The sequence below is a fragment of the Pagrus pagrus genome (assembly GCF_965226575.1).
Source record: "Pagrus pagrus genome assembly, chromosome: 24".
Lineage (NCBI taxonomy): Eukaryota > Metazoa > Chordata > Actinopteri > Spariformes > Sparidae > Pagrus > Pagrus pagrus.
In genome coordinates, this window is record NC_140206.1 from 11912390 (window position 1) to 11983164 (window position 70775).

At 41.3% G+C, this 70775-nt stretch overlaps 4 protein-coding genes across 9 annotated transcripts; 2 read left to right on the forward strand and 2 right to left on the reverse strand.

Annotated features, from left to right (window-relative positions):
• Window positions 1-10516: 10516 nt before the first annotated feature.
• LOC311253162 (complement C1q-like protein 3) lies at window positions 10517-13429 on the reverse strand. The gene is made up of 2 exons (XM_084346948.1): window positions 12594-13429; window positions 10517-11724 (listed from the first exon to the last, which is right to left on the reverse strand). The coding sequence occupies exons 1-2, from the start codon at window positions 13209-13211 to the stop codon at window positions 11545-11547; spliced, it is 798 nt and encodes a 265-aa protein (XP_084203074.1). The 5' UTR covers window positions 13212-13429; the 3' UTR covers window positions 10517-11544.
• A 5859-nt stretch (window positions 13430-19288) lies between these two features.
• On the forward strand, window positions 19289-30110 carry LOC311253599 (metalloreductase STEAP3-like). Of its 5 annotated transcripts, none has more exons than XM_084347690.1 (10): window positions 19289-19345; window positions 20230-20472; window positions 21029-21295; window positions 21427-21954; window positions 23143-23307; window positions 27918-28008; window positions 28101-28183; window positions 28445-28562; window positions 28900-28962; window positions 29643-30110. In XM_084347690.1, the coding sequence occupies exons 2-10, from the start codon at window positions 20242-20244 to the stop codon at window positions 29720-29722; spliced, it is 1626 nt and encodes a 541-aa protein (XP_084203816.1). In that variant the 5' UTR covers window positions 19289-19345; window positions 20230-20241; the 3' UTR covers window positions 29723-30110. The 5 variants fall into 5 exon arrangements, with proteins under 5 accessions (XP_084203816.1, XP_084203818.1, XP_084203817.1 ...); XM_084347688.1 differs by lacking the exon at window positions 19289-19345 and adding an exon at window positions 19383-19533; XM_084347689.1 differs by lacking the exon at window positions 19289-19345 and adding an exon at window positions 20083-20142.
• Window positions 30111-30207: 97 nt separating this feature from the next.
• sctr (secretin receptor) lies at window positions 30208-36713 on the reverse strand. The gene is made up of 13 exons (XM_084347695.1): window positions 36552-36713; window positions 36380-36479; window positions 35837-35956; window positions 35327-35433; window positions 33718-33827; window positions 33508-33640; window positions 32604-32757; window positions 32455-32515; window positions 32292-32361; window positions 31574-31665; window positions 31291-31429; window positions 31162-31203; window positions 30208-31074 (listed from the first exon to the last, which is right to left on the reverse strand). The coding sequence occupies exons 1-13, from the start codon at window positions 36657-36659 to the stop codon at window positions 30889-30891; spliced, it is 1422 nt and encodes a 473-aa protein (XP_084203821.1). The 5' UTR covers window positions 36660-36713; the 3' UTR covers window positions 30208-30888.
• A 407-nt stretch (window positions 36714-37120) lies between these two features.
• Window positions 37121-56823, forward strand: cfap221 (cilia and flagella associated protein 221). Of its 2 annotated transcripts, XM_084346678.1 has the most exons (25): window positions 37121-37254; window positions 37801-38048; window positions 38279-38379; window positions 40458-40544; window positions 40672-40767; window positions 40963-41063; window positions 41251-41354; window positions 42703-42862; window positions 43710-43821; window positions 44157-44283; window positions 44418-44529; window positions 44608-44695; window positions 46732-46821; window positions 47516-47611; window positions 48907-48994; window positions 49265-49356; window positions 49623-49703; window positions 50238-50345; window positions 50438-50578; window positions 50677-50762; window positions 51229-51304; window positions 51495-51595; window positions 54783-54875; window positions 54991-55098; window positions 56252-56823. In XM_084346678.1, the coding sequence occupies exons 2-25, from the start codon at window positions 37919-37921 to the stop codon at window positions 56385-56387; spliced, it is 2514 nt and encodes an 837-aa protein (XP_084202804.1). In that variant the 5' UTR covers window positions 37121-37254; window positions 37801-37918; the 3' UTR covers window positions 56388-56823. The 2 variants fall into 2 exon arrangements, with proteins under 2 accessions (XP_084202804.1, XP_084202803.1); XM_084346677.1 differs by lacking the exons at window positions 37121-37254; window positions 37801-38048; window positions 38279-38379 and having other exon boundaries at window positions 40461-40544; window positions 51229-51298.
• The last annotated feature ends 13952 nt before the right edge of the window (window positions 56824-70775 follow it).

Genomic DNA, 70775 nt, shown 5'->3' on the forward strand with positions numbered 1-70775 from the left:
TAAAGGAGGGCTGATCTTTGGCCTTCTCACACATACACACCCACTCACCTATCATCAATAATTGACGGGATATTAATGCAGATAAATAATTAAGCTTCGGGGGGATCTTTTTTAGAGTCCTAATGAGAAGAGGGCGACAGATTGCTCCTCGGTCTTATTACGTCTCGCTGAGAAGTTTGTGAAAGCTTAAGGTGATGATAAATGGGCCCCGTTTAGTAATTGGCAAATTAAATCGATGCAGACACTTTGCTGGGCCTGTGTTAACAGAATTACCCGTCCTTGCTTCATGCCGCTGCTGTAAAGAAGAAATGTAGATGTGTCTGGTGTCTTGTGCCAACATTAGGTTGAGTTTTTTTTTTTCAAGCATCTCAAAAACGTCCAGATAGATAGCCATGAAATAAAAAAAATGACTGAAATTGTCATCAGTATGTGAAGAAATGACAGTTGTGGCATTATGTCAATGTATTGTGTTGACGTTAGCATGCTATCAAGCTTCCTCCAGCCCCTCTTGTCTCACGATACCCTTTTGTACCTCAAGTATCGACAGACTGATTGTGTAATTCAGGTCTCTGGAGGTGGGTGACGACTGCCCGACCTCCCTCTCCCTCCCCTCCTGCTCCACCCCTCTCCTGTCCCCGGCTGAACCCACCACATCTCCCTTGTCCCCGCAGTGAGAGTCCTGATCGGATCCTCAGTGAATCAGCTCACTACAGTATTCAAAGTTGTCAAACTAACTCTCGTTTGTCTGGAAGCCTGTGTTCGATCGGTCCCAGTCTGGGCCGTGTCCGCTGGGAGGCTCCTGAGCCCAGTTCTGTTGCCTGCTTGCCCATTCTGGCGCTGCTCCCTGACAGAATTCCCCACTTGGGAGCATGTTAGCACGCTGAAGTTATTATTTAGCTCAAAGTACCACCTTAAAGAGGGTGATGTGCCATTGTTCCAACGGAGAACGAAGCCCATTGTTTTTGGTGATTCCCTAACATTCCCAATTAATTTTTTTATTTTTATCTAAAGATATAATATGTAAGAGTTCAGCATTAAACGCTAAAAATATCTAGACTAGACTACCTCTATATATTACGTTAATGAAGTTAAGTATGTCACCCCTCCAGTTCCAGTCAGCAGTTAACATTACAATACATAAACACCCGACCATGAAGATCACTTCTGGGGATCACTGCTGCAGTCAGGTTGATAAACAGGAGTGAGGATAAATACACTTTTTAATCCCAGAAGTTTAAAAGTAATCTCTGACCTCCGGATCAGAGCAGAATCCGACGTGACTGCAGGTGTTTATTCCTCCAGAAGGTCTGGATCTGCACTCGACTCTCGCAACTTGAGCTGGCTGCAAATGGGATTGTATTTGTGTTAAAGCCAACAGCTCTGGCCTTGTGTTTTTTGATGTCATGAACGCATCATGAGTATATCTTTGATACATGATTTCCCATCCTTTTAAAACCCAGGTCCTAATAAGCATAATGCAGGTTTTTATGGTCTATTTAATGGGAAACAGCAGCACCGGTTGTAAGCGTGACTGAAGGAGTTTCAGTGTGTGTGTGTGTGTGTGTGTGTGTGTCTCCTCATCAGCCATGCTGCTTAGAGCCACTCTAACCTTTCAGTCGACTCTCGGAGGATCGTCTCTCTCATCTGGCATCCTCGGCCTGTCACTGTCATCAGCCAGAGAAGAGATGAAAGATATAGTCCTCATTGGCTTTGTTACAATAAAAAGCCGCCTGCTCCGATGACTTATTTCCTTAACCTTTACTCCCCCTATATTCAGAAAATGACAGATTGCATGACACAGGATTACAAAAACCTCCTCGGGAGACATAGTGATAAATTAATGATATCTGGGATAAGTCATGATCAGATTTGAAAGCGGACAGATGACAGCCGTTTTGCACGGTTTGAGTAATCTAAGGGAAATTAGAATGAAGCTGTAGTAAATCTGAATGAAATGGCTGTTAAAGGACACAACATTTCAAGTAAGGGCCCTAACCCGCCACTTGTTAGCTACCACTTGGAAGTAAACAGGTGACGCTAATATTAAAAAAATAACTTATGGTAAATGGTTTGCATTTATATATCGTATTTTTATCTATATTTTGTCTTATTGGCCAATCAAATCGCTTAACGGCTCTATGAGGTTGTACTGAGGCTACATGCTAAAGACTGTATGCTTATATGCTCATAATGGCAATACTAGCCTTTAGCCTAGATGTATAGCAGGTGATATTTACTATGTAACCATCTTAGTTTAACATGGTAGCATGCTAACGTTTGCTAATTAGCACTAAACACAAAGTGCAACTGAGGCTGATAGGAATATAATACATTTTGTCATGAACTGAAAGTCTACACGAGTTCAAATTTTTGCTAGCGCTAACTTCTTTGGCTTCACCAAAACAAGTGCTTCAGGCTGTGAGCGTTGTTGTCATTTTAGCTAACTTCCTGTCCGTTTCGCAGTTAGCAGTCCCCTCCCTCCTCTCTTCTTTACCACATGAACGATAAACAATTAACCCTTTTTCTAATGAAAGCATATCACTCACAGCAGCTTTAAAATAAGCTACCAACAAGATTACATGTGAGTTGGATGGTGGACCCATTTAAAAGGCTCTTAAACTCCTGCCTGTCGTGACAAGCTGAGGGAGGAGGCAGGACATGAATAATGATAGTATAAATGTGTGGGAGGAAGAGGTGATGAGGAGAAGGCTGCAGGAGGGAGAGGTGGGTGATCGTTGACAGGATAAGGGAAGGTGTGTGTATGTGTGTGTGTGTGATTGATCTCTGCCTATTCTCTTTTAGCCTCTCATTATCACCGGGCCCCGAGAACAAGACAGAGATGTGTTTCTGACAGTTTTGCCATTTTCCCGCCTGACTGTAAATCATCTCTGTGCAAGAGTGTTAGATCTCATATATCGAACTATTACAAGATCAAGCGTCCTCACAAAGATAGAAATATATTTGCCCAAGTCCAAATTAAAGATTGTATTTTGGAGAAAGGAATATTTGAAAATTTGGGAAAATTGGGAAAATTGTTTCATTGTAGAGAGCCTAGCATAAAGACTGGATACGGTGGAAAACTGGAAGACAGAGCTAGGCTAGCTGTGCCCCCCTGCTTCTGATTTTTATGCTAAGCTAATAATCTCCTGGCTGTATGTAATTCTTTAAAATTCAGGCCTTCCTCATTAGAAAACCGACCACATAGGTCAAAGGTTAAAGCAGCATATTACGACCCACATTTGCGTTTCTTGTCGGGCGGCGACCTCTAGTGGCCTCGTAGTTATTACAGCAGCAAAGGAGGAAGTTAAGCGAAGTAGTATGAAGAGCCACAAAGTCTTCTTCCGGCATTGTTGTGTTGAGCTTTGATGTTGTAATGGAGAAACAACATGGATGCTACAAAAACTTAAGGAATTATTATTTTTCTTCTTCATCTGCCAAATGATTCTGTTTTCTAACAAATTTACGTCACTCTACAGAGACAACAACTAACAGTTAAAAACTAAAACCATGTTGCAAATCACATGTGAGCAAAAGATTAATATGCAATATGTGAATTTATTAAAAAGCTTACCATCAATCAATCAAGATTTATTCCAGCTGCCATTTTCCTGTGTATATGAAGCCATAGTCAGACAGTTATAGACCAAAATTTTCGTTGACTTTCCAAGTTGTTCTTCCGACTTGAAGGGGTGTTCATGTAGAATAATACAGTCTTATTATGACACAGATGTTTCGAGAGGTTTAACAGGTGCGGCTAATGATTATTTTCTTTATCAATTAATCTGATCATTTTCTTGATTAGTTTCAGTCTCTCACAGCTCAAGATGACTTATTTTAATGTCTTGTATTGTCCAACAAGTAGTCAAAAATCCAAAGTTTATTATCATAGAGAGAACAAATATAAGCAGCAAATAATTCAGCATGTTTTTTTTCTGCTAAATAACTTGAACCATCTGTCGGTCATTAAAATGGTGCATTCCTAGCGTAGCTCTCACGATGATAAAATGATACAAAGAGCAGCTTTAACAATGTGTGTGGCACTGCAGATATTCAGGAGTGACAGCTCAGTGCATTTTAATGACTCTGAAGACAGTGATAGGATCTCTGCCGCTGTCATACTGTACAATAAGATGGTCTCAATGCCAGATAAATATACATGTGTATGTGTTCACAGTGTCATATGCAGCTTTTGATAAAAGATTCATGAACCTGGGAGCTTACTTTCTTTGAAATCATTTGCCAAATGAGCTTAACCCTGAGTAAAAACCTCAAAGGAGCGCATTAATTTGTTTTTTCTCCATATTCTTTTGTTTACTTCTCTGTAAAAAGATCTTCTTAATCCCCTCATGGTTTCCTCCTTCCCTCTCCTCTCTGATTCCCCCTCTCCTTCCCTCGTTTTGCCGATTAAACCGCACAAGATATGTAATTTTCAGAGTGCAGACTGACAGATGGAGTGAGTCAGCGTTTGGCTGAGTCATTATCCAGCATCTGAATCGTGATACTGAGAGGAAATTCCACTGGAGCAAAAGTTATATCAGTGTCTCGGTGTCGGTTTTGGTTTGGGTTGTTTGCCGTGTGTTGTTTAGGTTCAAGTTTAGGTTGTGTTGAGATCAGGTGACTGTGCGAGGCTATAGCATACGATTCAAACTCACCACACTGCCTGCTTGTAGTTAATGTTGCTACAATTTATTAAAATGCCTTTTTAATCCACAGCAGTTTGTTCTACATGGTCATTACTGAATTTAATCTCTTCAATTATATGTTTTAGCAATGTATTACGGGACAAATTGAATAATATCTGGGTAGTACACTGCAAAACATATTTTTGGCATTTGCAAATACAGTTAAAAGATATTTTTCCTTAAATGTAACAATAAGTAAATGATGTGTGGCTGCTGTTGAACAGTGGTGGAAGAAGTATTCAGATCCTTTACTGTTGAACGCCAAAAGACTGTCACTTAACAGATAGATGAAGCCAGCATGTTAGTATTGCTTGTCTGAAAAGAGCTTTCGTTAATAATTTAATACACAATATTTTACGAATTCTAGTTGAAAACATTAAAAAAATTAACAAAATGTGCATAAACTGCAGTTTTGATGTTGTGATGTCTATATATTGTGTTGCAGAGATCTCTACTAGTGCTAGCGCTGTCCCGTCTTAGTCCATGGCTTCTGTGCTAGCAGTGTAAACACTAACACTCCCCTGGTGCTCGAGCTTTGAGCTACAAAACATATCATTTTACATTCAGATGTTATGCTTATGAGCTGACTTTCTTATCAGAATTAAGATGGGATTACCCTCCTATCAGCAAAAAGAAACATTCCATACCTTGACCCTTTTCGGACCCCGCCACTCTACCTGATCATTTTCATACAGTTCCTAAAAGCTCAATGTATTTGATATACAAATGATCACACAAAGGTTAATGCAGCAGACGGTCTTTGTTCCGTCGTACACAGTTACATCTTTAATGCTGCGGCTCCTCAGTTTAACCTCCTTTCTTTAGTTTTCCTGTGATGACATCCTCCCCTCCCAGTGGTGTTTTGTGTCAGAACACCAGCTTGAATGAGACTCCGACATACAGACAAGAGAAGAAGATAAGCAGAAGGTGTCAATTATAGAGTGAAAGTTCTCAGATCAGGCATCCAACCTCTCTGCGGGTCCCTGCACAAGTCTCTTTTTATATTTCGCTCATGCCGGCCTGGCATTTGCATCTGAGGCATGAACATGGATCAATCATCGCAGGGAGAAAATCAGCGGAGTGAAAGAATGAGGAGAGGTTTTAAAAATGTCCCAATGATTGGCTGCCAGCGCAGAGAGCTTGTCGGACGCAATTTTTCACATCGATTCGACAATCAGGCAGAAATCAAGCGAGGCCGACTGCTTTTCACTGCCGGGGACGAACATTTGGGAAGCAGGCTGGTATGTTTTGGCACTGCGAGCTCTATTATTACATTAGACTGGGAGTTTAATCAGAAGATCTGAGTTTACTGCCGTGTAGAACAACATACACGCACATAAAACCTGGCAGAGCAAACCTGGCAACACATGCTGTCCCTACTCCAATACGACGCCTGTTGCTCGGCTGCCTGTCAAACTGGATCGCTCTGAACACAATATGTGTGTGTTTTGTGTTTGAGTGTGTGTGTGTGACAGAGAGAGAGAGAGAGGCCTCGTCCCACTTATCTCATCCATCAGAGAATTTCACTACTCCGTCTGTCACTCAGCAATCCCTCACTGTCACCCAGACTAGGGGGATGGAGCAGCCTGATCATCTATCGTGCTGTTGTGTGTGTGTGTGTGTGTGTGTGTGTGTGTGTGTGTGTTTGTGTGTGTGTGTGTGTGTGTGTGTGTGTGTGTGAGCATCCGTCTGGCAGCCCGTGACACGTACTGCTGTTGATGTCTCAGTTGGTGTCAGCAGCTCCACTTTTCATCCTAAATGTGTCTGCAGCGGGGGCCGAGAGCCTTTACAAGGCCATCAAGCTCTGATCGTTAAATAGTTTAAAAGCCCGTCGCCGGTGACGTCATCACTTCACATTTTCGAGAAAACCTCGACGGTAACCGACCTTAGTCATCTTTAAACATCCACCGTACCTCTGAGCGGTTCATTTGTTCCCTTGTCATGCGTCCCCAGTGATGAAACCTTCTATCTCGTCTGCTTTAAACAAATATAATTTCGTTTTCTTGCTTCAGTTTTCAGTCTTTCTTTCTCAGACGTGGAACGCCTGTCAGCTGAAGGTTGGCGGACTGTGAAATCGCCAGAGACAATGATGGAGATAAATCCAAGGTCTGTTTGGTTATGACTCAGTATCGGTTAAAATAAATGATGGCAAAGTGTGTTTCTGCAAAACCGTATATACGTTTTAACTTTACTTTTCTTTAAATTAAATTTTCAAATTTTCTCTTGTCACAATGCTGTGTGTTCCTCATGTTCCTCATGTTCCTGGTGTTCCAGGTGTTTCTCATGTTCCTGGTGTTTCTCTTGTTCTTGGTGTTCTTCTTGTTCCTGGAGTTCCAGGTGTTTCTCATGTTCCAGGTGTTTCTCTTGTTCCTGGCGTTCCAGGTGTTTCTCATGTTCCTGGTGTTCCTGAAAGGGCAACGGCCAACATTTTGGGGCTTCCGATGTAGCCAGCAGATATCTGGAAAACGGTTATCTGGGCCAACACCTCTGTTCAGTTAGTAACTTGAGCCATGAGAATGGATACAAGACTCTATAAACAGATATTTGCGTACAGATGCAGATAAAGAGCTAATTCAAAGCTAAATCATCATCATACGATAGTCAATATGGGTCCTGAGATTGTTTTTCAGCCAATAAATTTCACCTTTTCTGCTCTCTTTGGACCGTTTATGCAACCAAGGCCCACTCAAACATTGTTGGACAATACCTGGACGACAAATAGAAACTACAAGGCTTCCATATTCTTCTGTTACATCTGTTATGAGAGGTTAATCTAAGAGTAACCATGAATGTGTTCTTATCAAAGGCTGAGCTTTTTCCCATCTATGCACATAAACTGTACCGTTTTCATCAGAAAACTGTGGACAACTGTTTTCCTGTTCTGTTGTTTTGTCTGGGGTTTTTTTTCATCCAGCAGCTCCAGAATAACACAAACCCATCTGAGCAGGATAGAGTCAGTTTGTAGAGCGCAGCAAGATGGAGCCAACACCTTAATGGAGGTTTATCTAACCAGACATGCTAATATTTGTTTTCCCATGATTTCCATTTAAATTGACAGGAGTGGTGTGTAAACAGCTGTTTGTGTGTGTGTGTGTGTGTGTCTTCCTGAGGGGATCGGGAAAAAAACAAATCAAAACACACACAAAACAGCCATCATCTTAATGAAGGCTTACAGCAATATTTGAGTCTGGTACAGTATTTGCAAATCTCAATACAAGTTAATTAAAAGTGAAACACGGAAGCTGGCAGCTACCAGCTTCGGCCCAGTTTTTATATGTGAGATTATCAGAAGAGACGTGCGAGGCATGTTGTTTATGTTCCCTCAACGCGTCTCACACAAGGTAACAGTCTGTGCTCTATCGTTATTGTGCTGTCCTTCAAAATAAAAGCATTTAAAGTAGCACACAGTTTTGGAGAAGAAATTCAAACACAGAATATATATTTTTTTCCCCATACGTGAATAAACAAGCTGTTCTCAGAGGAAAATAAGGTCCCAGAACACTGTTTGAAGCTAGAAAGGTGGCAGAGTCCGCCACATATAAACAAAGTAAAACAGTATAAAGTTGTGTTGTGCTTTAAGGTCAGTTTGTTTGTCTATATTTCGTTTGTTTAGGCATTAGCAAATCAGTCAATGAAGAGCTTTCTCTTCTGATTAAAAATGACATAGTGCACCTTTAAGTTACAGACATATTGCTGAAACAATTATTTTCTCTGAATTAATCCATGAATTATTTCATCTATAAGCAGCTCTACACTAGAATAAACACGTGATGCACTTACTAGCATACAAATGTGAGGATTTCAGTGTAACCTTTTTGAACGGAAACACAAAAATGGTGTCGAGACGGAGTAAAATGTCTGCGAGCTACGGCGGTTCAAAGGACATCCAGAGAGGCACCTGGGACCTATGAGCTCTAACCGGAGTCTGTAGGCTACAGGGCAACGCAACACATTCAGACAGGCAGCCACGTGGAACGAAATGCGAACGGACAAACTGCTCGCAGAAACGCATCGCTCTGACGTGAGGTTAAACAAGAAACAGAAAAACAACTGACCCCGCCGTTGTTCCCTGGTGAGAACTTGCTTACAGCAGCGTCTTCTTCAGAACGGATCTCCCCTCGCCCTGAAGAAGGGAAGTGTAATGTATGTACCGAGGTGTCCTTGCTTGGTCAGAGATTTTCACACAGAACAAACATTTTGTCAAACAATATTTATTCGCATATATGAGAACAAAATATAACTCAATGCAATATTGATGCAAGACATCCATTTCTATCTTTCATGTGAGGTTATTGGGTTATGTTTGTGACACACTGAACACTACTCAAAGCACCACGAATTGGCTTGCTATAGTGATCAAGATGGCCCCACCAGGTGAGATATTTTGCATCTGGACTGCGAAGTCCGTCATCTTTGGCACTTTCTACTGTCGTCGTCATTTCAGCGGATCATATCTCCTAAAGCAGGCCCAGCTTATCCAGTTAAGGTGCGTGACGGGTGAATCATAGGGGGAAAGATGTACTGTATGTCTGTTTAAGCTGCTCCCGTACTGCCGTGAATGCTGATGATGTACTTGCTTTTGGTTAAAATAGAAAGAAAGACAGAAAGACAAAACTGGGCTTTAAAGAGAGAACAAGTTATATAATGCCAGTATTTTAGATGCCTTGGTATAAAGGCCTGGTTGCACCAGGAAGTGGCACGTTTGCGCATATTGGCAAAATATTTGGTCACAGAAGCTTAATGATGTAGTGAGTAATCTGTGAGCAACTGTAGCTGGCGGCAAACCACTAACCTGCTAGCCAGCCAGCCACATGCCAGCGCCAGTTAATCACATTCATGGTTTTATTAAGGAGAAACTGGATATAGTGTCAGAGGTTCAAAAAGTTTGAGTTCCTGGGTATAAAATTACCCAGATCTTCGACGTAGCTTCAGCATTCGACGCCTGTAGAGCATGTGCACTTCAGACTTTCGCCACTAGAGGGCTAACTTCCAGTTTAGCACTCTGCTAACTTGAATGGGGATAAAATGATTTATCGTGCAGCTCTTCTAGACTGATCGGATAGCGAAACGTGTCATTTTGCGAGGTTGTGACTTTTAAAAAATATATTGTTACCACCACTTTGTAACCACTTTTACAATTAGCCTATGGGAAAATACATCAATTTGATGCTGCGCTAACAACAACAGTCATTTACGGGTAGACAACTGGTGGCCGATTAACATTGCAGACATGTGAAAACCAGCTTACTAGTTTATTTTGGTTATCATTTTTAGCTGCTAACGCTAACTTTTAAAGATATTTGTTAGACAGCCTATCTGACGTTTCAGCTGTGCTTATTTGAAGCACTGTGTTGCTTAGCTAGCATCTTTGATATCTACCCAACAGCGACGTCTTCCAAGCTAACATTAGCGAAAGTGTAGTTTTTAATGACGTATTAAAGAATCAAACATGCATTTAAGATGAATGATATGTATACACTTTGAAACAACATCATGAAAAAAAGACAACTAAATTGTATGTATGCTAGCATGTGACGCATGGGTTTTCTACCAGGAAGTTATTGTAAACAAACACTGTGATTGGTTCTCCTCCGTACTGTGTTGTTACCTGCTCTCTGGCATATTGTTGTGAGGACTGTACACCATTTCATTCAATTAATAGTTTTATTAAAGAGAGACGCAAACTAGCAAGCTCACTAACGGTCAGTTACAAGCTTGTTAGCTTGGTCGCTAATGGGACAATAAGGTAAAGTTACTCAGAAGACATATTGGTACAATTGGCTTCTTTCCCATAACTTTCTGCAAACCATATCTATTTTATGGAGCAATTTATACTCAAACAGAGGAGGTTAAATAAACCAGGGAGGTGTAACACAGCTAATTAGCTATGATAGCTTCCTCCATTTTGCAATTTTGGGCTCTCTGTCCCCTAAAAGGTTTACTATTGAACTAGACATTTTAATTTTGCATGTAATCTCCCCACAAGATTGAAACTGAAATGAATTGATTTGGTCCTTTTTAAAGGGGCAGTATGTAGTTGTGGAGAAGAAATTCTAAGTCAGAACTTCAATATTTACAATATAAATGAGGTAATAATACAAACTCTATTTTTTTTCCCATAACTGAATAAACAAGCTGTTCTCAGAGGAAAATAAGGTCCACAGAACACTGTTTGAAGCTAGAAAGGTGGCAGGGTCCGCCACATATAAACAAAGTATAACAGCATGAAATTGTGTTGTACTTTAAGGTCAGTTTGTTACACAGTTTATTTAGTCATGAAAACAAAGACAGTTTGTTTACTCAGTTTGTTTAGGCATAAATGACTCAATTTCCCCCAAAACTACATGGTGCACCTTTAAATACTGGTGTGACCGGGTCTTAAGACCACACGCTGCTGGCTAAGGTTTACTCTTAAACATTCATTTTACTCCACCAATAATTATTTTGTCATTTCAGCCTAATATATGAAACATCAATAATACACACAGTGCTTCATAAGAACCTCTGAGCCTGTAAACAGCCAGTCAGGCCTCATTTCCCCAAAACATAAATCAAACAAACATAAGAAACATCACGCCTTCTCAGCTCGGTGTGTTTACGGTGTGTTATGTCTGTAATCTCTGGCATGCTCTCACCACCCGGACCATCAGCTTTCTCGTGATATTATAGTCTGATGACAGTAGAGCAGCTGAACTTAAATCAAATACATATACAAAAAGGTCTTTCACTAAACAAACACACAGTGGCAGGTAAGCCTGTGCGTCGTAGCACCTATCTTCAAAACAGGAGAAACATATTGGACCATATACTGGAATGGAAACAGTTTTCAGTGATGATTACTGTCCATGGAGCTGCACGTTATTTAGTCGGGGTACAAGATGAAGCCGGAGAAGGTGCTATACTTGTTGTTGTTGCCCCCGTGAGCTTTGCCGCCGTCCAGCTTGACGTAGATCTCGTCCCCAGAGTCTAAGTGCAGCACGGCGCTGTTGCTGGCGTAGTCGTAGTTCTGGTCGGCGTCCTGGGCGATGGCGCTGGCCCTCACCTGGGGGAGAAAGAAGGAGACGGTGGAAGTGGAAACTGAGAAGAAAAGTTCATGTATGCCTGAGAGGCAGAGTGAAACAGCAGTGGTGCAGCCTTAAAAATAGCATTTGGTGCATAAAAGGACCAAAAGTACCTACTGTGATGAGAATGTTTGGCAAATTAGAGGTTAAAGGGGCAGTATGTAGTCCATTCTTGTAATATTTACAATATCAATAAGGTAATAATACAACTCAGTCACTCATACGTGAATAAACAAGCTGTTCTCAGAGGAAAATAAGGTCCCCAGAACACTGTTTGAAGCTAGAAAGGTGGCAGGGTCCGCCACATATAAACAAACAAACAAACAAACAAACAAAAACAGTATGAAATTGTGTTGTCCTTTAAGGTCAGTTTGTTCATTCAGTTTATTCAGTCGTGAAAACAAAGAGAGTTTGTTTATTTAGTTTGTCTTCCCTAAAACTACATACTGCTCCTTTAATCCCACAACTAATCACAATATAATAGTAATAAATAATAATATAAAGTTCAATTTGACACAAAACCTCATCTAAATATGAATTTTGCAGCTTTTATATTGAACACTGCTGCTGTTTATTCTCATGTCTGACTCCTCGTCCGGCTGGAGCATTTACGCACAAGCGTGACAGCCAAACAAAGCATGCAGACATCTGGATTCGACCAAAAATATCGCTGACGTTACCTTTACATCATGACACAATGTATAAATAATTACAATATGCAGCTATATAAGAATGAACATCAAGTATCGGGCGATTTTGTGCGCTTTTTGTGCGTAAAATCTACAGTTTGGTGACTCTGGTGTGGAGAATGAGAGGTATAAAAGCGGCACAGTGTCCACTCTCATATTACCTGTCCGTTTTTGCACAGGTCGGCCCACATGCTCGTCCCGTCCCCTCCCCGCATCAACACATGGTAGGTGAAGAAATAGATCCCGGACACATGGCAGGTGAACTTCCCGGTGCTCGCGTCGTAGTGGTTCCCCAAGTTTGTAATCACGTCGTCAAACTTTAACACCTCATATCCCTCGTGTGGGTTCTTCAGGCCGACATAAAAAGCGATCCTGAAGCCGTTGGTCGTGGAGTTCACGCCGTCTGTTTCGCCGTTCTCACCCCCGGTAGCTCCGGTCGTAGTGGGGTAGGTCATCTTACCACCGCTGCCGCCGCCGCCGCCGCCGCGCTCTCCCGGTGGCCCCCTCGGACCAGGGGGTCCTGGTTCTCCCGGCGGGCCCCTTGATCCAGGTTTACCCGGTCTCCCCGGCTCCCCGCGGCTCCCTTGCGCCATCGGCGGCTGCGGATTGACACCGTTAACGTTCTGGATCACCTCCATGGCGGTGGCGCCTCCCGGTTTGGGGGTGTACGGGTCGCAAACCATCCGACAGGTGCCCATCATCTCGTAGTAATGACCGGAGGTCTCAGAGGACCGGAGCAGCAGTAACGGGACAGCCACGGCCAGAGCCAGCAGAACCATCGCGACGGCGGTCACCAGTAAGACCACCCACCACTTCCTCCGCGCGGTCCGGGCGCGAATGGACGAGAGAAGACCCGTGGAGCCTCTCCGGGGGGGAATTGTGACAGAGGACAGAGGGGCTTCAGGACGACTGGAAGAAAAGAGATGAAGTTAATTAAGAGCGCATCCCTCCGTCCTGCGCTTCTGACGGTGGATCCAGCCTCTGGGCAGCAGCTGTGACCGGGGAGCGACTGCGCGTCCTGCCTGGATGGAGAGGTGCGCGCGGACAGCTGCGGACAGCTGCAGCCAGATGTCAAAGTTAGCGATGATGAAACCGGAAGACAGGGGACATGGCCTTCAAATTAAAACAGCAGGTTACAGGACCCGTTGCGTTTATGGGAAATATGTAAAAGAGAGTTATCAACAAAGTAATTTAAACTTTTACGGTTTAAAGGTGCGATTTATGAGAATTTTACTTTAAAACATTCAAAATTGACTAAAATTACAAACAGACATATTTAATGAAGTTAGCATGCTAACCAGCTAGCCCTTGGCCTGAAAACCTGTGGTGGACTAAAGCTCCTGTTCTAGAAGTGTAGCCCAACTAGCTGCACGGCTAACTGAGCTAAAAAGCTAATGCCAGTCATGGATGTATAGAATAGCCTACAGTCAGCAGCAGTTAACATTCGCTGCCCCCCTATTTGATGGGAGTGTAAAAACCAACAAGTGGCCCAATTCCTACATATTGTACCTTTAATCAGTAAATGTATTCAAGGATGTCCCTTCAACATACATTTCTTAGATAATTGTTATTTCTTGTTTATTCACATTTTTCTACTACTTTATATTTCTACTTTATTACAATACAGACGGAATATTGTAGTCTACTTTTTTCTCTTTTTCACAGCTACAGTAGAAAAAAAAAAGCCTCAGCCAATTACAATCTACTAAACTTACAGTTAAACCTTGCAAGTGTCTCATTGGTATTAATGAGGTCAATTTAAAGTGTTTGTTTAACCCTCATGACTCATGCCATTTTGGATAATTCAATATCATTCTTTTTGGCAGCAAAATATTCAGAGACACTAGGACATAAAAACAGTCCAGCAACAGGGCTTTTATTTTTTAGATGTGTAACAGGAAGTCCTCTATTTCGGTTTGACTGACTTGACAAGAGGAGCAGCTACAGCCTGTGCGTAAAGTTTAAGTCTGCCAATTGTTATTCAAAATGGCACTAAATATTTCATATGAATCAGCAAAAAGCACTTAATATTTACATATAGAATAATATCTCAGTCTTACACTTGGTGGCAGGGTCCGCCACATATAAACAAAGTAAAGCAGTATGAAATTGTGTTGTCCTTTAAGATCAGTTTGTTTATTCAGACATGAAAACAAAGAGTTTATTTAGTTTGTTTAGGCATAATGAAGATCTGTCTCTTCTGATTAAAATGTCTCCCTCAAAACTACATAGTGCACCTTTAAAATATTACTGTGGTGAATATCCAGATTTTTTCCAGCATTAATCAATCCTCCTTGACGAAAAATGAAAGGTTAAAGTCAGTTTTACTTCAAAGTTGTTACAACAGCAGCTAAACACATGAGCACATCCTTGACTCAGACCGTGAGGGACTTTTCAAAGTCACAACCAATGGCTGAGGGCAGGCTGGTGACATCAAGTGACCAACTGCATTGGTCACTACTTCGCACATGCATGCAGACAGTTGGGGAGCACAGAGACAACGGGGGGGAGAGAGCGGATAATATATGCAGGAAACAGAGCGGAGATGTCTGACGGCTGTCGACGCCTTCAGCTCTAAGCTCCCCAGCTGCAGGGACATATTTGATGTCTTGTTTCACGAGGTGGGGAGCCACGGGCCTTGCATTTTAACTTGCAACTTGCAACTTAAAATTCACGCAGTGCACAGGCAATCATTACTCTATTGCATACAGATTTGTCTTAAACGCCTCTTTAGCCTCTTCTGTTTCCATCCCAGAGTGGCCACTTGTCCTAATGTGTGCTCTATGAGCACCTCAGCTGAATAAGACTATTATTAATGCCTCTCATTGGTTATTTCCAAAGTGTGCAAGCTTTTCAGACACTCAATGAAGAGAGCCTCTGCTCATTGAAAATAAAAGCACCTATTGATTTTGTCCTCAAGCTCAAAAATTCCCCCCAAAGGACCTGAAACACTTCAAAACTGCAGGTTGGGAACTAAGCACCTGGAATTGGAGCACAGGCCCTACATCGACAACAGAGGCTTTAGAGCTCAGGGCGACGTGGAGAAATCTTCAAAGGCCTGAGACAAGGCTTAACTGAAGCCCCACGCCACCGGCCCCCCCGAAGCAATTTCAACTTGTGCTCAGCTCAGCTTTAACTCCCCAGAACATGGCTCCAGCTGAGCCGCTCGTGTCTGAAGGTGAGACAGAGTCATGAGCGCTGGGTCAAAAATGAAATTGGGGCTGGAGTCTGAGGATACGACGGTCCTGGCCGAGCTGGGAAATGTTCTGTTTTGAATTATCATGTACTGCTCACTTAAATGACAACGCAATAATCAACTAAACAAAGCCCTAAAAATAAGTATGCAGGGAACATTGTGCTCCCCGACTCCGCTACATGACTGCAGAGTGACCTTTACTCAGGATTAGTACAGTGAACTGTATCTTAAGGCTATGGTGAGCCATGCACGACAACACTGTCCACATTATGCACTGCAGCTGCTGAGATTATCCTGCCCTGCGGCGCTGCCATGCTTCTAATCATGCAGCATGTTAGTGGACCGCTGCGTCATACACAGGAACCATACGGTGGGCCAAATTAATCAGTCCATCATGAGCTAAAAGCAACGTAAACATGGAGACTGTCCTAAGTGCTGCTGTTTAACCACACAGGGGAATATTTAAGAAGAGGGCGAGTAGAAGTACGGGGGCCAGGAGAGCTTAAAGCACATGCAAATGAAACCATCTTCACAAATTAAGATGACGTGCAGCATTTAGGGGGAAAAAACAGGCAAATCAAGAAACACATTCACCAATTTGACAACACATATGGAGCCTAATGAATCAAATACAGAAAACAAACAGACAACAACAGTGGTGGAAGACGTATTGAGACTCTGAAGTAAAAGCAGTTATACAACAATGAAGAAATACTTAATGTTGCTTAAGTAAAAGTGTACAAGTATTAAAGGTGCAATATGTAAGAATTTGGGTGTCAAATATTCCAGAGGTAACAACAGATTTGACATTAGAGATATTTACCGAAGTTGGCATGCTAACCGGCTAGCTCCAGCCCGTCCTGTCTCGTAGTGGAATTCTGAGCTCCCAGTCCAGACTGCTAGCTGCATGGCTAACTAAGCTAACCGCAGCTAAAGTTAAGCAGCAGTTGCCGTTTACTCTAGTGAGACGCTGCTGTCTGTTCTTCTAGAGTGCCCTTGGAAAGGATGCCAATTCTTACATATTGCACCTTTAACAGGAAAATGCACGTAAAGTTATTATTTGTAACATTTCCATAAAGTTAAGCCACATTTTTGATGCTAATTATGGCCGTTCAATCTGTTTACATTAAGCAGTTATCTCTCTATATACATTTTTATTTTGGTAGTAAAGTACTTATGCAGAATTGCCCTTGAGGAGCACTACCCTATTATTATGATTCCCTTTATTATTGATGCATAAATGCAGTACGTAAGTAGCATTTAAATGTTGAAGAAGGAAGTCAGTTTAACTACTGAATGTGCTCTTGGGTAGTTTAAAATCAGCAATGCATTATATTTTATAAGAGGTTTTGTTTATGTCAAATCTAGCTAACAAATAGTGATGTAAGAAGTTTGCTTTAGTTTTAACACTGATTCTGTGACTTGCAGATATTTGCCATACACGCAGCATTAGCCTGATTCTTACTTGCATTTCCTTAAGTTGCAAGTTTTCTTTAGTTGTAGTGTGTTGAGCTCTCGGGGCTTCTGTAAAGACTGATGACAACCCTCTGATTAATCCATGACTCGCATTAAACCCACCACAAAGTGACCAGAGGAAAGACTTAAATTAGTGTGATTTAAGTACAGGATGAATCATAGGTGAGGCTGTTATTACATCAATGTCAGATTAGCAAAGCATACTGTTAAATGCCACAGGGTTTTAATGTAAATCTGTGCGGGTAACCTCGACCGAGCCGCGACAATACAGCGAGGAGATCTTGCAACCTCAGCTCCTGTCTCAACATGTGACCCTAATCACTAATGAAGGGCACAGAGGACACCTTGAAAGCGCAGAAACAAACGTCTTCCCCCATAAAACAGTTTGACAGTGAGGTCCTGTCAGATGTTAACACAGCTGTACCTATCCTCCTGGGGCTAACCGATTATGACCATGCCTTTAAGACTCTGCAAAGCAATCCACTTAGAGACTGTAAATCATAATTAAATATGCTGTAAAACATGAAAACTCTCTAAATGTTGGAATCAAAGGCCAAAGACCCTTTCAGTCCAGACCACCAGGGGAGTAGTAAGCAGAAATCTGCAGAAATAAGCAGAAATCTGTCCCCACTGGATCAGATTAAGATTAATGGATCACCACAGTGGGAGACATCAGTATCGATACCTATGAATGAGAAATTAAAATCAGATATGTATGTCAAGGACTGTGACCTAAAGCGTTAAACAAACATGAGGTCGTGGCCGAGGACCAGTAAAACAGAGGGTGGCATGTGTGCGCTGCGTGTGTGCGAATGTGTGTGCATGTTTGCGTGTGGTGACACTGATGCAGCGCTGCGAGCCAGGGGGATTCAACCTTTTGCAAGTGGCAAAGGCAGACATGATGAAGTCGTGGTGACAGTGTGTGACCTGCGGTCGGATGTCTTTTTAACACGATTTTGCTGTTGCTGTTGCTTTTTTTTTTTTCCCAATCCCAAAGCCAGTTTGATCAAAAACACCAAATCAGCAGTAGTAGGTGGAGAAAAAGGGGGAAAGCATGATTAACATTCATAATGAGACGATATGAAAATGATCCTGCTTTTCTTCTTTTCATCATTAAGCAGAATACCACACGGTTTGAGAAATACAACTAAGAAGACCAAGACTTTACAGTAATATTAGCATCCGTCAGCGGTGCTTTGAGCTAAATGCTAATCTTAGCATACTTACAGTGACAATGTTAACATGTTGTTGTGACATGTTTAGAAGGTATGATTGTTACCATATTCACCATTTCAGTTTAGTGATTTAGCATGCTAACAGCTAGCCACTGTTGACTGGCTAATTGGCGCTAAAAACAAAGCTGAGGCTGATGGGAAAGTCATTTCTTTAGCAGGATTTTGCAACTTGAAATTTCGACTTGATGATTGACGTAGATGAGAAGTTAAGGGATTATCAAAGTTTTACAGACATCGTTTTTTATTAGTAGTGGCGAGTCCGCCATTCCTGCGCTGGATTCAAATTCCCTTGCTATCAGGATTCTCATGACTAAATCACATGAAGAAGACCAAGACGTTACAACAATGTTAGCATCTCTCAGCAGCGCTTTGAGCTAACTGCTGATGTCAGAATGCTAACATGTTGTTTTGACATGCTTATAGGGTAGAATTTGTTTTTTTTTTATCATATTTACCATTTCAGTTTAGTGTGTTAGCATGCTAACAGCAGCTAGCTAATTAGCACTACACACAAACCTGAGACTGATGGTAACGTCGTTTATTTTGCAGGTACAGAGTGCTGCCGGGACGACATATTTTGTAGGCTAACGTGGACATTATCATCAGTGTCCATTATCACAACTGTCTGTGGTCCTTTTTTCAGCAGTCCCAGCAAAAAAGAAACTAATATAGTCTGTTTCTTTATTTTCATTTTCTAATGGGTTTTTGTAGCCCAGTGCTGAGCTACCAAAGACCTGGTACCGGTCCACAACCCAGTGGTTGGGAACCCTTGGTTTATACCTTCTATTTTGTGATGTCTCTTCTGTCTCCCTCTTTCCCATCCCCCCATCCTGTAACCCCTGTCTTGAACAGTGTGTATGAATAAAGTTTTGTTCCTTCATTGGTCTTCCTCTGTCTTTTATCTTCTGCACACACGTGGGGGCGTGACCACCAGGGCGGGGCTTCGGCTGCTTGCGTCATCTTATCAGGAAGAAACGCGGCAGTTGAAGTCGAGCGGAGTCGCGAGGTGAGTACGTGACTGTAAATACATCAGAAATGTCTGTGTAAGCGCTGACAGAGCCTGAATTATCTAATGTGAGCTATCAGTTTATCCAAATGTCCGTGTGTTTTCGCCCGCCTCGTCCTGTTCGCTCAGGAGAGTAACTTTATCCGGAGGTAAAGTTCCCACGAGTTCGGCCAAGGACAACAAGCAAGGTGGTCTCGAAGCGCTTTCTGTGTTTTGAAGCGAACATCAATATGGATTTCTGTCAATTTAATGTTTCACCACAAAGCGGCCGGCTTTAGTAAAACATACGACACAACTTGAAGCTGTTTCTGAATAGTCGCGGTTCTGTGGTTAATTCGGCTTACAGCTGGATGATTATCAAAACAGCACTTTTATAGAAATGGGCATTTTTTACTGTTTGTACTGCTCATGTATGTGTCGCACTATAGCCGCATATTGTATTATGAACTTAAACGGTGTCTGGCGATGTCGTACTAGAGTTTTGTATGAGAGGCGGACTTATTTGTTAAATGTGCGTGAGGTTGATATGATGGCGGTTTGATAGACTGGTATCTGTTACTGTCTTCAGGCTGTGTAAAATCCATTTATGTTATTAATGCAGCGGTACAGATCTGGGACGTGTCAGTTGAGACACAGAAATAATAGGGATCCTAGATTTGTGCTCTAAAAAAGAGCAACCAGACAGAAAGAGAGAACTGAACAGCATATTTTCTTACTATGAATCACTTTTATTTTAGGTCCCATGCTGGATTTCAAACAAGCCTCTACGGTGTAGACCAAACAATCAGTGTCTATAAGTAAATAACAGCCCCCTTTCTATAATCTCACTGTACATTTTAGATTTGAGGAACCATGTAAATTTCAACCATATCTTTAATCTCTAGATTTATCAGTGTATGATGCCAGATGAAATGGCGAGGCCTTTAATCCGAGGCAGAGGCGAAAGAGGAGGCTCCAGATGTCTCGAAGCCTCCATGTCTGACCCCGGCGCTCCAGTCGTCGGCATCCTGGGTACGGGCGACTTCTCCCGCTCGCTGGCGAGGCGGCTGGTGGCCTCCGGCTACCAGGTGGTGGTGGGGAGTCGAACCCCCAAACGCTCTGCGGCTCTGTTCCCCGAAGAGGCCGAGGTGACACACACAGTGACACTGACACTCACATTCACACTCGATGTGTAATTGGTGTTTTTGTTTCACCCCCTATGGTGATAATTATATATTTACTCTGAGTGTATCTACCAGGCGTAATGGCTGTTGTTGTTATCCCGAATAGATGCCTAAAAGATAATCTTGTGGTATGAGAACAGAATAAAACGGTTAATTAAACATTTTTTTAAGGTTTCCCCTTAATGTCATCAGACAAATCCTTTTTTCAGCATGAGCCTGTATGAGAGGGAGACTGTCTGATATTGGCATCTTCAAAAGCTTTTCATCGTTTAATCAGACTTCTCTTGTTTGTTTGCTGCCCTCACACAAACCATATTCAGTAAATGTCAAACTGTTCCTTTAACTCATGACACATTACACTGCAGGTTAACGTTCCGATGAGGAGGGATGGAAGAATTAGGATATAATGAATCAAAATAGATACATAACTTCTTGTCTGACAGATGGGTTTGACATATGTTATCAATCAGTGTAATTAGGAGTTTAATAATTGTTTTCCTTTTCTGTCTTTGTCCTCCAGGTGACATCCCAGATGGAGGCAGCCAGCCAGGCGGACCTGGTCTTTGTCGCTGTGTTCCCTGAGCACCACTCGACGCTGGTGGAGCTGAAGCCGACACTAGCTGGAAAGACACTGGTGGATGTCAGCAACGGTTTGAGAATCAACCTCGACGGGCCTTCGAACGCTGAACAGCTGGCGGACCTGTTTCCAGAAAGCAGCATAGTGAAAGGGTTTAACACCATATCAGCCTGGTCGCTGCAGACTGGACCTCGGGATGGAAGCAGGCAGGTAGGATTCATCTGCTGCGCATTGTGGTTTCTTCTGACTTCATATTGAATATGTTTTGGGAAAAACACATTTAATGGATAAAGGAGAATCTCTAGACTCAACTTCATCTTTGTGTCATCTCCTTCCTCCAGGTTTTCCTGTGCAGTGACAGTAGCAAGGCCAAGAGCTCAGTGATGCAGCTCTGTCGCAGAATGGGCTTCATCCCCGTCGACATGGGCCTCCTCTCCTCTTCTCTGGAGATCGAAAACCTCCCCCTCTATCTGTTCCCCTCCTGGCGTATCCCAGTCCTGTGCACCGTCGCCCTGTTCATCTTCTTCTACCTGTACAACTTCCTCCGTGACGTCCTGCATCCCTACGTCACAAAAAACAAGAGCGTTTTCTACAAAATGCCCATCGATACAGTTAACGTCACTCTTCCCTCGGTAGCCTTGGTGATGTTTTCGCTGGTCTACGTGCCTGGTTTGTGCGCCGCTTTCCTTCAGCTGTGGTGGGGCACCAAGTACAACCGCTTCCCTAAGTGGCTGGACGGGTGGCTAACCAGGAGGAAGCAGTTTGGGCTGTGTAGCTTCCTGTGTGCAGTTCTACATGCGGTCTACAGTGTGTGTCTTCCCTTGAGGAAGTCTTCCCGCTACGAACTGATCAACCTTGCTGTCAAACAGGTGAGACAGTCAATGATTTTGTAGGTTATCAATCTTTAGAAGAATAACAAAGCATAAAGTCGCTGTGCTTACACTCTGGTTCCTCCACTTACACTCCTACATGTTACGTGATACATGTTACACACTGTGGCCCTGCAAGGAGCACAACTCGAATACTTTCAAACTTCTGCATATTTAGAGGCCCAGAGGTCCGTAGCTTCCCGCTGCTCTGACAGCAACCTCCAACTGTCTCTCCCAGTCGAGAAAACTCTGGCCCCTGTTAGCTGTGTAAGGAGCAGGCAGATCAACTTTCACATCCTTGCCGGACGAGCGTCCAACATGCATCGCTGTTTTGGATTTAAAGGTGTCTTTGTCCCTACACCAGATGTCTGTAACTTGAAACAAAGTTAGCCAGCTAGCTATACTGAATAAGCTAAAACAACAACAGCGCAAACAACAACACTATTGAAAATCATTAGTTAAAAACGTTAAATTATCAACCATGTGCGAATAAACAGCAGTTTTGACATAATGCCGACTATGTACTGTGTTGCAGAGACATCTTCTGAAGTAAGCATGCTAACCAGCCAGCCCCAGCCCCATCCTGGTCCAAAGCTCCTGTGCTAGCCACACAGCTAGCGAGCTAATGGCAGCTACAGTTAGCAGCAGATAGCGGTTACTCTGGTGATATGCTGACCGTATTTGTTTTAAATATGTGTTAGACAGGTGGCAAGTTCTTACATATTGCACCTTTTTAATTACAAAATAATAGATGGGACATGAAAACGCAACATTTTCTGTCACACACGTCACGTCACAAGAGGACACACTACTTTTTTTTACAGTTGATGGTTGATGGTTGATGACTGTCCACTACAGGCCCAGCCCTAGCGGCTACGTATCACTCAGGCTTCCTGGCACCGTCCTCATCCCCGTGAGACAAATGCTGTCACAACAGCAACAAGTCCTGTAAATTAGAGAAGTCGAAGCTGGCTGGTTGTTTGCCAGACGGAAACGAACAGTAACTTAAAGCTCCAACAAAAACAAAGCATTTCTCCTCACTCAGTCCCCAGCGGTGTTATCTCATAGTATGGAGAACTGAAACTCTACATACCCTGATCGTCGCTTCATGTGTAGTTTGTGCCGAAACGGAATCACCGGAGGTGAAAATCACATCGAGGACTCTGATGTTTGTGATGTATTGTCCAGGTGAAGGACAGGGTGGAGGAGTCCTGGGACAATGCCGTCGTGTGGAGGATGGAGCTCTACATCTCAGTGGGCATCATGGCCCTCGGGTTGCTCTCTTTGCTGGCTGTCACCTCGCTGCCCTCAGTGGCCAACACTGTCAACTGGAGAGAGTTCAGCTTCATACAGGTACAAACACACACACACACGCACAGTCAGTGATGTGCTGAAGAATGAGTTTTTATCCCTCTTGGACAAAAGACAGGCAGGACGAACGCAGAACGATGATTGAAAACGCCATGACAGTTGACGCGTAGACAGATGCACGCTATGTCTCTGACATGCTCGCACGGTCTCACACATACAGACACTGCGACTCCAAGTGTTTGCACTTGTGCGGCTGCTAAACTTGGGCTGTGACGAAGCCATCAGGAGTGCTCTGACTCAGTCGTACACTTCCTCTCCTTTCCTCTTTCCTTCTCTCCTCTCCTCTCCTCGTTCCCCTACCGCGGCCTCCCTTTCTCAAGGACTCGCGGTCTGTCTGCGCTGCCTTTTCCCTTTCATCTTCCCCGTTAAACTAATCCCGTGGCCGTCAGATTAGTCATGACGCCGACAGCCGGCGCGTTGAAAGGCAACTTTCTGCTCAGCACATTTAGACCTGCTGCAGGACAGTGTATTAATGCATGTCGTGTAGAGACAGAGATACATTGTCAGCTGACCTCCATCTCCATGTGGGTCCACCATATAACAATCATGCTGCACATCACCAATCAATGAGTTACCTGTCAGTCATTATGACTTCATCTTTACAGCCTTTGGTTTGATTGTGAAAAAAAAAAGTGTGAACACAAACAAGAACAGACAGGTGCAGGTGTGAGAGTGACCTGAATTGATTGCAATGTTTTCATTTCACATGAGGCCATATAGTTACAGTAGTTACCTACAAAATATCCCCCAAAACAGCGCAAACAGTGGCCACTGCATTACATGAAATGCCACATATTGCAAACATGTGACAAGTTTCACTTTTGCGGAATTGGTCTTAAGTAACGTGCTAATCTCAGACCTGCAGAGGAAATCAGTAAGTTAAGTGTTTTAGCATCAGACAAACAAATTCCATTACAAGTATCCATGTAACAGTATTTTCCACCCTCCCCCACCTGTCTGTGGCTCTCAGCCCAAAGCTCATTTGTTTCCACTGAAGGCGTCAATCTATTTTCAACAGCGGATTGACACAGGCTCACAGATTAATGCACTGCAAATACAGACTTTAGACTTAAAAATAGACTTTCTTCTATACAGATGGACATACTGTCTGCTTGTTATAAAGACCTTTGAGTCATCAAAGCATAAAAAGCCCAAGTGTTATTGATAACCTTGATGATGGTTGTTTGCCATTGAAGTGAGCCAGTTCCAGGGTTTGGTATTGAACATGCTGGCCTTGTCCACACACATTTCCAAACAACCTCCATTTTACAAAACATCTCTTTGCACACACACTTTGCCAGGAGATGGCAATCAAACTAGTAAAAATGTCCGCTGTGAACGAGGTCTGTCTTTCAGGTGCCACTCTCCCCAAAACGTTCATTGCAATCGTCGAGAAAAACCACAGGAATGATTCTGCTTCTGCTCTCAATCTATCTATTCCTTCTAAAACTTGAAGAATTTCTGCTGCTGCCCGTCAGTTATTAGACAGCAGTCTAATAAAACGTCATCGCTCCGGTCAAGTGGAAATAATTCGGTTCCGCTTTGCTCAGTGTGTGAACGAGGAACGATGAGGCTATTTTTAACCCGTGGCCCCTACCCGAGTCAACCTTGGGAAGTTTTTTTTTTTAATTAGTCAGCCCTTTAGGTATATTACATGGCACACACACACATGCATACACATGCATACACTAGTGTGGTTCATTCAGGTCATGAGTGGTAGGTCAGTGTGTTTCCTCGGGGGCTGCCTGTAACATCATGAGCTAATGTAGTGGACTTCTATGATCTAAAGAGGAGTCACTTGAAGGGAAACAATGTGGGTCGTGATATATTTGGAGAACTGGTGCTTTCACCATTTCACCATTTTCACCATTACCCTCCTCTCACCTCCTGCAGTCCACACTAGGTTACTGTGCCTTGTCCATGGCCACCCTCCACACGCTCCTCTATGGCTGGGACCGCGCCTTCGATTCGAGCCGGTACCACTTCCACCTGCCTCCCACCTTCATACTGGTCCTGATCCTCCCCCTCACGGTTCTGCTGGGCCGCCTGGCTCTCTTGGTGCCCTGCGTGGCCATGCGGCTCGGGAAGGTCCGCCGCGGCTGGGAAAAGAGCCGACACATCCGCTTCACGCTGCCGGATGACGGCAGCCACAACGGGCTGGAGGATGTCAGCCACGTGTGAGAAAGGCAGAGAAAGGTGTGGAAGTAGAGCTCTTTTTGTGTGTGCGGTCATGAATATAACACCAGAACCACACTCGCACAAAAGATAAATGATTTACACACTCTTTGAATGTACTGATGGCTCATCTCTAAGGCTCGTTGAGAGATTTTGAACAAATTAGCCGGTAGCTCCTCAGAGATATTTATGATAGTCGACCTTATTGCACTATGCGTCGTTAGTATGTAGTTGGTAACTTTTGATTTTTACTTTTAATTTATTGTTACGTGTTGTTTCTCTATTTGAACTGAACAATATTAGCTTCTGGTTTAATTTATGCAAACCAGTCACTGTTACACTTGGAAATGAACCTGCTGAAGACTTCAAGGCTAAAACTGAAGCAGCACAACTGAGTTTTGTAAGTTCAAAGTAGTTTTTGAAATAAGATTTCTTCACTCTAATCGTCAGAAGTAGACTTCCTCTTGGCTTTTGCATTCCTTTTCCTCCTGCGTGTGCTTCAAGGCTGCAGCAGATTTTAGTCAGCCAGCCTTCAACCTTGTATTTTGTCCGTATGTTACAATTAGAACTGACATGGTTTCATGTTATTTATGTGTTACAAGGTTTTTCACTAATGTGACATCAGTGTTTCCTTCTATTTCTACATTTTGTTTTACAAAACTTTGGGAGTTAGATATGCTGTCAGATGTATTCAAATTATTAGGGACTGTATTAAAATTATTGGTGCAGCAAGTTGGGTTTCTCTATTTAAAAAATCTAGACAATCATCAACATTATTAATATCTTCTTTGAAGGAAAACAACTTTGTTATATATTATCAAAAAGATGATATACCCTGATTCAACCATATTCCGTCTGCCACAATTATGCTCATTAGATGGGAATCCAACATAATATTAGCAAAGATAAATTTGTTAAAAAAAACATTTATTGAACATGACATTGATGATAGTTTACCCATGGTTCCTTGTCCAATCATGCAAGCAAGCTAACGCCGAACTAGTCTAGTCTAACTGCGTATCATTGAAACATAACGGGTATCACAAGTGTACGGACGTTCTTGGGAGCCATGGGAAATAAAGAGGGTGAAGCTAATTCGGCTAATATTAGCCATGCTACAACTGCACCAGACTTGTTTATACATGGCACTATAGGCCAGTCTAGATGTTAATAATCAAAATGTCCCTTTAGGAAGCATGGCAGGAAATGAAGCCATCTTTTTTATTTAACAATTAACTCATTTTGTAAATAATATATCTTTCATGGAAAGGCAGACGCAAGATATAAATACACTACCAAAAAAAAAAAAAAAAAGACAATAGCTTCCCTGTTTCTTCGTACACTTCCTGGCTAATAATTTCTCTACAGTCCCTTACTCAGGTGTTGTTTATGTGCCAATTGGAAACTGCTGCTGCTGTAGCTGCCACGCTCGGCTGCTACGTGTTGGTTTGCATCGTGTAGCACAGACAAGAGAAGTATTTACAGAACTGAAGAAAACTACCACTGGTGTTTTTCTTTTTATTGGTTACTATACTTTTTGTGGTGTACAGAAATGGCCTGCTGATAAGCACCCATTAGTACATATTTGATTTAAAAAATAATTAAATATAATAGGCCGTTACTGAACGTTCTGTTTTCATTATGATCAAACAACAGTTTGCTGCAATTTTCTGTTTTGTTATGATGACTTTGTATTTTGTCTGATTTGTGCGTACTTACCAAAGATGATTCTCTGTTAGCTGAAAAATGATTTTCAATCTATATTAAAGTGTTATAGTATGAACAATGTCCTACAACAAAAGCATTATTGTACTGATTTCAAATTGAAATTTCTAGAACATAGAATAAATCACTTTTCTACAGCATTTTTTCACCCTTGTATTTCATGCCTTAAATAATGTGAAGATGTTTTGTTAGTATGTGTCAGGCTCATTAGATGTGTGGGTGCTGCCATCTTGTGGTGGACGGTCATACCTCCATTGTCTCCCAAAGCCATGAATATGTGTTTAGTGCGTAATGTAGTGTTTTCTTCATGCTGCTCTATCACAGCAACATTAACAGGTTTTTTTACATGAAGGTTTTTCAATCTGGTCACATACCATCTTTATATTCTTTAAAAACCTATCATTTCTTGTCAAATGTGTAAAAAAGCTTGAAGTTTTACAGTAACCTGTCCTTTGCAACATTTGTTAGTGTGTGAAATTGTATTTCTTTAGCCAGAATTAGCTAGAAGTAACACACTTATGATGATATGTTGTTGATCAAAGTATCAAGCATTTAGCAGTCAGTAGTGTAGGCATGTCTGAAGGTAAGTGTACGTGTGAGTGTAAGCCATGGTATGAGGTAGAGGCTGCCCAGCAAGAGAGCATAATCTGGGTGAGGTGCTCTCTTATGTGCGTGGCTCCTCCCTTCCTCAGGTGCAAGCCGTTTGTCTGACGACCCACCGTGACTCCTGCAGAGCAACAGAGGACACTAGGAGGTATGGGCCGTCACAATATAAAGCAGAGGGTGGGAAAAAAAAAACATCATGTCCTCACTGACACTGTCGAAACTACCTCCCACTTTGTATTTTCCTGTTGACAAAAAACTCGTTGCTGCAGGACGAGTTGGACGAGCTGAAAAACTGGGAAGTGAGTTGAGCAGCAGCAGCGAGGTGTGTCTTTTTCTCACTGCCGTCATGACAGTAAGTACTATTGAATTTCAACCTCCATTCATACAATGTTGCATCAAAGATTTATGGTGCTATTAAGTTATGTCTCACGTGCGTTGACGTATCACAGCGACTGTACAGAAGTTGTTACAGAGCAGGAATCTCTGCTTAGCTCCATGTGTATGTAAATGTATTGATGAGGCTGATTGTTTGAGGCTAAGTAATGCTGGATTTGAGACATTTGAACAGCTTGACAAGATTTCTGTCTCAGCTATTTTCTTTTTATCCCACCAGGAATCATTTGCAACAGCAGTAGAAGAGGCGAAGGTGCTGAAAACAAGGCCAAACAATGCCGAATTAAGTGCTTTGTATGGTCTCTATAAGCAAGGCACAGTGGGGGATCTTGACTTCGGTGAGTTTTCTAAGGTTTTTTAACACTGTAGAGTTGATGAGGAAGTGATGTGTTCTGGGTTGTGTTGTACTGGTACAAAGAAAGAATAGTCAGTAGGGTGTGGTGGAAGAAAAGAATGAGGTCCGACAGGTTGTGTCATTATGGTAATGATGGCGGTACTGATACGTTTATACAAAGCTGTTTATTGTCTTTTTACATTCATAGAGACAGAAACATTATTTGGTTGTGTGCCATCTAATGGCTCCTGTTGTTTACAGGTGGTTTGAATAAGAACAAATAACAAAACAAAAAATCTGTTTGGAAGCCCAAATATTGAGGGTTGCTTTTGCGTCCACAGATCGTCCAGGGTTTTTCGACATAGCAGGAAAAGCTAAATGGGATGCATGGAACACACAGAAAGGTACGAATTTATACAACTTAAAGGGTAGCTCCGCCAATTTTCCACATTGCAGTGTGTTTACAGGTCGCGGGGAGTACAACTGCATATGTGGAAAAAAGAAGCATAAAGCCTTTAGTGGGTCCAGAGAAAGCTGCATGTGATCTGATGAATTGCCTCCAGTGATGTCACTCAGTGGCTAACTTGCATTGTGGGTAATGTAGGCGCCAGGTTTTGAGAAAGCAGTCCACTGGTCTACAGTCACAATCTGCAGCAGAACCAGAAATATCACCTTTATTATTCGACACATTCTTCTTCCTTTTCAATACCTGCTGCCTACTTTACCCACAATGCAACTCAGCCACTTGAGGCATTTTATCAGATTGCATGCAGCTTCCTCTGTAGCCACAAAAAGCTTTTTGCTACTTTTTTCACATATGCAGTAGTGCTCCTCAAGACCTGTTAACACACTTTAATGTGTTAAAAATTGGTGGAGTTGACCTTTAAACAAAAAAATAAAACAATCTACGAAGGACGGCTGCATGAAAAACTATGTGTAACATGAACATATAGAGGAAGATGATTTTAAACATGTTAACACATTTGTCACCACGTCTAAAAAAGCAGAAATATGGATGTTTTTTTACATTAACATGAATTAACAGATTGTTTCTGTTTGTTTGTTCCCATTTCTAAACCAACAGGTTTATCCAAAGATGAAGCAAAGGCTGCCTATGTTAAGTTGGTTGAGGAGCTGAAGGAAAAATATGGAATTGATCTATAGAGTTTATTTGGGAAATGTACTTTATTTCTTGCCAGGAGCATTGTTGTATGTTTGCAAAGCTAAATATGAAGCTAGAGCCAGCAGGGGACAAGCTTTAGTTAGCAAAGAAAGTGGAAGCAGGGATGTCGGCTGGCTTGTCACAAGGTAAAACAATCTGCCTACCTTTTGACACTCTACACGCTAAGCTAAGCTAAGCTAAGCTAAGCTAATCACTTGCTGTCTCGAGCTTCATCTATAGCATACAGAAATGTTGTTTCTCCAAGAAAACAAATAAATGTGTTTCTAAAAAAAGGTGAACTTTTTCCTTTAAGTGCAAATACAATGTATATTTCACAAAAAGAGTTTCAACACTGAGCCTGTGTGTACAGGAAGAGCTATCAAGAATATTGTCCTTTGGGCCTCAGACTTTGTTTCTGTTGTTCTCTAACAACAAAGCCAAAACCCAACAAGTTAGAAAATGATAATATACTTGAATCAACAGCTTCCTAAAACGGTTTCAATGCTAACTGACCATTATAACCTTTGTTAGCTGTAGCTAGGCGGACCTGATAAATTAAAAATCGGGCTACTTTCTGACCATCGGGCAGGTTCTAGGCACTAATTGGCCTTTTTTAAAGTCAGTCCGATCTGGCAGCAGATGTTCGGATCAGTGTGTTGACTTCACTTTGTTTTTGAGTTGCACTATGGGAAATGTAGGATACACTATTCATATTTGTTTATATGTGGCGGACCCTGCCACCTTTCTAGCTTCAAACAGTGTTCTGTGACATTTTTTCCTCTGAGTACAGCTTGTTTATTCACTTATGGAAAAAAATAAATATTTCTAAATTTGTATTATTACCTCATTAATATTGTAAAGATTAAAATTCTGAGATTTAATTTCTTCTCCAGAACCACACAGCGCCCCTTTAATTAGTTATAAAGTTTAACCTGTTAAGAACAAGCCTCTTTTTTGGGTCTCTGCTCGAAAATGACTGGGTCTCTACAGTATATTTTACATCCTTACGTCATCAAATAGAAACACTTCAGGACTTAGAAAAATATGCATTTAACAGTACCACTGTATTAAACACTTAAGACGCAGTTGTGGACTCGTCTGTCAGCACCGAGCCAGAATCCATTATGTTTCGACAAGGAGAGAAAAAATGAGCCGATCCTAGCTTGAATCACATCTCCACGGTATCCACCGGGAGTCCACTGGTCGCCGGGCTGCCTGGAGAGCAGGGCAGCAGGGAGACCTGCGTGTGAGGGGACCCGCTGTGGCTGATGGAGCCGTGATGCTGCCGGCGCCGACTGGGGAGGTGCCGGGTCAGCCTCCATCTCCTCCACCTCCTCTGAAGCTCGTGCTGCACCTGGAAATGTACACGTCATTGAACCCCAACTTGAGCTACACTTTCAAAACCAGATGTATGGCCTCTAATTGGCTAACCGGCTCTTACCTCTCCGTTCATGAAGCAGTAGAGCACGGCCACCACGAAACCCTGAGAGATGTGAGGAGAGACGGGACGGTGAGTGTAGTTTTGTCATTCTGAGTCTACTGAGAGTTTTTATCTCTTGTCACAATCTACCTGTGTGGATGACAGAGCCAGCTCTGCAAAGGTCCTTATCTTAAAAACTGAACTGCTCACTTCGACAGGTAAGAAGACAAACAGGATGTAATGCAGACCAAACAGAGCCACCAGGAAAAATGTGGATTTGATCAGCCTCCTGGTGAAAGCAAAAAAAACAAAAAACTTTTACTTGAAAGTAAATGGGAAAAATCTTTATTCTCTTATGCCATTCCTCGAAGACTCTGCTTGATACGAATACAGTATGGCAGTGCAACAATAGCATGGTGTGATCGCTACTCACTTATACTGGTGGAATTCATTCCTCTGTGCGTCTGACATTCTGAGTTTCCCCACCAGTATCCTCAAAATGCCCAAGAAAAACACCAGATTCACCTGAAACGATTAAAACCTGTCAACACTACTGTTGTGAGATTGATATCTTGGGAAATTAGCTTATTTGCTTTATTGCCAAGCGCTAGACGAGAAGATTGATACCACTCTTGCATATGTCTGCTAAATATGAAGATGCAGCCGGTTAGCTTAGCTTAGCACAAAGACAGAAACAGGAAACGGCTCACTTGGCTGTGTGCAAAGATACGAAAAAAACATCTACCAGCACCACTAAAGCTCGCAATCAACACGTTACATCTTGTTTTGTTTATTTTAAACAATAACGTGTAAAAGTGATAAGTAGTAATTAAGCGGGGGGTTACAGAGCGGACTATTTCTTGCCCAGGTGCAGTGACTTCCTGGAGTCCTGTCCTCACCATGGCCTGCTTTAGATTAGCTGGAAAGCAGATTTATTTTTGTATTTTTTTAACTTTGGACAGAGCCAGGCTAGCTGTAAATCTGTATGCTAAGCTAGGCTAACCACTGCTGTCTGTAGCTTTATATTAAACTGACAGACATGAGAGTGGTATCAATCTTCTTATCTAACACCTCGCAAGGAGGTGAATAAGTGTGTTTCCCAAAATGTCAGAATAATTTTTTCATGATGTTTAAACAAAGAAGAAGTTTACAGATATAGTCAGAAGAACTGGCACGCGAAGAATCCACCAAATCCACAGATGTGCCCTGGTTTCCCAACAGCTTTGTCAAAGACATATGAGAGAATTTTAAAATCAGACACTTAGACAATCTCGTAACTGCAAATGGACAAGTAAAACAGATTTTTACTCTTACCCTTCGTCTTCATAAAAAAACTTGGCACACCCCCAGCAGATAATGACAATCAACGGTACACCTGTGTGATGAAATGCATCGGCATTGCCTTTACTGAGGTGTGAATATGTGCAAAGGTGCGCTTGATTTGTGTTAACCTGGTTCCCTACCCCAGCTCAGGATGATGTACCAAGCGAGGTGTTTCTTCAGGGAGAAGAAGGAGCGGTTCACCAGGGTGAAGAGGAAGTGACCCTCCACCAGCAGCCAGCTGTAGTTTGCCAGGATGGAGTAGTTGGAGAACATCAGCACCACCTTACACGCCACCTGAGCAGAGGAGAGGAGGTGAGTTAACTCCCTACTAAAGTTAACCAGCGCCATCTTGTGGGAGAACATTTTTACTGCATCAAACATTCAGCTAAGCCATTAATTGATTGGTCCACCAGTTTGGATGATGCAGACTGACATATAAAAGGTGCAATATGTAATATTTTAGTTGAAAACAGTCAGAAAATAAACTAAAATGATCACCAACATGTACAGAAATAACAGTTTTGACATGATGACAATTACGTCTTGTGTTGCATAGAAATCTACTGAAGTTAGCATGCTAACCAGCTAGCACCGGCCAAGCTAACTAGCTAACAGCAGCTACAGTTAGAAGCAGTTGGTGGTTACTCTAGTGATATGTGCCACCCATTTGTTTTGAGTATGAAGTTGACATGTTCTTACATATTTATTATATAACTTTTAATGACTAAATACCTGCTAAGCTAACAGCAGTTTAACAGCCTCAGCTGTATCTTGCCTTTAGTGCGAATTAGCAAATAAGGCTAAATAAAGAGGGTATATTTGGTAAACATCAGCATGTAAGCATGCTAAAGTTAGCATTTAGCTTAAGGCACCTTAGCATAACTGTGACATATTGTCTTGTGTCTAATTCAGACACTGGCAATATGTCCATCCATGCTTTAGATACTGCTAAATGTATAATGTAGGCTATGTATGTAGTAGACCAAAGTGAGCATCTAATCATCAGAGGAAGAGAAGGATGGGAAAATGTTCGTCCATTCATACCGGGTAGTATTCACAGTGGTAGAGCTCTTCATTAGTAAACAGCAGAGAATCTCTGATGAAGATAAAGATGGCTCTCAGGATGAAGGAGATAAACATCTGGATGTGGATGTAGTTCCTTGTACAGTGCAGCTTTCTGAAGAAAAATGCACAGAGTTCATAAACCTGCACTTCACAAGAAGAGCGAACGAGATAAGAGAAACTGTTTCTCACCTGAACATGCAGAATATGGTGATGGCGATGGTGAGAGTGATGAGAGACAGTGTGTATCCAGCTGTGTACATGGTCTTCACGTAGGAGAAATACAAATGGGAATCTGAGGACTAATCAAATAGAAAGATAACGTCACTTTATCACCTCAAAGACAGCATGATTTAACAATATAGCTACCAGTTCACTTCATGGCAACCATGCAGGGCCCTGGGAAACCTACAGGAAAGTTTATTGCTCACAGTGATCTGTAACATATGCACCATTTAGCTGATGCTAAGTTGCTGAGTATTTTCTCACTATATATGCAGTACGTCAGTCCAGGATCTGGCTTAGACTCAAGTATTTAAGACAGAAACTTGGCCTGCAGTGAGTGTAGTCCAGAGACAGATCTTATGGGGGTCAGATATCTCATTTATTTCAAGAGTTTGGTGATATGCCAAAGGTGTAATGGGCAATTAGGGGGCAAGTCTAGACTTAAAAGAATGTCAGCTATTTACATCTTCCTCCATAACATCTGTCAGACTCTATGTACGAAACTGTATTATTCATTTTTCAATAACTGGGGGAAAGGAATGAGTTAGAGGAGAAGGTTGACACTGCTGCCATGAATTAACTGTAAATTTGTAGCTAAAGCTAGCAGGTGATTGGAGATGAGATAGCTGCTATGCTAGCCCCAGGTCTGCATGGAAAGGGTGTGAAAGAAATGCATTTTGCTAACGTTAAAAAGCTAATGTTGGTTACAAAAGTCTTCATAGCCTTACAGACTGTAGATAAAATGGTATATTTAGGAACATTTCACTCTTTGTTTGACTCTTATTTCACTTAAAGCTGTTTTTTTTTTTTTTACACACAGTAGATACAGTTAACCTCTCATTCTGTGAGAGAAGCTGTTAGCTTAGCCATAAAAGTAGCAAGTAGCCCGTTTGCTGTTATACTTTTGTGGCTGTGTGCGTGCACATATGTGTAGCCTTCTCTCCTGCCATTGGCTCAAAGATCTGTCCCAAGACATGAGGTCCGCACTTGGACCATTTTGCCCTATTACCTTAGCTTAGCATAAATGCTAAGAGCAGAAAACATCTAGCTTAGCTGAGCCCAAGGATAAAAGAAATGTGACTGCTAACACCAAAAAGGTCACCAATTAACATGTTGTAGCGTGCTTGTTTAAAAAAGACTACATTTAAAAACAGGAAGTTACAGTTGTGTGGTCGTTGGCCAGAAAAAAATTATGCCAATATTTAACTCCCAGAAAACTACAACGTGTAGTTTTTTTTTTTTTTTTTGTGTATGAGTTAAACAAAGGCCATAGCATCTTAACTAGTAGCTTTCAGGGTACTGGTAGGTGTTTTCTTTGACCAGGGATAAGCTAGCTGTTCCTTCTACTACACTAAGCTAAGCTAAGCTAAGCTAAGCTAATCGCCTCCTGGCTCATGCTACATATTTAGCCTATACACACAAGTTTGGTATCAATCTTCTCATCCAACTCTCAGCAAAAAAGTGTAACAACATATTCCAGCAAATGTTGAACTAATCCTGAAAGCATGCATGAAAACAATAGTTACAGTCATAGAAAATTTGTGGAATGTTGGATTGCTTATTAGTTAACACCAACCTCTCCAAAAAACTGAAGTGTATCATTGAAAGTGTAGCTACATGCGTCTTCATGTGGCACGAGTGGGTCTGTCCAGCCATCAGCAGTGCAGTTGCGATGCACTTTGCCTGCAAAATAGCAACACAATCACCTGTTCTCTGGGTGCGTTTGAGCCACACAGAACAATAATATAATGATAAATGTCAATCTGTGTTTACAAGCTTGGGTTTACTGGACAGTAAATATGTTGCTCTCCCTCTTCAGGTGCGTATATAAACCTCCGGTTCTTCAGATAAATTATTATGAAATCTATCACCCTCATCTACCAATGTAAATTTAGCACTCCAATGTGCTTCCTGGTGTCTCTATGTACACAGATTTATCATGGCTGAATGTTTGGATAGAGAGCCTGAGAGGGAGAAGCTGTCTCAGTTCCTTAAATAAACAAATCTGTTTCCTGGCCAATAATTAACCGGTGTAATGTGTTATAGATAATGGGTGTCAAATGGGAGTGCATGTGTTGAATCTCACCTTCTGAACTGAAAAACTCATGTTTCGGACACGGCTGAGAGACGGTTTCTCCGAGAGACGCCGGTGGCCAGCAGTTCAGGTCATCCCACATTCCCTTACAGTGAACACTGATGTTGTTTTCTTAAAAGATGGAACAGAAATGGAAGAAATGTTATAGTTTCATGCAAAACTATATGTTATAGTTTCAAGAGTCCATGCAAATTATAAAAAGTAATGATCTGATTTGATGTTTTAATTTCAGAATCAATGATTGTGGATTAATCCTAATCCTTTAAATATAACATTTATATATTTATGTCAAATACAAGTTTTTATGTTTCTTTGGATGTCAGGGTGCATTATACTATATGGCCACTAGGTGTCATTAGAACATTGCATCACATTTCACAAGTTAGAGACTTTATTCAAAGATTTTCTTTCACATCAGAGATCACCAACATTTTTTTAATGCAGATGTTCACTGAGCAGATATCTTGACTTATTCAACAATATAAAAACATTTAGTTACACAAAACATCCAAAACTCACAATGTATTTACTCACCTGTTGCTTTGTATGAATTTAAAAGTAGCAGATCTTTCATACACTTTTCCTCTTCTTTCAGAATATGACCATGAGGATGACACCCTGATGACGACTTTGCCTGCAAATAAAGAAACAATAACTTACTTGCTCATTTTAAGATCTTTCCACATTTAAACATCTATTTTCTCACCTGTGATAACAGCAGCACCCCAATAAGTCCAACTTTTCTCATGGTGTCAGACTGGTTCCTTTTTTTCCTCATCAAGATAGGTGCCTGGGTCCACACCTCAGGCAGCATATCTGATCAGAATGAAAAGCACCTGCCATGCAGCAGATATACGAGGTCTGAAAATCAAACATAGGCCCTCAGAGTGTCGATAATCATGCACTGTATTGTTCAGGACAATTTGATAAGGGCTTATCAAGGTAGCTATAACGAAATAGACAGATCCGGTAGTGACTTTCATAATAACGTCACGGGCGAGCGTAAATACAGTGCATTAGCGTGAAAACGGTAAATATATCGAGTAATATTGTAATAGTATACACAATTTAAATTCATATGATGAAATTTCAGTGCACGTTTTTAAACAAAAAGTAGTAAAACACAGTATGATAGTAGTTTGTGCTTGTATTGTGAAGGTAGAGTGGTCAGCTTCCGGTCTCGTTTCGGGTGAATTGACGCAGCTTCTCAGCCAACAAATCGTATTCGCCCACAGCAACGTTAGTCCCGCCCCTTCAGTGTCACTATAGCAACGACCGTGTTTGATGGCGGGGGTCCTTCCCATCAACAAGACACGGTGCCCAAACGAAATGCTTCTGCTGCGAAAATAATTGGAAAATGGCTGTTTTTCTCTGAGCAACCAAACCCAACACATTGTCCTAACATTTGAGTGAGTTCAAAGTTCAATTGTTAAAAAGGTTTTACATGAGAAGTTGATAAAACTCTTGCTGTGACGCCTCTAATTAAGTTAAATTAAGCTAGTAAGTTAGCTAACAGCACCTGAGTTATTTGCTGATATTAGCTTCACTGCTAGCATTTGTTACGCACCTAATAATTACATTCTCAGGTGAAGAGGTGAAGATGTAGCCCCTTTTATAGCATTAACAGTTGGTCATATCTGTCTTTTTGTGGCTATACCTGGCTTTATTATCTTTAAAATGGTGCAAACGTAAGCTGCCTATATCAAAAACTGTAATATTATATAAAATAAGTCGTTTTTATGAATTAGTTGAAACCAGGAAGCACAGATATTACAGAGGTGAAGGGAATGTGATGCCTCCACTGCACTTTTCCTGCATCTTCATTAAAGGCATGACAGTAAATGTATGAAAACACATTTACTCAATTGAATTCACTGAATTAACTCAACTCAACTAACTCTTAAAGTTAATGAAACAACCTGCTGTCCTTCCATGTCCTCCCTCTTGTTGTTCAGATTATAAATTCATAGGTTTCCAAACGCATCATCTCCCAACATGCCGCTCTGTCCTTCACTGTCCTCCAGCCTGCTGTCATTTCTCTCATGAGGAGCCAGAGCTGACCCTTTTGCCAGGATGGAGGTGGCCCTCGCTGCCCCGCGGAGCCTCTCCGAGCCTCTCAGGAGGGGGACTCCTCTGCCCCTGAGCCAGCTGGTGGAGGAGAGCAGAAGCAGAGACAACATTCCCAATCACCTACTGGAATCAAGTATAATATTAAACATGTCCTCTGAAACCCTTTGATATTATGCTTTAATACAGTACAAGTATTTAACCTTACAGTAAAAAGCAAGTCTCTCTTTCTTCTGTTTCCATTGATGCTGCTTTTGTATTGGTTGTGTCACACTTTATGTATCAGAAAACCTCTTTGCAGGTTCAAAAAAGCCTGCATTCCAACAGTTTCCTGCAATTACATTTCAGTATTTGTTTGCCTTTCAGAAATTTATGCCAAACTGAAAAGTAACAGCCTGATCCAAGCAGAGCCTCCAGAGCTTCACTTCAGTGGGTTTGAGCTGGAGAAGGATTACATAAAGATCCTGGTGAGGAAAACACTGCCAAACACTTAATATTCTTGGAGTTTTTACCATTAATTTCCACTGTCTCATTGGCAGGCTACATTGGATAGATATTTAGAAAAAAAAAAAAAAAAAAAAAACCCTTTCCTTTCATTACTTTATGGCCACAAGTGCTTGGTGTAAAAAAAACAATGAAATAAGAACAATAAAGACCAGATAATAGATGCAGACTGAGTGGCTGGTCAGAAAACATTGGCAGGCATAGGCGTGCCTCCTGCTGCACGCTGATCCACCTTCTGCTCGTTTAAAGGGGGATTTGTGAATCATCTCCTTTGTCTCTGTCGTGCTTTTGAGTTTTACTTTTGTTGTTTCCTGTTTCATTTGAAGCTTTCTCTCTCATGTGTCTTCTTTAGCTTCACGCTTCCTCTCTCTGTCTTTCCCCTGCCTGTGCTCACCTGTGTTTCATTAGTTAATTAGTGGAAGTGTGTTCGCTGGCTTGCTGTCAGTTCGTCTGCCTCTTCAACGTCTGCTCTCCAGTCCTGTTTGGCTCCTCCTGTCTCGTCTGCCTTTGCTGCTTGTGTCCCTCCTGTCATCCCGAGTTGTACATAGTTTTTTTTTTGCTCTCGGGTTGCTGCTTTTTGTTGCTTCCACCTGTCTGCTTGGATTCTTATATTCGGGCCCTTTATGCTAAACATGACAGTCTCACCGCCACTGAGAGACATAGTTGTTCCTAGGCCTGTCGTATGGATTATCGTACATATCTTCTTGACTTATCGATGTATATGCATGACCTCAATCAGTCTTGCTAGCCTTGATATTGTTTATTTGTGTTATTGTTACATACAGTCAGAATATCTGGAAATTTTACCCAACATGATGCCAGAATAACAGCAGTTTTTAAGACTTTGGTACATCACCTGAGTGTTTTTTCACATTTTATTTATTGTTTTAGTTTTTTTATTTCAGTTCACATTTCGGTTCCAATGTCTGAATATTATGAATAAAAAGTTAATTGCTCTTTAAAAGGGTGTACTTGCAATTTTACGCTATTATATTATCATATCAGTGAAATGGTCTTAATATTCAACAAAAAGTAGTTATTTTATCAACGTTTTACTGTTTATCATTATGATTCTGTTTTATTTTTTATGTTTGTTTTAATTAAGAAGATTATTTGTGTAGTATTTCATAATTTTACAATCATCGTTTATTTAACTACCCAAATTTTTGAGCTGTCTTGATGTGCTTTAGTCTCAAAACCTGTTTTTATTTTTTAATATTCCATGTCAGTCACATGTAAAGCACTTTGAATTGCTTTTGTATGACAGGTGCTCTATAAATACGGTCGGGTCGTCGTGACAGGCCGGCATGTACCAGTCTGTTTTATTACAGTCATTAGACAGTTACGGCACTGATCGGGGCTGTTATGGCAGGAATTTATGTGAATCATCAGGACAATAGCCTGGTTCAGGAAGAGGTTAAGTTGTCTGTAAAGCTACTGGTTGAGTGCGTACTTTGTGCTTGCTGCAGCTTTTTTAAGCTACTGAAGATTCAAAGTATCCATGAGGAAACATCTTCAAGGTGCCTGACAGACCTGCCATAAACTTAAGTGTCATGTATTTATATTCCCGAGATGGTCTTTGATGTCTTGATGATCAGGTTTTATTTGTAACTGGAACTGAATGCAGCATCCCGGGGCTTTAAACAGGGAGTTGGCCTTGGCCTCTTGTTGGGTTTTGTCCTAGAAAAAGCGGCTTTTACACTCATTATTTGGCGAAGCAGTGAAGGAGCACAGGTCAAATTTCTAATCCAGTGTTGCACACGAGTACACAATCTCTTGACGAGTTTCCTGGTGTAGTAAAGGCCAGACAGGCACCCACCAAAAGCTGATAAACCATTTCAGTAAAGTATTCAAATATCCTTTCCCATCATAATTTCCATAATTTGATTTAATTGAATGGGCACTAATTTTTCCAGCCTATTTGGGTGATGAAGCACTGTAGGCTGGGATGTAAGCATCAAGAATATGGAAATAGTTTTCTCAAGTGCACATGATTGGATTGAAATGAATGAATCTTTTCTCTCCTCTTCCTCTCCCTCAGAAACTAAGTAACATCTCATCTGAAGTCATGAATATTCACATCATTCCCACCCAAACCAAGCACTTCCAAACATCTTACACCAAAAAGGTACTTTTTTTTATTTCTCATTACAAACTGCTGACCTGAATATAATATCACGACTCCTCTTATCTGTGAGTGGAATCAGTTTTTGTTTTTGAAGATTCGACCTTGTGCGATCTGTTTTTCTCTGAAGTATCGACTCATCCCGGGCCTCGCCTACACGCTGAAGGTCAGATTCTGCCCCGACGAGTGGCGATACTTCTATGACTGCGTTCGGGTTCACTGCAAGGTGAGGATCCAACAGTTTGTTCGGAGTCAGCTGCAGCGTACTGATACTGTTTGTTTTACACCTACATCTTTAAACTATAGGCATTTAGTGAAAGCTGTCGGATGTCGCCTCTCTTATCTCTGTTATTTTCTTTCCCCTACTCTGTACTTTCTGTCTTTCTTGTTTATTCAACCCAACTCCACCCTTTCTTCTAAGGGGGAAGAGAACCTGTTAATTCCAGTTCATGCTTACCCTGTCATCGATGACCTGCAGATCCCTCCTCACATCGACCTACCAGCCGTACCACTTGGACAAAGGTGTGTGCGTGTAGCGTGCGGCATGTGTGTGTTCGGGTCTTCAACGGGCTGTTTGTTGACCTCCCGTCTGCCTCAGGGCTCACCTGTCTCTTTGTATTCTTCCATACAACCAAGCATGCTTCCTTTCACCCGTTGGTGTCAAATCATAAAAAAATCATCTCTTGTTTTTTTCCCCTCCTGTCTCCAGCGTCTGCCGTGCTATTCCTCTAAGATGCAGCTGCCCCATTGACTTCGAGTTTCAGGTGTTTGTTATTCAGCCCCACGAGGCCTTCTCCATCCAGCCCCTTACAGGTGTGAACCAGTGAAATCATTTAATTCAACAACACAAATGGTGACAAATTAAGAATGCAGCAATTCATAATTAGCCTTTTAAGCTAAAATTGTTTTTTTTTTTTCTATTAATAGTTCTCATTTAGCTTGCCAGATTTAAAAACACGACCTCTGGGAGAGCTGCATATGCTCAAAAGCTTGGACTGGTATGTTTTGTGTATTAAACAAGTCACAACAGAAGTTGAAGGATGCTTCCAGTTTCCACACGCTGACACTAAGCAGTATTCATGGTCTGGGAAGCATCATAACACATGGCGGAACCAGCACTTGGGATTTGAATTACAGCTGCGGCTTTAACTGTGTACAAACCTGGAATGAGAATAAGAGATATAAATGAGTTTCTTATTTTGGAGCTGCTTTTTGTGCTTTTTTACGTCTCCCCCCAATACACAATAAATCACGGCTACGTTACGAAGACTACAGCTCACGGTATAAAGGCATTCAGTCACGCAGCTGTCAACAGTGGTAATTTGAAATCATATTTTTGGGGACAGAATTACAACACTTTTGTGGCCCATCGGTCATTTTAAGTGGTTTTTAATCAAATTTGTACTTCTACTACAAGGAGGAGGCAGAAGATGGATTATTTTACTTTTCATCCATTACTAACGTTTTTGACCATTCATCCTTTAGTTTAAGCTAACTGTTCGAGTGTTTATACGTGATTCTGGCTAATTAATTTAGCAATTTATTCATTACTTTTAGCTAACTATTTCAAGATTTGTATTAATTATGTTTACCTTACAACTTTTTCAGTATATCCAGTACTTTTATACCTATTTCGACCATTTATCCTTCACTTTTAGCTTAGCTTTTATCTATTTGAACTGTTTATTCATTACTTTTTGCTAATTGTCTTACATCTTTATCTATAACCTTTAGCTAACCATTTCAAGACACATTTGAATCACTTTTGACTTACAATTTAAGCAGTATATCTAATACATGCGAACTAATTTGACCATTTATCCTTTACTTTAGATAACCATTTGAACTATTTACCATTACCTTTAGCTAATTATTCCACCCCTTTATATGTAACTCTTAGCTAACTATTTCAACTGTTATATTAATTACTTTTGGCTAACTATTTCAACCACGCTTGCATCGGCCACAAGTGGTGTTCAGGTGTTACAACTGACGTGGTTAGGGGGGGATTGTGTGTGTGTGTGCATTTAGCCAGTTGTAGTTGGTATCTTACTGCAGACATAATGTTTGGTGCCCCTGCTTGGGAATTACTGCCCCATGCAAGCCAAATGCAATCACAAACACCATCCATTCATATTGTTTTCCCCCCTTTCTCTTCCAGGTGTGATACCAGCCAATGGTGAAGTGAGGATCAACGTGACCTTTAGTCCTTACCAGTACGAGACTTCTCAGGTCACCATCCAGTTGGTCATCTCACAGTTCAACACTAAACCCTACCTCTGCACCATCACTGGGAGCTCTGCCCCTCACCGTACCCTCGGGTAATTGCAGCTAGAGATTGTTGAACACTAAAAATTCCCTAGTCTTCTTTCTAGTTACCTGTGGCATTAAATGTGCACAGATACCATATATCTCCATTTAAGGGGGTTGGTGTTTTCCCTGTGCTGTAACACACCATGTTGTCTTGCTCCTATGCTGTCTTATCTGACTGAAATCAAATGTAACTGTTGCTTTCCTCAGTCCGCACGCTAGGTGGTTCATTCGAGGGTGAAAACATGCACCGAACTAGATGAAGAGAAAATGGCCTTGTGGTCTGATTAGAAGTTCCCATTTGTTTTTCGTTTTTTTTTCCTCCAGCCGGTATAAAACCTAATGCCTAATTCTGTTCCCATGAGAAAAGAGGGTGCTATCCATCACACAGCAGCAGCTCCATCCACTGCACTGTCTTGGTGTTATCTCGGCCGAAAGTTAATAATTCATGAAAATAGCTCGGTAGCTGGTGCAGTGATATCAAGATGGATATGCCTCCGGATGGATGTTTAGCATATAAAACATTCTCCCTCTGTTTGTTGTTCCCCGCAGTGGAACCAAATAAAAGATGAGATATGTGCAGTAATGTGAAGTAAAAGATTAAGAAATGTGGGCTCGAGCCAATGTTTTTACAGCTTGAACCAGCGCCTGACGCTCGCTTGCTGCTCAGTGAGATTTTTATGTCTTTGATAATCTTTTGTTGACTGTTGGAGAAGTGTCAAGTCAGCACTACGGGCATTTAAAGCCGCGGTTAGGCCTCAAATTAGTTGCAGAGATGTCGATCTGTTTTGGCCCTCGCTAATGTACAGTTCTGTCATAAATCAAACAAGTTTATGTATCTATTTTTCTGCACGATAGTGAGCTGGGAGATGCAGCGCCTGCAGAACACAAAAGACCTCCACCTGCAACCCAAGCGCCTCCTCGACGTAAAACCAAACCCAGGTCGACCAAGGAGGCTGACAAATCAAAGGTAGTGGATGTAATGTCAAATGAAATGCAGGGAAATAGGAGTTGCCGGTTAGTTCATGCTTACGCTTAAAATAGTCGTGAGAAACTCTCTTGCACCTTCATGAAAAATGCAAAGGTCTTTATATAAGTACAGTGTTAGATGTGCTTATTAGTCTGTTACCTCAATTAATTCATTTTCAGTTTTCGTTTTTGATTAAAGACACAAGAGAAGAAAGAATCTAATTTTCCTTTAACAGCTTTTTCTCCTCCTACAATCTGAAATCTATTTCATCTGGGAACATTTTTTTTGTCACCCTTTCTCTTGTAATGCTGATCATTTCTTGTTTGTCCTCCTAGACGTTGCGAGACCAGGCTGGTGTTCAGACTGGACTGAAGCCTCCGGTAGACGTCTGTACCCCTGCAGGAGTGGCAAAGATGCTAATCAAAGACACCAATAAACTCAGCTCTAAAGACCTGAGGGAAGGTAAATACTGTACAGGCGGATGATTGAACTCTTTTATGGAGTTTTTGTGACATACATGACACCTCATCAAACCTGTTGCTGTTTTTAGTAAGCTAAAAAATCTCAAAAACTGTTGTGTATACCCCCCACTTCAGCCATTTCCTGTGGCAGTATGGTCGGTCTACAGAACAGGCAGATGAAAGAAGCCCTATTCATGAAAAAGGTTCAACAAAACGTGAAGGAGGAGCAGGCCAACCACACCAGATGGTAATTTAGAATGAACTCCTTCTCCAAAACTACATACTGTCCCTTTTTTAATTAAAAATATATGTACATTTCATTCAGGAAAGTTCATCTTGGAAAGGACCCGGTGTCAGAGCAAACCAGGAGGCAGGTAGCGGAGGAGAGAGAGATCGCACTCCATGAATACTTGGTGAGATTTATCAGTCGGTGTGAAAACAGGGAAGCTGCCTGTTGTATTCTTACGGAAAGTTGTTATACAGTCTGATGTGGTGCCCCCACCTGTTGTTATTCTTTGTCTTACATTGGTCATGCTCTCAGTCAAACTGTTTTTAGTCTATATTTGGTTAAATGTCAAGTTGGCACTATTAAAAGTAACCGAATTAGCTATTGTCAGCTCGTGTTGCGCTGTAGAAATGAATGTACAAACAATTTATCAGTGCATTGATCTGATACTGAAGGAAATGGAAAAACATGATGATTCTCAGGCAAGAACCGGAGTATATGACATCACATCACAGATAATGATATCCACTGAATCTAAAAATCGTGTTTGTGTGTTTAGATTTGACTGAGTTATGACTCTTAAAGTACCATAATTGCCTCCGTGAGCTGCGAGTTAAAGCCGCTGTAACTCCAACTGTTGACCATGTTGGTGAATGAACCACATCAGAACCTCTGATTTACTTTAGGTTTACTGTTCTTCAGGGTCCACTTCCATTAATAAATAAAGCTGGACGGATCAGAAACCCTAAAACAGAGCTGGGTAATGGTTGGAAACACTTTCTACAGTGTCTGCCGGTCAAATCCTGACTGCCATAATTATTGTTTATAGTAAAGCAGATTTTTCTTGAGGATATTTTCTTGTACAGTTTGTTTTCCCATTTCATTCAACATGACATTTACTGAATGTGTTGGTAGCTAATCGCTTACGCTAGACAAGATATGCATACTAATGTCTTGCCCTGATTCGGCGGTAGCTTTATTAGATCCGCACTCCAAAAAAAAAAAAACACGCTGCCTATGTGATTTATTTTATTGAGTCACAGAGGAAATGTGCAGACTCAGCCAAGGTAACATCAGGTTTGAAATATGAGTGTGTGTGTGTGTGTGTGTGTGTGTGTGTGTGTGTATGTGAGAGGTTCCTCACAAAAACTTATTTGAATAGTTGACAGAAGTCTCACCGACACTTAGCAGCGCTTCCTCCCCCGTCGCCGCTCCTCCACCTGCACTGCTTATAATTCACAAACGCTTCCTCCTCCATACGCTCCTCGTTTACAGCCTCGTATCTTCCACAGTTTGGTGTTTTATGGGAACTCTGTTGTTTTTATGAGAGGAAGAGCTGCTATCTTATTCTATACGTCCTCTTTGGAAACTTTACCGCAGGCCAGAACTTGTATAACTCTACAGATAATCTGTCCTTCCCTGTTTGCATCGCGTATTATCTTGTCATCACCCAGACCCAGAATTAAGATTTACAGTCCTCCGTCAGCTTAATTCTTCCTGCCACTTTAACCAAAGGATGTCAAGCTGACCTCCTATAGAGGATAAGAGGAGCAGTTTTTTGCACTGTGTGTCATTGCCAGAACTCTGAGGGGTTCAGCAAAAATAGAAACATCAGCATCCACTTTTTGCTTTTGTGCCATATACCAATCTGCTTTGGGCCTGTATCATTTATTCAGCACATTCTTTGCCAGTTCTGACAAGGTGACACACTGTAAAATGCTGTGCATGTGCAATCAGGCTGTAGTGGCAGATATTTCCCCTCATCTGATAGTAAGCTACTTCTTAATAATAATACTAATAATTAACTTCAAGGTCAAAGTGCTTAATAACACTGAAGTTACATGCGGCAAGAGTTTGAACATAAAAACATGACTAGATTGAATTAAAGCCTCTTGACAGTAAATTTCTAAAAATAAGAAAACAATAAGGTTGATAATAGACTACATATAATGCATAAGACTGAACATAAACCCACAATAATAATAATAATAAAATAAAGCTAATGATAACATGCTAACACGCCAAACTAAGATGGTGAACACAGTTAACAGTAACATGTTAGCATTGTTAGCATGTTAGCTGGAAGCCGCCCCCCCCCGTGTCTGAGTACAGCCTCACAGAGCTGCTAGCATAGCTGTAGACTGTTAGCCTTCTTTTAATTTCAGCGTTTGTCTCTTTTACTTAACATTTTGTTGACTTGTGCTGTTGCTGATTGTGTTGCAGGTTAAAAGGGGAGATGTGAGGCCCGAGGAAGACTTCGCTGCTGGAGAAGCTAAACTTTCCTCCAGACGAGTGCTTTGTGAGGCAGGACAGGTAAAACCTCCACTGTGGTGTGTTCACTCATTTGCCAGCATGACTCACAACTTCTGTTTTTTTTTAATCTTTTGTTTAAAATAGCTGCTGTAATAGACCTTGGTTGACTTGTCTGTTGCTAAACATGATATATTTTGGGTAGTTTTAAGTGGTAACTGTAAGCTTGGGTTTCATTTTGTCAAAACCTTCGGGACTGATGACTTAAGGATCTTAAATTGAAAAGATTTGCCTTTTGAGGGTAACAAAATCACCCCTTCTTTCTTTATGTGTCACACTTAATGTCTCTCCACATTAAAATCTGACACTTATATACCTCGGTTGCAAAACTACAGTACACACAATGTTCAGTTTGCTGAATAGATCCATGTTTAGTCTTGGTTAATGTATGATTAGGTGTCTCCCGAGTCTTAACACATCTAGATGATATATTTTCTTTTATTCTTCTTTGGAGATGAAGGATTCAACTAGACAAACTGTCTCTCAATGCTCTTACATTAAATTAATCCTTTTGCACTCAGCCCCTCTCGCAATTTAATTCAATCTAACTTTAACTGTCCTTCTATCTTTTTCCATTTAAATACGAGCTGAGCCCTCGTGAAATTTCACTTTATGGCCCTTTTCATATCCACTCAATGTAACGAAGCCAAACGAGCATATGAAAGTCAGCTATAAATGTCTCTCTAACCTCTTCTAGGCCCACGAGGGAGCCCCATCCTTCCAGTCTTACTCCAGTTTCCAGTGGGAGCTGAGACAAAGAGCCCTCACACTGTTCCAGCAGGCAGCACGCAAGGTACACACATCATCAAAGTACTGTAAAGTCACTGAGCTACATGTGCTAATGCACACATGCATGAGCGTCTTCCTAGCTGCACAAACACATATATACATCACACTTTCATCTTCCCCTCAGGAGAGGGCCGGTGTCCCTGCGGCGCTGTCCCTTTAGTGCAGCCATGTGTGAACTCCTCACACTAAATGTATAATATTCTTTACAGTAGATTTTTCCTGGGTACAGTGCATTCCTGTGAAAGCTGAGCAAACTGACATGTTCTCTCGAAGCCACAGGAAGAGCATACTTGTGTCTTCCTCGAGGCAAGTTAAATAAACGCAACTTTTTCTCACGGAAGAGTTGGAAAAAGTCTGACTGACTCATCACATTTCATTCTAATGGCTGTTTTGATACAGCGATTTCAAAACAAGTCAGTCAAGCTAAGAGAGCAGTGTTTGCTATGACATCATTGATGAGAATGGTTCAGAATGCTCCGCCTCCAACCTGTTTTCACTGGTCAAAAACCGACTTTGATGTCGTCGACTTTTCTTCTTCTCCCCCAGTCATCGTTCAGCATGGACGTCTGAAGACTCATTTACGAGTATCACCAAAATTCACAAGTACAAATCACAAAAATGAATGATTCTGTGTTTAAATCTTTAAATTCTGTTACTTGTGAACAAATAACTTAGACCAGGAGTCACTATTAAATGTATAACAGTGTTTCCCACACATATACTTTAGTTTGGCTGGTAGTATGATGAAGATGAAGTATTTTTTGCAACCCATCGTACAATTTATACATTTATTTTGTTAATACGCCTGAGAGAACAACACCATCCGCTATCGATGAACTACTGGTCGATCTCGCTCTTGGTTCCTCCACACGCAGCTCACCTGCTGTTATGACACTGGAACACGAGGTGTGTTTTTTTTAGGCAACTTTATACTGCTGATGAAAAGCCAACCAACTAAACACCCCTCGCCTGACCCTCCACTTCCACACGTGTAAGAGATTATACAATGGTGCTAAAAACTAAAAGGCCCTCTCTAGAGCCAGTGTTTGGATTGTCCATTCCTGGTTACTGTAGCAACATGGCAGCCTCCAGTGAAAACACAGAACATAATTATGAATATTATATTAAATTTCTGTGAATAGATCCCCTAAATCTTACACAGTGGACCTTTTTAAATGTATAAGACTGGACAGAACAGTTGTGCTGAACAGTTCTTCAAAGGAAAAGCGTGACACCTCTCACTGACACCTCAGTGGCGGTGGATGTCCAGTAACACCTTGTACTCTTCTTGCCTTCCAGGTGGTGATCCGATGTCGTGTGAACCACAGACTGACCTGTTTGAAGAAGCTGTCGGACAGTATGAAGAACCTGCCCTCGGCAAAGAAAGGTTTTGATTATCCGCTGATCTCCTCATTCAGAAGTAATCTCGTTATGCCGTGTCAGTAAAGCATGCTTAATTGAATTCATTCCTAGAGGGGAAATTTTGAAATCAAATCACCTCTGGGTTGTCATGAGGTTCCTAGAAACATACATGTGTGCCTCAGGGGAAATGGCTATATATGGTGCATTTAGTCATACATTTCTTACTGACCCAACAAACAACAACTTACAGATAAAGTAGACTTTACTCACGTGTGAACTGTGCCACTTTTTTCAGTCGAAGAGGAGACGACGTGTGATCTGAAGGTCTCGCCAGAGCGAGTCTTTCCATTTACTTTCCCCGTTTTCTCTGATGAAGATGACCCACTGGTGAGTGCATTTCATAACTGACTGAGCCTTACTGCACATTACAAGTTGTTAGTGATGTTTCAACAATATAGTTCAACCACTTCCCAACCAAGCGAGTGCTGGTTACTGTCCTGCACATGGAACAATTTCATTCACAATCAAAGAAGAGGCCCAGTTTCAAACACTCTGATTAAATCTTCCATTTTCCTGAAGCCCTACAGAGAAAAAGGCCTCTGTGTTGTGTTCAACTGAACAAATCATGCCATTTGTCTCCTTGATGTTTCCAGGCTCTTGGTAATTTGCCGATGATGCCCGTGGATCCCGTTGATGTGACTGTGACAACACATATTCCTTTCTTCAAGCTCCAGGTATGTTTTCTGCACCACCTGGTCATCACGACTATAAATCAACAGACACGTACCTAGCAGCAGCAGTGGTGGAAAGTAATACTGTAGACGAGGACTATACTTGTTGATACATTTCAGAGAGAGATATTTATAGCTTTTTACTCAACTACATTTAGTTTTTAGTTAACTTCATAGGTGCGTCCTCCGCAGCTGCCCTGCAGGCATCCGAGAAAATGTGACAATGTAAGACGAATACAGTATAATCAGTAAATTCTGTGTACAATAGTCGGCTTATTTGATTACAAGTTTCATACTTTGAATCTGTGAATTTGTAAATGAATGTCTGCGTGATATGAATGCAATATTGTTTTATCTCTGAGAGACTGAGAAGAAGCCCTGTGGCTTTACAAATCAGATATACTTGAAACTTTGTTATTTACTACATGCTGTACCCTAAAATAAACCTGTAATCCGCGAGCTCTGTGGAGCCTCGTCTCTCTATAAGTCAACATATAAGCCATTTCTTTTTAAGAACCATATTATTTGTCATTCCAGGTTCCTCAGCATTATAAGCTGATGGGCTACCAGCCTGTTTCAGCCTGGGATGCCTCTAACTCTTATATCCCCGCTACTTTGGCAAGACCACTTCGCACCGGAGCTCCGGTAACTATGCAGTGCAGATGTAGCCAATATTGCAGCCAATTATTCGTCCAGAATATAAATTGTCAATCATTTGTCATTTTTTCACTCTTTAGGACGAGCTGGTGTCCAATGAGGTCAGAGATGTTGGAGATTTTGGAGCCCAACCTCCCTCAAGTGGGGAGCCCAAAGCGTGGGAGGAGCAAGAGCAAGTTGAAAATGAACAGGCTCTTCCTGCAAACCCACTGAGGATTTTTGTAAGGCTGTTTTTTTTCTGCACATGCGTGATGCATATTGGAGTGACAGTATATTTAAGTGACTTTTGTCCCTGTGTTTATCTCATCATATGCTGTAGAACCCAGCTCCAGGCCTGCAAACTTACAAACCGACCCCTAAATACCTGGAGAGCGACCTGGAGTTCCACCTCAGCCCTATGCCCAGGTAACCACAACACATTCGTAAATACATGTTTGTGGTAATACATTACCCAGCTATAGACCGGGGGCCTCATTACAGACACTTCCTGAATTTACCTTATGTGATGTCACCCTGCTGGCGAGACTAACTGTAACATTAGCCTGTTGGAAAAGCTAACTTTGATGTTAGCCTGCTGGAACAGCTTACGCTGACGTTTTTGACATTACAGTATGTGATTATCCATCTCCTCCACTGACACAATTAATGCCTCTGTCTTTTCTTGTCTATTATAGGAAGCTAGCTAGCTAGTCACAAGTATAGGATAGTATACAACCATGAGTTTAGGAATTGCTTTTCCAGTAGGAAGATTTTTGCTACCTTTGAAACTTAAGATAGGACAAGCGGTTAGGAAAGTCTTCTCTAATGAGGCCCCTGATTGTTCTCTAAACAAACCCAGACACTCAAAAAAGAAAATGCTCTCCTCATGCAGGTATACAATCCCTGAGGGCAATGTGTGCGGCTCAAAGACACACAGTCAGAAGAGGTTTCTGGACCGCAAGGTAAATGTCAGTTTGCGATTTTCTTTGGAATGCTTTTAGCCTTATCCTAGAAGCCCTTCAACCAAGTAACAGTATCATATTAATCATTTGAGATTCATTTAGTTCTAGTAATTACAACAGGCCCTTTTTGAAATATGAGCGACCCCTTCCTGTTTTATATCTGACTGGACTGATTTTTATTCTTCACCGACCACAGGCGGTGATCACAGGGCTCATGACACGGAAGAATTTTGATTCGATTAGCTCGTACCGTCTATCCAACCAGCCTGTCCTAAGGAGTTACTGTGCCATACGCAGGTAGGTCAGAAAATAACTTCATCACTGAGTAGAGTATAAAGTTGTGCCTGTTCTGACAGGATTTCTCCTCTGATTCACTGAAGAAGACGGTCAGAATGTCTTCATATTGACAGCAGCCACCTGGAAATTAAAAGAGGTTCCCATGCCCCATAATGTAAAAGCACTAGTACATGTTTACACAACTTGTTCACAAAGTGGCTGTTGTTTACTTCCGCTGTCCATATCTTTCCAGCCCATGGAAGAATTTGAACCCATGACACGGCTGTGGCAAGACGCCAATCATGTCATCATAGCTTTTCCAGCTTCTCGAAAAACAGTCATTTTCTTCCAATCAATCAATGATTTCAATCTGTTGTCTGTAGATATAATGAGATCCTTTACAGGTTGGTTTTATGAGAAAGGATCGTAAGACACAGGCTCATGTTATTAGTTTAACAACTGGCCATATTCTCTCCACGCCGCCTGTCAAATTGCCAAGACACAGCGTGAGTGTTTAATAGCTTCATATTCCACTCATCATCTCACACACAGTATCACAGAAACAGGATGGCCTTGTAGCCACGTCCACAAAACTTGAAGCGCTTGCCAGGTTGCAGAAAGTCAAATGATCTGCTTGGTTGTACGGCTCAATTAATGGTTCTGATTTAATTTATTGTTTCATGCAATAAACTACTGTTATTTATATTCTATTATGGTTCCATAAAGACATGAGTGCTGTACAGCCGCTGTGTTCGTCTCATATTCATCACTTGTACTCTTGTAAAGGAGTCCCTGAAGTTGAATTTCCAAAATCAATTTTGAGTGCAGAGATTAGTTTTCTCCCTCAAGTTTTAGAGCCTCACCAAAAAAAAAACACATTTTCACCTGATTGCAATGCAAATAGCCACATTTCAGTAGTTTTTTCGTAAGAAAACTATGATTTTAGCATTATACAAAATAAATACGGAAACGTATTCTTAAAAAAAGAATCCTTTCCTGTAGTACTGTTGTTCACCTCATGTGAGATACTGTCTGTGTGCAGAATCTAGGTCATATGGAGGCAAAGAGCCCTGCACACTGTCTTCACTTACGCTTTGAAATGATGATTTATTCAGTCTTTAGCCTAAATGGACAGTGAATAAATGATGATATTTTGATGTAGTGTATTAGTGAACGCAGCGTGGGGCTTTCTCGTGTGATACACCCTGTTTCCATACACCCCGTCACAACAAATCCCACTCCTACATGCAAAGAACTCACTTTCTGACACTTTTAAGAAAACGATCTCATGAACATGATAATTTGTCTTGCGTAACAGATATTTAAGGTTAACATTTAAGAGCTAATGAAGCGACGATCCCCAAGAGATCTGAAACAGTTTTAAGTCCCTATCTGACAAGATGACTAAGTCATTTGGGCAACCACTGTTCGCATGATGTGTTTCGTGATTGCGTGGGTTTGAGTCTTACTCTCTCCTCACCTTTCTGTCTGCTTCCCGTTTCTCCTCACCTTCCCCGTGTTACATAATCAGCTGCCTTGCAGGCCAAAGTATTCTCTTTCTGCCTGTCAGCATTGATCTGCAGGATATCTCCAGATATATTCTCCTTTTTTCATGCGAGAAATGATTTTCGCCTCCCTGCTCAGTGTTATTAATTTTCGATCACTGCCCCTCTGGTGACATTCACAGCGTCTCTGGCTATTTTACAAACACAAGCAAAGTGATTTATGTCATGTGGCCATGATAGAAGATAAGAACGACAGCAACTTGACAGCAGGATAAAGAGAGAAGTATGTGTTTTCCTGATAAACAATGCCTGAATCCAGCTACCAACAAACTTTAAAACAGTAACTCTCTGCGACTCTAGAGAGTCTGAAACCCTTTATACGTGAGTTTAATTAAACCTTTTATTTTTAATTTAGTATTGAGTTATTGATTACAGCACACTGTACAGTAATGTTTTATAGCATAGAAAATTTGAATTTCCCTGAAGCTAGAAGGACCTGAATTATCCAAAGAATCTGCAGCTCTTCTTGGCTTCATTGAGATTTATAGTGAGTTTCAGCTTGTTGTTTAGCTTCACAGCCTGCAACTTTACTGTTCTGGTTCATTATTGGTGTTTTCGGCGAAAATGTCTCTTAAAACCCAGTGTACATTAATGATAATAACAAGAATAATAATAATAATACGTTTATTTATAAAGCACCTTTCAAGAACTGACGTCAAAAAGTGCTTCATAAAGGAATAAAGCACCGTGTAACTGCCAGGCGATAAGCTAGCTAACGTTTGCTTGCTAATATGCGACCAGTTAGATTGAGACGTAAAAGAGAAACACAGTACACACGTCTGACCTAATCATTTGTTTCTACATATGTTTGAACACAAAAATAACACAGTATACCTCAAATTACCAACTGTTTGCTAATGACGTTAGACGGCTTGTCTGACTAGGTGAAAGCTACTTAGCTAAACAAGTTTGGTTGGCTTAATATTTCTCCCTCGTTCTACTACAACTGTATGCGACTACAAATTCTTAAAATTAGCCATCGGTCAAATTCAAACTTCAAACCAACAGGGGGCAGTATATCAACAGAGTAACCGCTTACTGCTGCTAACTGTAGCTGGCATTGGAGCGGCATGGCCCAGGGCTAACTGGTTAGCATGCTAACTTCAGTGGATATCTCTGCAGCACAATACACAGACATCGCTAAACAAAGCCATACTTCGACTGGACTGGTTGTTATATTCAATTTATTGTTACTAAGAACGTAGCAAGGATGTCACACAAAACTTAGCAATGGATTTAGCATTAGCTGGTGTGACCTAGCCCAGGTTATGACACGTTCATTTGCACAATGTGACTGATTCTCCATGTTTGTTGCACACTATGCGTAGCTCACCTTGTTCCCGTTCAGCCACCATCGTGATCCTTCCTTTCGGCCCAGGGCCTAGAACAGGGGTGCCTTCAAAAGCAAACCTGTGGCTTGTCAGTGTTTTAATTCATTTTAGCCCCTAAGTGGTATCAACCTTCACTCAGGAGTGCTTTTATCATTCCTGCTCAAACTGAGATACCAAACAACCCCAAGCAGTCTTTTCATCTAAGTAAGACAAAGTAGATATCTGACCATTATCTTGATTTGGTAATGTGTGGTCTGGCTCCTCAGGGGAAAAAGCAGTGTGTGTGTGTGTGTGTGTGTGTGTCCTCTGTAGGCCTGTGGATTGCAGCACAGATATCCTTCCACTGACTGCTCCTCCACCTCTCACTGGCCCTCCTCATGATCTGCCACCACTAATGGACACACCGTAAGCACATCCAGCACTGACATCTATTGATTATCTTGTTGGAAGCCTTTTCTGTCAGGTTTCGAGGAGGATCGTTGCTTTCATGCTCAGACTTGTGTGTTTTGTGTGTGTGCAGGTGTGAAGGCTCAGGAGTCCAGCTAACACCAGAGATGATAAGAGCACAGTTCTTGTCCGAGGGAACTCTGGTCTCCAATAGCAACGTCACCACAGAAACAACAGCCAGGTGAGTCTCCTGGCTCCATGGTGTAGCACTTTCCATGTGATAAATAGGATGAATGCTCCACGTACACACACATATGACAGATAATGTTCTTAGGCAGAGCTAAAAACATGTTGTACTTGAGTTTAAAGAGGGGAAGTCCTCCGAGTAAACCAAACATCAAGGTAATTAATGTGCAAATTGTGTACCTGGAGTTCTTTCCAACAAAGGCTTCCTGCAGAGCTGGAACACACTGCAACAGAAACAGAAAATCTAGCTTGTTTATTTCATTATCTTTGAACATTTTATCAAGATCGTTTCATGGTCGAGGTCTCAGCCTTGCATAATTATAGCAAAGAGACATTCGTATAAGAAGTTTACTCACCTTTTATGGAGGCTAAGATGCATTTTTGTCGCATAAAGTCATCATGTGCATCATACTAGGCATCAATAGTGACAATCCACAGCCTCTTGGCTGTAGCAGAATTAACTAACGCTCATTTACATCTGCAGTCCCTGGGCAGGCGTCACAGATAACATATTTAACAAATTAAATTAAACTAAAAGTGTAACTAGTAAAACAAGGTTTGCTGTTTTTATAACGATGCATTATAATGTGTTGAGTATTAAACATTTTGGAAATTAGCTACATTTTCATTGTTTTTAGCCAGAGCCTGACAGAGATATCGGTCGGCAGATATTATTTGTGGATATTGTCCTATCACTGATATATCAGTATTGGCAGACAGTTGCTTGAAATGCGTGGATTTGAAATCATCTTTCAGTCCTTAATATTAGTATTGGCATTGGTTGGTTGGGCTCCATTTTAAACCCTTCTACCAGACATCGCTTTAATTTACTTCTGCATTTTAATGTGTTTTCGTATGTTTCAAGGGATTTATTAGATATTTTTGTTGTGACATTTTATCATATTTTGACAAATTATTCCAGGATGTGGCTAAAATCAATCTGAAAACTAATGCAGAAAATGATTGCGATGATTTTAATGCTGTATTTTAATCAATACTAAAATCAACAGTATTGCTCATTAGAGCTCGAATTGAATGTGGTTTGGATGCCTTATGAAGATTCAGGGCTCTGGTTTGACAATCAGTCCTTTGAACCCATCTTCATTCCTGCGTGCTTCCACCTGTGATGTTAAATTGCTCTGTCACAGGCACCAGAGGGAGCTTCAGATGGAGGCGACCTACAGCTCTGAGTTCAACCAGCTGGGACAAAGAGTGATGAGCAGGCTGAAGCAACTTGGAGCCACAGACGGACCTTCTCACTCACCAGCAGAGGACTGCGAATAGGCAAAACACCCCCGAACACTTCCTGAAATGCAAATGCACTCACACTCACACATGAATAAACACAATCGCAGGACTACCAGTGAGCATTATACCCATCCTACTCACCCATACAAGACTCTGCATCGCCTGCCCTGCCTCTTCTGTAAAATAAAACCTGGTTACTTTCTCGCCCACCGGTAAGCCTCCCTCCCACCCACTCAAAAATTACCAGTAAGCTCTTCTCCTGTGCACTTACAAAGCCTGGAAATTCGTTATCCCTCCGCCCACACAGATCCATATATAAGCACAGCCACAGTATATTCCAACGAGCTACATTATATTACTGACAACTGCAGTCGGTTAAAAATACAAATTCTGCATTTTTGTGCTGTAGTTTAAAGAAGCAAAGTGAAACTGTAAGTTAGTTTAGTACCATTAAACTGTAATATGTTGCAAACGCTGTGTCATACTTGATCTTGGTAGCAGTTAAATATTAATACCTCTTTTTTGAAAGCTTTTAGAAGAGATTCCCTCCATCAGAAATGCTAATTGGTGTCACCCAGGTCAGAAAAAGTAACACTAGTTGAACTAATTTGTGTAACTTCTTGCTGATTCGCAGGACAGGGTATTAGTTTGGCATTCATTTGAAACATCAATTCAACATTTAAAGGTCCATATTTTATGTGGTTGTAAAAACGAAAGCTGCTTAGGTCAGAATTTAATTTCCAAAAGAGCTGACATCCTGTGAACTCAGTGGGATGGAGTCCAGTGCAGCATGCGTCCGCTCCCGACCCCTAGAGGGAGCTCCAACTCTACGAGTTCAACAATTAGATTTGCACATTTGTTTGTCCTTCACTTCAGTGTATGTACAGTAAGAGGACGGTGCCTTTTTTTAAACCCCCCCTTCTCCAGACACACACATGCACACACTGTTTTTGTAAAATGAGGTCACATTTTTTTAGACATGGGGTTTGGACCCATGTGGGAACACTGAGGCCTATAGCCAAACTACTGTAGTGTCAGGATACACTGAAGTGACAGTAGAGGGTTTTGAAGGACGGTGCTCTTGTTCAAAAAGAAGAATTATAATGACACTCATGTAATTTCTGCGCATTTGAGACCTTCAATAATATGCTTCAATGAAATAATACTATAGCCACATATTTAATTAAAGCCACAGCAATGACATAAATTTAATAAGTAATAGACGGTGTAATAATAGTAACAGAAATGTGCGTGAGAGGGAGAGGCGGTGTGTTTGATGTGTGTGAAGAGACAGAGAGGGAAAGAGGAAATGAGGAGATACAGTACAGCAGCACACTCGCATTACAGTCAGTTTGTATAATTCATCCAGCAGTCAGAATCTCCCATCTCCACTGAAATATATCATCAGGAAATCTTTAATACGTGCTGTCATTATTTTCTCCATGCTGATGGAGAAATAATGTGAAAACGGGAACAGTTTGCTGCAGCCAACCTAATTGTCGGGTCACCCCGTGGCGAGGAGATAGCCTTGACAAGAGGTCAATTGTGACACCATATCTCTACTCCATCGGCGACCATTTACAACTCCTGGGACAGACCGAGAATGACCTAAAGCGACGGACGTGATTGCAACTTTTAAAGGCATCCCTTTTTTTACCTCTCTCCCATGAACTGACTGCATCCCCTCCTCCTCCTGACAGCTTTTCACTTCACACCTTTTACTGAATTACTCCCCAAAACTTCCAGGGTGTGAGATTGTGTGGCGGTTTTGGTAGCTTTCGCCTTCGAATAATGGCCCCTCAGAGATATTCACACTGAAATTCTTAGACTGGCAACTCAGCTGAAAGAAATGTGGTCCGACTTCGAGCAAAGACTTCGGCGTAGTCTGTGTTTGGATTGGCTTCGAGTAGAGCTCTGAATGGCAAGATTTGCTTAGCTTCGACACAAGGCGCTAAAAAAGGAATACAGCCTATTTCCTAATGTTTAAAATGATTTTTGAGTTGTGCTTGATTCATGTCTGCGTCTTCAACCAAAGAGAGAAAAGGAGTGAGTGGGTGTTTACAGAGTGGAAGCCAGAGATTACAAACACAAAATCACCTCAACCATAATGCCACGTTAGTTGTTTATCCACCATTTGCTCAGAATAATAGCCCCGACATCTTTGGTGAATATTTCTGATCTTCAGCTGAGGGTCATGTGAATGTTGAGTCTGCTCGCATCTCATCCTTGATGAAAGAGAGGCATAATGTTTGTGGCAGTGGTGAGGCGCCCTGAACCGTTTGCAGAGCAGAATCACTGAAAGACCCATCTAAATTTTGCGACGGCGCGCACTTCTACTTCTGTCAAGATTGATTGCATTTAAGTGGGAGGAACAACCGAGACGGCAACGACGCGGACATGTCTGTGAGTCGCCCACTCAAGTCACCCACTCGAGCGGGCTTATAATGGAAAGCAGATCAGAGAAGTAACAACAGGTGAACTGAGTCTTTGTTCGTTCAATTGCTGCTGCTTCAACACCCCCTCAGAAGCAGAGCTCCAAAGGTGGTCAGAGGATTTCTTGAACATATAAATGAAAGTTTCTCTAAGGCTCCAATTTCAGAAACTTGATAGGTTGAGAGCAGTTTAATTTAATCCAATAGACCTAGTAACTACATTTTAAACCAACATTTACCACATGAAAATATTATTCTGTTATATAGAATTGTGTCATTTTCCTGACAACTATGTGGAGCTAAATGCAACCAATCACAATGTTTCTGAACAGTGACTTCGAGGTAGGAAACCCTTGCGTCACCTAGCTTACATAGAATTTTACATTGTACATATCTCTAGTCGAAAATAAAAATTAGCTACAATTTTCAGCAGACTGAGAAGTAAACACAATTTTGAAGTTATGATGTATGTGTATTGTGTTGTTAGGATATCTACTGAAGTCAGCATGCTAACCAGTTAGCAAAGCAAAGTTCCTGTGCTAGCAGTGTAAACATTCATCTGGTGCTCCGAGCTCCCATCCAGACCGCTAGATGAATAGCTAACAAGCTAACGGCAGCTACAGTTAGCGGTTTCCCTGGTGATATGACACCCCCCAGTTTGTTTTCAGTATGAATTTGACAGGTGACCAATCGTTACATATTGTGCCTTTTAAGTTGGGTCTGATTGGCAGTCATATGTCGCTGTTAGGTGGATTCGGTCTAAGATGCTAGCAAAGCAACACAGTACATAAAATAAGCACAGCAGAAACGTCAGATGGGTCTGACAACATCTTCCCTCGTATTTTGTGAAGGTATCTTCAGTTTTAAGTTTTATATGGTACTATGGCAAACATTACCCATGTACTCATGGGTACATGTGTATAATAATTTTATTTTGAAAATGTATCCTTGATTTGAATGATTGTTGTGTTAGTTGAAAAACCCTTTCATATATATTTTGTTACAATGCTCAAAGAAAGCTCAAAAAAGCACTAGAAACTCAGTGGTTTCATATTGACGGGTAGATGCTCAATACCTTGTAATTTTTTTTAAAGTGCTACACTCAACTTCTAACCTACATTGATTTTGTGATCTTTTGAAAATAAGGAGCCAGAATCTCGGCATCATAACTTGGACCCAAAGTGCTGTGTGATTTACAAAAAGGCCAATTTAGAGTCTCTCTCAGTGGCACTGTGGCACGAAAAGGGCCTTTTTTTTGTTGTCATCCGACTTCAGGCTGCAGCTTTTTTTCATTATCATGTGAAAATTATGAGTCACCTTTGAGTGAGGTATCTGAAGGTGCTGTTTTTCAGTGTTTGACGCACTTCAGCTGAAATTATCTGTTGAATGAAAAAGTTTTGTGAATGACGTTATGTTGGCATATTTATTTGTCCTTTAAATGCCAATTACATTTTATTCTTGATCAAACCAAACCTTACGAACTCTACCTCAGAATAAATTGCTGCTTTGTTCTATAGGAGCTCAGTCCTGATCAGTGCACATTCCATACATAAACTGCAGTTAATAACCTTCATCACTTGTGTTTGCAGTCTTAATATGTTGCATTTGCAAATGCCAGGGTTCTGCAACCCTTGACATCCCCTGGAGCAATGCAAAATTGCTCTGCTCTGAGTCATCTCTGAGTGTTGTCTTTGCAATGCTTGTGATGCTATCAGTCTCTGTTAGCATTCTAAAATGATTACTCCTAACCGTTAGCTTCCACTAAATGGCATCAAATATGTAAGAGCTACAAATAACTCTGCAGAGTAGAAAATGGAACCGGGGGATGTTTAAAGAGTTGTGATGGATTCTGAGTTTCCTGAATAAATGAAAGCCTCGGTCTTTAGCTGATTGGAATTAGCTCGAACCAGTCGCCGTGCGTTCGTATCCACAATGGATTTGACACATTAACAAATCTCCATCTCTCATCAAGGAAATATTTCCCCCATGCCGTCCTGGCTTCACGGCCTTAAGGCAGAGAAGCAGAGACGTGATGAAATAGATTCTCCGCTCAGTCATGCTGCCAGATGTCTTTGGGGGGGAGAACACCATCAAAATGTTTAATTCAATTTCCTGAAAAGATTTAAACTAGCCCCGATTAGCCTAATCGAAGTAGTGCAGGACAGAGGTAAGATAGAGGGGGATAGTCTCAACTGAAGGTGAACGATGACCTTCAGTGCTTTCTTCCAAATCCCACCTTTACCTGAAAGGATTTACTCAAAGAACCTGAAACACAGATCAGAGATTACAGCTGCAAGTTTTTTAAGGCAGAAAGCCGAGATGACTGAATAGCAGGGGGATCCAAATAAGAAAAAATACCCACAACCCAAACATTTGACGGAGGGATTAATGCTCTGGATTCTGAGAAAAAAGGCTAAATGAAATCTGGGTATTCTTAAGTACAATCCTGCAACAAGGCCAAGGGTTTGTTCGCATGTCTGTGTAACAGTCCTTGAGCTAGAGCTCTTTGCTTTTGTCTCAGAAGGACACCAATGATTACTCAAGCGATGTGCACATATTGAGTGCTTATACAACTGAAGCTCTGATATGGACTACAATGGTTCTGTGACAAAGAAGACAGAGTAGGAGGAGTAGTTGCTTGCAAACATATCCACCAAGTGGCACTACAGTCATCAGAACTACCTTTGCCACACAGGTGAGGCCTGAGTCCCATTTTAAACAAGAAAACAAATCACATCACTTTATGTCATTGTTTGTTTGTTTTTGTCAGTGGGTCTAATTCAGGCTCTGGCGGACCGGAAAGATGATTCACATCAGTATCCGAAATCGCATTTCCCAAAGACGCACTATCCAAGAATCTGAATCTTGGTATACTCGTCAGTTTGATTGGCAGTGAACACGGCCGGCTACATAAAGAGCCGTGCTTTCATTTCAGGTTGCGAAGGCTGTGCACTGTAGCATTAAATAGGCCACCGACAGAAAACGGGGACCACATAAATCCCCCTGACATGTCTGCAGACGGAAATACAAATGTTTATTTTTCAGGGGGGTAAAAAAAACAAGCGGCAAATGGAAATCCTTATTTTTGTAGAGGAGAGTGGGCAGGCCTTACCTTGCATGGGGTATTTCTGGAGGCTCAAGTGAGTCGAGGACGGCTACAGATGCAGCAGCTTTAAAGGTTGCATCACTGGATTTCATGGTTTAACATGTTTCCTAGTACCTTTATTCAATTTAATACATCTAAACGTTCATTACTCCGGCACTTGTGGTCAGTTGTGTATTGTAAAAGAAAAATTGCATGGACAAGGACATTGGAGCTATTTTAAGCTGTTTTCCTGTGAACGTATCTTCCATTTAAGGTAGAGCTTTACAAGATGTCGGGGTCAGGACCCAAATCATTGTTGCTTGCAGGCATGTGCAGTAGATCCTGCTGCCTTATTAGAGAATATCCCGAATCATATGTGTCAGTACTCCTATGAAATTGAACGTTTGTCACAATACCTGCGCCTTATGCCCCTGAGGCAATTTGCTATCCCTTTCCTATACTTGGCTAATGAAGTGATTGTGATTCAGAGTGGGCCTTGTGCTATCTTGTTTAAATGTTATATTAAGGCAGTGAAGAGGGAGACTGGGAAGCAGAAATACACAGTTCTAACATAAGATAAAATAATAGACTTTATCTATATAACACTACATTTACAAAGTGTTTTTATTGACAGTGAAGCGCAAATAAAATACTTCGAGGATAAAAGCCACATGCAGGCGAGCTGACTTAAAATGTGTAAGTTGGTCTAGTTAGCATGTGGAGACTTTTCACCTGCCAAGCATTCAAAGCATCACGGTGTCAGCAGATACTTCAGTATTCAGCAACCTAAAGGCAACTGTAAGATCTGTGGTGCATCTTTCCTTTGTGAAAGACGTCAATATAAAAGCCTGTAGGATATTTATTTTCTCAAACACTGAGCCGTTAAGTCAAACAGTATAAAACTGAGTCAGCAGTGAAGCAGATGAAATATAGAAGCGAGTCTGTAATGAATAGAATCTAGATGTTCTGGTCTTTTATAATACAAGGCTACATTTTCTGAAGAAAATGTGTTTGTGCTCACTGCTGAAAGTTAGCAGCCGAAATAGTTGAAATAGTGAAACAGGGTTCAGGTTGTGGTTGAAGTGGTAGGTGAAATACAAATACTGGAAGAAGTTTCATTAGTGGACAAAATGGACGTGCTGAAATACGTTTTAGAATGAAGCTGAAGTGTCTGTTTAAAGCAAGATTATGTAGAAATTGGCATCTTGTGCGATTTGGCGTCCTCCAAAGTGTAAATACTTAGTTGCAAACCTGACGTGTCAGACAGTTTGTTGCCCTCAGAAATTGTTTTAAAAAGGCAGGCCCTTGGCCGGTGTCCATCACGGGCTAACTTCAACCAATCAGATTGATAAACCATTTGACGCAGTAGGAGAGCGCATAAGTGCTCTTCTCTTCCCTTCTTTCAGTGAAATGCACCCCTCAGTTCTGCTATAACTAGTGCTACGCTAATCTCTTCAGGAGCTGCCATTATTGTTCAAGCAGTGGTTTTTCTTGCTGTCGTCATACCTAAACTGCAGCTGTAGCTGCCAGTAGTTTCTCAAAGGACACTGATTGTAGCCTCTAGCCTCAAGCTAGGCTAATGGCGTGAAGCCTGGCATGGTGGATTTGCCATATCACATGTTCTCACTTCTCATGATGATGCTTAGGGCTGCACAATATATCTTTTTTAGCCTCGACATCGTAATGTGCCCGTGCACAATAGTCAGTCGCAGTATATAGATGTTTTTTGTATTTTCCTGGGATTCAAGCTGCACATTTACATAGCAGCACTTGTAGATAGTAACAAACACTCTGAAAGCAGTTGAAGTGATGATGATCTGAGACCTGAAAGGGTTTTAAGTCTAAGCACTGAAAGAAGTTGAAGTGTAAGTCGAAGAGAGTCAATCTTTTTACTTCAACTGAAATTTCAACTTTATTGAACGTCGGCTGATGTGTATGTGGTGAAAGCAGTTGCATTGTCATTTGAGGAAGTGTAGTGTCAGGTGAAGTGTAAGCACTCTGAAAGCAGTTAAAGTGAGAAAAACTGTGTAAGAAAAGTGAAGCACGTTAGAATAACAAGAGCTTAAAGTTTGTATGGTTTTGCGTTCAAAGGTGAAGGTCTGAGACCTGAAAGGGTTTGAGGTGTCAATTTAAGTTTAAGCACTGAACAAAGTTGAAGTGTTTGTGGTGCATTTCAACTTTTTGTAGACCTAAACTTCAGCTTGTGTGTAAGAGGTGAAAGCAGTTGCATTGTTGTTTGAAAAGTGAGACAGGAAAGCTGTAAAAATATCAGTTGAAAAGTGAGCGATGAAGGAAGTGGTAGAAGTAGTCGAAATTTAGGCTTGGCCTGTGAATGAGCTGAACATTTTAATTTAAACTCCTCAAAAAGTGCCATTGTCAGCGAGTACAGTAAATTATAGTCTATGGCACAATATTATTGTCATGTTTCTGTAATATCCTTGACGGCTCTTTTTTAATTAGGGTCATTAGAGAGTCTTGAACCTGCAAGTCTTGGCATAAGACCTGCGCCAACGGCCGGGTTAATTCTTTCAAAAGACTGTCAGGATAAGAAAAGGAAGCACTGCTCTTATATCACGCTTTGTGTGAAAGCGCTGCCTTCAGTGCCATTGTAGTGTCAGATAATGAGAAACCCTAAGTGGTCTCAACATCAGTGGATTTCTTTCAATTAAAGCTCAGTAAGTGATGTTGACTCCATACACTGTTCAGCCATATGACTTGAACACTCACGCATGTTCACAATAATACCCAAGAGAGTCAGCGCCACTTAAGGACTCAGATCGCTCCAGTGGAGAGCCTGGAGGGGTAGTGTTGCTTTCAACAGTTACCAATGCATGAGCGCTGTTGGAAAAACTGTTTTTTTAATGTAAGACACAAAACATCATAAGAGAATCAGAAAGGTTGGTTACTATCTGCTTGTTTACCGCTAATTAGCTCACTAACCACAGCACAAACACAGTGAAGTGTAAGCTTTTCAGGCTCCCAGCTATCTATCCAATTACTGAGCTAGAAAAGCCCATCGTTGCCACAAGTATTCCCGCTGAGTGTTGGTTGTACTACAACACTGAAGACAATCTTTTTTTCATACTCATTTCATTGTATGCAGGTTAGTTAGCAAATGAGGAAAAAAAACAGGGAAGTCAGTGGTTTTGACACAATTGGCTGGATGAAAACAACAGCTTCATCAGCAGTCGTCCTCACAGTTGAATAAAACTGGGATTTATAAATTGATCTCGAAGCCAGAAAATCATCAGCATGCTTTGTCATGTCCCTGCAATTACAGAATACACAACATCTTTCTAAGCCTGCTACACTCGCTGTACACAATCACATTCGTCTGTGCATCTAAATATTACTGCCTAACAGATACCTTGGGATTCGAGAAACCCTTTCAATTAAACTGTGCTTCAGAGTTCATGCTGTTGTGGCGCTCACTCCCCTTGCAGGACATTCTCTACTACTGTTTTTCGCAGGCATTTGAATTGTTCAAAGAGTTTGCATGTTGCCACTGCGCATTTTTGTCCACCTCAGATGATGATCCGTGTTCAATCTCTTTATATTTAGTGCGTTGCTTTTGCAACCAGGCAAGGAATGTGTGGAGTTAACTGCAAGTGGTTATACACACCGACAAACACATCATGTTGGGAGGGAAACAACAGTAGACGCATTTTCTTAAAAATGTTTGTGATGGTGCCAGATGTCGCTGCTTGCAGCTGCTGCCGTTGGAAGAGTACATGTTGCCAAGATTAATTATCCCCTTAACATAAGCAGATGAATTTCCAGCACATGTTTATATGTAAAATACAGATATTTCATTGTTTTAAAAGCTAAATGTTGCCTGGTGCCTAACCCTAACTATCCCTTACCCATACTTTATTTGCCATGAACAGGATCTCTTCCCCATCCTTTCCCATACCATAGTGGCCATGTGTAGAAATCTAAGAAATGTTGGAAAATGGGATATATTGACAAGTACTGATTGATGCTAAAAGCTGTCAGGCTGATTACAGCAAAAAAAAGTGTGGCAAATACTTCACATCAACAGGCCATTCATTCATTCATGTATCAGTTCATGTTAAATCAATAGACCCTTTTCACAGCAGACACTTTGACCTATTAAAGCAGGAAAAGAACAGGTGGAATTTATAACATTAATGATGGCTGCATTCCATTTAGGTGAGCTAGTTCAAGGTTAAAATATCTGCCGTGAAAAGGGTCTATTGGTGCCAAATTTAGGTATCTGAGAGCGCCATGTTTCTAATGCAAAATGCAAAGCTGCCCAGGGCAACACCTGGTCAGAATTAAAATATAAAAGCTGAAGAGCAAACCGTGTTCGACAGCCTGAAAGCCGGTTTTCCCCACAGTGGGCACAGCTGATGTAAGCACACCTGCAGCTAGTGCCGCGTTCATTAATGGAGATCTTCATGAACAGCAAACCCCTAACTAAGGCATCAACACCTTCAAGTTAATAATAAGCTAGTTGGAGAAGTGTAGCTGGAGATAACTGGGCTGTTTTTCCACTGTCTTGGTTGAAGTTATCTTAGCATTTTTGTAAGCATTCGCCAAAATTTCTTCCCACCTGCCGTTTAAGTGTGAAACCTTAGTATGAAACCAATCTTGTACTACATGTGTACAAACCATGAGATTCATATACACTGTTACTGGCAGAAAACATGGCAATAAAAGATATGAAGTTTACAAAGTTTCTTTGAATTTACCCTCCTGTCACGGCCTTTAATTATCTTTTTTTCCCTTTGTTTTCTCAGAGTAGACGAGGTGATTCAGTTGAAAGGGTTTTTGCTATTCTGTCATCCCTTACTGACATTCCTCCAATCGTTTTGGAACAAATATGCATGAACTGGCTCTGTTGTTGATTCGAAATATTCGGCACGCTCTGCTACACATGCTCAGAAGGTTAATGAAAATGAAACACTTTCCCATATTTGTATTAATGTATTATAATGCGAATATATTCCTTTGACAACCTGTGTAAAACAGACAGTTATATTCCCCAAATTAATTTAATGCACCATCTGATCTAGCGATCGTCATCAGGAATGCACAAGGTCAAATCCCTAGCAGTGATGATTGTCATTGCAATCACTGAACCTTAAAATGATGTGAAAAACAGTCGGCTCAGACATGCTGGTTGCGTGCCTGGTCCTAAAACGACTGTTTGCTATCTGTTTTTATGTCTGGCCCTGTTCCTCTCCTCTCCATCTGACGTTTTTTTTTTGAGCAAGAGAGCTTCAGTTTAATCACTGCCAGATTTGTGAATCCTGCTATGCACTGGGCATCCTGCCGTAATCAGAGATCACAGTGTGTTTGGTGAACCTCAGAGCCTTTTGTAACTACATTCTCATGCAGTGTGTGTGTGATAAGAGGTAGTCGGTTTTGATTTTTATCAAGCAGAGACGCATGTCAGAAAATTATCAGAGACTTAAGCTCTCTCTACTGTCAAGCTAGATTCAGCTTGACCTTGAAGTATTTAATTTTATGTCTAGACTAATATAATTGATTTTACAGCAAGTAAAGCGACTTCATTAATGGGCCTGTTTCCTCGTTTTGAGTAGCCGCAGTAATGGCAAAATGTTCCAGCCATCAAAACTGCCAAAATCAGAGCTAATTAGAGCTGAAGTTGTTGATAACTCCCTTCTGTGTAGTCGGTCTTCACGAAATGAAAGGAGTTTGAGCAGACTGTAGTTCCAGAGGAGTGTGCTGAGAAAGAGAAGTTTAATTTAGTGTTTTACCCACACAGCTTTGGCCAACACCCCATTATTTTATAGCGACTGCTGTAGAGGCTGCAAAAATGGTGACACTTTATTGGAAAGATACTGTTTATATCTACACAAGTGTTTTTAATTGTCACAAAAAAACTTCTTCTGTTGAGTCCTGTGTGATATTTACTGAAATTTAAGCATGAATGAGTCCTAAAACCCAGAAATAAGTTAGCATTTTTGCACTTCCTGTTCCCTCATCTTGAAGTCAGTTGTTTTTTTCAATGGGTTTTCGGTTAGATGCCAAGAATAAGGTCTGTTAATTCCCCACTTGTGAATTTTTGTGTCTTAAAAAAGATAGTCGCTTACAAGTCGATGAATGAGACTACAGGGCATGTTTGGGACATTAAATGCCGAACAAGGAGACTCATCCACCCACTAGTCGGTCTTTACAGGTGGACTTTAGTTGCAAGCTACAGGTAACCTCTAACTTTACAACTTATACTGTAAGTTGTTCAGTGTAGTAAGAAGCTTAGTGGTGGTGACGTAGAAGTCATGCAAGCGCCGTGTAGTTCATTTAAAGCCTAATGTTAGCTTTTCAGTGATATCGATTGCATTTATGCTTCAAAAATCATAAAACTGGTATTAATCTGTGAAGATTATCTTGCTGAACAAAACGTCCCGTAGGCTTTTTGTGAAGGGAACCAGGCAATGCCATTTGCAGGCTACAAAAATACGTCATCCCTGCTTCTGTCTATTGCATAACGTACTGCATGTTAGCTAGAATTAGTAGTGAAGAATAACCACTATAAAAATGTTGTAAATGGAGTAACACCATGTTTTATTTCCTTATTTGATTAATATTTAGGATAAAACATCATACCTCAAGGGTTTTAAAGCAGATGGACTGAAAGACAGGTATCCCAGGGCCAGTAGTCCTCCATCTGATTTCATCATGAAAGGCAATTATGCCTGTGCATTATCATCCCGAGATAGCAACAGGCATACAAATCAGGACTCCTTTCATTTAAATTATGCCTGCCCTCTCCTGTGCTGTGGCATTTCACATATGCTCTCACAGCAGGCACACAACTCAAGTCTATATTGCCAAAAATGCATGTTATGCCATACCTGTCTTCTTAATGATACATCAATCATGACCATCATAGAGAACCTATCATAATAAAAGTTATTTAACAGCTATGTATAAAAATGACCTGAGGGGATGAAGTGAAATATGATTAAATACAACAGGATGAATCACACTTTTCAGCAAATGTGCAACAAATGAGTTCCTGCCGTGACCAAACGGACAAATCCAATACTCAAGGTGAATAAATTCAAACTGAAATAGAGCTGGCTTTCCGTTAATGTAAAGGTTAGCACAAAGGAATATCAGACAAGTTGAAAAGTCTCATAGATAAGACGAAGAACTTTGAAAGAAATCTGTGTAGACATCCAAAACGTGTCAGCTTGCATTCTACATAGGAATAACGTTAACTTTTTGTTGTTTAGCGAGGTAACCAAAGAAAAACAAGGGATAAAAAATCTTCTCACTGATATTCAGAATGGGTCCAAATATAAGCAGTAGCAAGGCAAGGCAGGTTTATTTATAAAGCACCATTCAGACATTTACAGAGACATAGAAATACATTAAAATAAGAAATATATATTGAAAGAAAATTGCATTTAAAAGACAATAAAAACAGCAAGAGGTAGAAAAAACATGACCAAATAAAACTTGCATAAATCACACTCAGCTGGATTTTCTGATTACAAACAGTTTGTTTCACTTAGCTTGTCTGGCGAGCACATCTGGGTGTCATCAACATACAGTGAAATGTGAAAATTAATTAAGTGACTCGGGGGATGCATGCATTGAGAATGATATTGGTGAGAAATGAATCCCACCACACTGTCACTGACTGCAAATAGGCTGTTAATTGACATTAAGGGAAACAAGTCCCAGAAGCAGTATTACGACACCATTTAAGTTAAGCAGCACCATTTTCATGGCAAATTTCATTGCAGTCCTTCAAATTGTTGTTGAGATGTGTGACTTCAAACCACAAAAGTCAAACTCATGGTGTTGCTAGTGGAAAAGTCAGTCGGTATGAGGGGACAATGACAATTTCATCAATAGTTATTGAGATATTTCAGTAGGGGACAAAATGGTGGACGAACTAACAAAACTAAATTAAGATGTGACTACGTGCTGAATTTCAAATATTCTGTATGTGGTTAAAGCCGGTAGGTGGTCACTCCTAATATTGACATCTTATATAAGTGATCTCTCACACTGTAGTTATTGTCACACCTCTTTTGAGGCTGTGACATGCTGCTAATTGGCAGACGGTGTAATATGAGACACCCATATTTGCAGTTACGCTGTTGACACCAAGGTTGAATCCTGATGCTTCAGGTTGTATTTCTGTTAGGTTCCCTTCCTTCGTATTAAATCCAATTCTGCTCTCAGCACTGTTCTGATTTATTTAAAGATACAGCAGGTGTTACTCACGAGCTCCATCTCCGTGGCCTCGAGCGAACGTCGCCCAGCTACAAACGAGCTCAACCAGCCCACAACTTGATTTAACCCTGACACTCAATTTCACTATCGTCTAATCTGAGGAGTCAGGTGATGATGGGGAGCTCAATCTTGTGAAGATACACACTTAATGGTACATTTGCCTGTCAGCGCTCTTGCTAGCAGGGGTGACCTCTGGGCGAGACAGAAAGTGGCTAGAGAGGTCATGGAGAGGTTAAAAGAGACAACACAGGCCAATAAAGGGCAAAGAAATAAAAGGCTCAGGTTGACGGCTTTGGACCTTCGTGTGTGAAACTTGTCAATTATGCAAGCTGCGGCTTAAGTGCCGAAATTAAAGAGACAAATGTACACAACCCAGCTGTGCATGCGTGTCACGCACCGGTTCAACGGTACAGCACAGCAGCAGACAGTTGTGTAGTTTCTCAGTATGGAGTCCTGTGCTCTGTCTCTTCCTGGTCCCACATAAACTTCCATCGCATGCACACAGTGTCGTGTTACTGTACCGAAGGCGGCTGCAGTGCGACAGCCACCTTTTTAAATATGTGGAATGCTTTCAATTAAAGCGTGCTTTAGAGCCGCCTAAGTGGGATTTGTGCTGCTGGGCTTCATCAGTGTGTGTATGCGCTCCGAGAAGGATTAAGGCCCATA

Coding starts and splice junctions, on each gene's coding strand:
- LOC311253162 (XM_084346948.1), bottom strand. CDS start 13,211: ATGGTTCTGCTGGCTCTGGCCGTGGCTGTCCCGTTACTGCTGCTCCGG. Junction 11,725..12,593: donor ACCTGTGCAAAAACGGACAG/GTAATATGAGAG, acceptor TTTCTCCCCCAG/GTGAGGGCCAGCGCCATCGC.
- cfap221 (XM_084346678.1), top strand. CDS start 37,919: ATGGAGGTGGCCCTCGCTGCCCCGCGGAGCCTCTCCGAGCCTCTCAGG. Junction 41,064..41,250: donor GCCGTACCACTTGGACAAAG/GTGTGTGCGTGT, acceptor TCCTGTCTCCAG/CGTCTGCCGTGCTATTCCTC. Junction 51,305..51,494: donor TTCTGGACCGCAAGGTAAAT/GTCAGTTTGCGA, acceptor CACCGACCACAG/GCGGTGATCACAGGGCTCAT.
- sctr (XM_084347695.1), bottom strand. CDS start 36,659: ATGCTGCCTGAGGTGTGGACCCAGGCACCTATCTTGATGAGGAAAAAA. Junction 35,434..35,836: donor TGAGTTTTTCAGTTCAGAAG/GTGAGATTCAAC, acceptor GCTATTTTGCAG/GCAAAGTGCATCGCAACTGC. Junction 33,641..33,717: donor ACCATATTCTGCATGTTCAG/GTGAGAAACAGT, acceptor ATTTTTCTTCAG/AAAGCTGCACTGTACAAGGA.
- LOC311253599 (XM_084347690.1), top strand. CDS start 20,242: ATGATGCCAGATGAAATGGCGAGGCCTTTAATCCGAGGCAGAGGCGAA. Junction 28,184..28,444: donor TTCTCACTGCCGTCATGACA/GTAAGTACTATT, acceptor TTATCCCACCAG/GAATCATTTGCAACAGCAGT. Junction 28,563..28,899: donor AGTGGGGGATCTTGACTTCG/GTGAGTTTTCTA, acceptor TTGCGTCCACAG/ATCGTCCAGGGTTTTTCGAC.